Consider the following 71,192-nt stretch of genomic DNA (forward strand, 5'->3'; position numbering starts at 1 on the left):
TGCCCCGCACACAGCCCTGGCGTCTGGCAGGCTCCTCTCTGAGGGGCAGGAGAAGGGGTGTGTGTAGGACACAGAGCCGTATGGTGGACCAAGCAGAGGCCAGAATCACCCTGCCCCGCGGCTCACGGCAGAGGAGGGAGCTGGGACAGGGAAGTGGCGTGGCCAAGGGCTCCGGGCTGAGGTGCTGGGCGTGGCCTCATCTGTCCATCATCATTTCAGGGAGGGGCCATCAGGTTTCCCCCGGGGTTGGAGGAGAAAGGGGAGCCCTGAGCTTCTGATTCTGCAATTCTTCTGCTCTTGCATCTCCTCCCTTCTCCCACCCAGCCCTCTGGCCTCCCCGGCTGTGTCCAGCCCCAGCTAATGTCCATAGAGACCCAGCCCTCCAGCCGAGGAGCCCGGGCCAGCCCGAGCCCTCTGAGGAGCCAGATGGGTGGCTCCCCAGTGTCTCCGGCCTCGCTGTCAGCTCTGGGGCCGCTCTGTCACCACGTGTTGGTAATGAGTTTGGAACTCTGGGGGTGGTTTGCCTAAAACACCCTGCCTGATGCTTACACAGGACGGCTGCGCTGGCCTCCTGCCCCTCAGCTCACGTGGGATGTAAGCAGAGATCCTTCTGGGACCCAATCGCCTCTTTCTACGCCCCAAATGGTGGTCCGGCTGCAGAGGCGAGTTCCCTGAGGGCGACACCTCGTGTGTTCCAGGCCCTCCTTTCTGTGCTCACTCCCTGAAGCTGCCTCTCTCCTTACCCCGAGGCGGACTGCCCTCGTCCCCCGCACCTCCTGCCTCGTCGCCACCCTAGTCCGGCCACACGTGCTCAGGGGGAAGAAGAGGATTGCCCTGGCCGGGAGCCCAGGTCAGGTGCCCAGCTGGCTGCAGCGGCGCCATGGGGAACTCTAGAGACGCTCCCTGCCCCCACCGCCCAGAGATGCAGATGGGAGGGCAGGGCTGCCCAGCTCGCTGTCCCGTCTCTGTCCCCATGGTGGGCTGGGGATGGGAGGCAGCCTCCTCCTCACACCCGCTGAGGGGCAGAGGGAAACTGCCTTAGGAACAGTTGTCTCTAATTGTCACCAAACTTCTGCAAAACAAGAAACAACAAGGAAATAAAAGCAGTAGATAATTAAGTACATAATTGTACACACCACTTGTTAATTAAGCCTTTACTCCTAGAACCTGACAGAATCTGCTTACAAGGTGATAGCGGGGGGACTGTGGCATATGGCGGGCCATCTGCAGCATGAGAGCTCTGCGGATGGCACCTCCTGGCCCTGCAGAAAGGAGACGTGAATGCAGTTTTCCGCCGAGAGACTTCTCTTCAGTCTGTGCAGAAGGGGAGTGGACGCCCCGAGTGAGCGAAGAGGAAGCAGTGTCAGGCAGAGCCCCGGGGCTGAGCCATGGTGCCTGCCTGTGCGCGGGGCCACGCTAGGGGCCCTCTGGGGACCCCTCTGGCTGTTTGTCTGTCTGAGAGCAGTTCCTAAGGACACAGGCTGCGCGGGGAGAGGTGGCCTGCCGGGCCAGGACCAGCTCCTCGCTGAAAGGCTCATGTTCAGGGTGGGAGTCACAGGCCTGTGGGCAATCTTTTCTCCCTTTCTCCAAAATATTACCATTGAAAGTGCAATCCATGTAAATCAGTAATGGAATGCTTAGATTCTTTGTGTGTGTGCACAATCTTGACATTCACTCTGCTTTGTATTCCTGGGGCGTCATCCTTCCCGCCAGCCGTTCCGGGTGCTCAGCACCCACGTGCGCAGGTGGCTGCAGGCAGGTCTGGGCTCTGACGCCCCTGACTTCAGGGAGGTGGAGTGCCTGGCCCCCGTCTCTGCCAGAGGCGAGGGAACACCCCTCCTACCAGCATCCCTCCTCAGACCAAGGTAGGGAGAGACGGGGCACTGAGAGGGCGCAGAGGGGTGCAAGCAGGGCGGTCTCCCCGGCAGCCACTCCACCACTGGGGCTTCGGGTCTCAGTGGCGCTTGGCCTCTCGGATCCCACTTCCCCACGTGAAGTGGAGAGAAACTACGTCCCTGGCCGCCGCGCTGGGTTGATGTAAGACCCGGTAGGATGATGCAAAAAGTCTGTTAAACAGTGGGAGGCTCACTTATGGGCAGGATTGTTGTTATTAATAAGCCTGAGCCCGTGAGCTCGCACCCCTGTGTCAGGCAAGCCAGCCTCACACTGCAACCCCCCTCCTCACTGTCCTCTGGCAGCGCTAGCCCCTCCATTCTAAGGGCCTTTCCGGTTCTGCTGCTCATGCTCTCAGAGTCTGGCACGAGGGGCTCCGCAGAAACTGGCCACTGGAAGGGGGCCACCGGGGAACTGGGGCTCCTGGGGGTCAAGAGGTGGCAGCCTCTGGAGACAGGTAGTTGGGGACCCAGCAGGGCTCGCAGCCCCTGCTTCTGCCCCCGGGCTTGCTCCTCTCCACCCGCTTCCTCCTCAGAATATGGGGCTGCCTTGCTCTCGTGCTCCCCCTTGGCCCTGTCAGTGAGGTCACACAGTACAAAGCATGGTGACCTGGGTCAGAGGGGGAACGCCCTCTCCCCCCTAGTTTAGAACTGCCGCCTGCCCAAACCTGGGCCAGGACCCCAGCCTTTCTCTTCTGGAGCCAGAAGTGGGGATCCCCTCCCTGCGGGAGCTGCACATGGGCTTCCAGGCTGCAGTGCCCTCCATGGCCCCTGCCCTTGGGCGGGAATCCCGCTCGGGCCTCCCTTCTGCAGACCCTCCTCATTTGCAGCTGCTGGTCATGGGAAATCTAGGAGGTGGGGGGGGGGGGGGGCTGCGCAGGGGCAAAGGAGGCCTCCATTGTACTCATCAGTGACTTGCTCCCTCCACGGTGTTCCAAGAAATCCCTTGTTGGGCCCAGGGGCGGGCTGCGTTGCTTTTAGTCTCATCACCACCCGCCCCCCTGCCTGTCCTGCAGCCCCACTGCCCTGTGCACGCCGGGCCCACGGGCCCTCTCAGCCGCTGCCCTGCCTTTTTGCCGGGGCTTGGTTCTCCCGCCCATCATTTTACAGATGAGAAGCAGGCCCTCGGGGGGCGGGGTAGGTGCCCAGGCAGTGGGAGCACAGGAGAGCTCGGCAGGGCTGGGCCGTGGCTCCAGGCAGATGGGGACGTGGCTTCAGGAGGAGGAGGAGGAGAGGAAAGGCCAGCTTCATCGCTGGGCAGGTGGTTTCCGGGACAGAACCGCAAGTCTCCAGGGAGGGGCGAGGCCGCTGCATGTCTAAGACGGTAGTGCTAAGGGCCAGAGCGCCTTTTAGACACGGTCCCTGCCCGGCTGGGAAGTCTTAGCAGAAACAATGTGGAGTGAGGACTTGGTCTGGGTGGAAGGTGAGATGGGAAGTGAAGGCCCAAGAGCGGAGCTGAGGGAAGCTCAGGGCCAGGCCCGGGCTGCAGACACGGCCTGTGGCCTTGAAGCTGAGCGGAGGGGAGCCCTCCGGGGCCCGCAGCGTCGCGCTCGGCTCTGGGCTGGGCCGGCTTTGCCAGCACAGCTGCCGGTGGAATTGAATTGGGCACAGATCCTGGGCTGAGGCCCGGGGGCATTCACAGGAGCACCACGGACCCTCTTGGGAGGGGCATGTCGGCTCCAAAGCTTGGCACCCTTTTTCAGTTTTTAACATGAGGACCCTGGGTGGAGAGGTGAAGAAAGTGATGTGGGAGGAGTGGTGCATTCTGGGAAAGTGACCCCAAGCACGAGAGTAGAGGGGTCGACAGGTGAGGGGCACTTGCTCCAGGCTTGGGACCCTCTCTCTTCCTCCCACTTCACCCTTACAATTTCAGATGTCCTCCACGAGGTGTTGGGGTGCCAGGGGGGCGGGGGTTGTGATGGCAGACAGCAGTACAGAATTCCCACTGGCCCTCCCAGCACCCCAAGCCCACCCCATCTTGCACACAGTGTCCCCAGGGGCATCTCTTCAGCCAGCCCAGCGTGGCCACCGCACCTGGCCCAGCACCCCGGGAGGCTCAGTCGGCCAGGACCCCATTTGGAGCTGCCACAGGTGCAGCTGGGGCCACCCAGGGAGACGGCCCCACCCGGAGTGAGCACCCACGGGAGCTGCCGGAGGGTATGAAGCCATTCTCCCTCTGGAGCACCTGCGGCTGCTCTGGGCGTCAGCTCTGACTGCCCACACCTTCCCTCTCCTCCTGGCTCCAGAGGCCTCCAAGCCAGGCCTGAGGGGCGGGAGGCCCGCTGCCCGCTGCCCGCTGCCCGCTGCCTCTGCCCAGCCAGCGGGAAAGGCCCGTGAGGAGCAAGGGGCTCCGGGCCTCCGTGGAGCACCAGCCCCCTGGCCGGACCTTCTCAGCTTCCGCCCACTGCCACCCGCTCGCCCCACGGGCGCTTCTCAGAAGCTCCCGAAGAAGAAACACATTAGCAGCCCTGCTGCCCCCACTGAGCGCCCCCCAGCGGACCAGAGCTGCGCAGCCCTGCTCGTGCGGCCCTCCACGTGCCCCCTCTCCCGCACCCTTTCCCTGCGGGAGCTGCACATGGGCTTCCAGGCTGCAGTGCCCTCCATGGCCCCTGCCCGTGGGCGAGGAATCCCGCTCGGGCCTCCCTCCTGCAGACCCTCCTCATTTGCAGCTGCTGCTCATGGGAAATCTAGGCAGGTGGGGGGGGGGGGAGGGGGGCGCTGCGCAGGGGCAAAGGAGGTGAGGGGAACCCGTGCAGCCAGGGAGCAACGTCCCTGTGAAGTTGGAGGTAACCTTCTCCAGGAACAAACACACTCGCCCAACCCCTGGGTATGGGAGACCAATGAACCACGGGATGTGCAGCTAGTCTCCAAAGATCTTGCTCGGAAGTCATATGATGGGTTGCCCTGGGTGTGGCAGCCAACCCCAGGCTCTGCGGGGTAAATAAATTCTGCGCGTGCTCCCTGTTGGGAGGACGCGGTGCGGCAGGACAGCTTTGCCCTTCCCTCTGGTGTCTTCACGCAGGAGGAGCAGACGGGGGTGCCTTGGGCAGATCCCCAGATCCCCTTCTTCCTGACCCGGCCTAGACTCTCTGGGCATCTTCAGAGAAGTTCCCAGAAAGGGCGCAGGGAATGCCCATCCCCCCACCTGTGGTGAGACCCCACCTCCCTCCGCACCATCTCAGACAAGGAGGCATAATCTTGTGCTCCAGAGTCTTCAAAGCCAGAGACTCATTTACCCCTCATCTGCCTTCCCCAGACTGTGGGCTCCTTCTGACCCCCTCCCCTGCCCGGGCCAGCGGGGCAGGCTCGCCACCCATCCAGTGACCCACCGATGCATCCTCCCTGGGGCTGGGGCAGGGATTTCCCAGGGTCCCAGCTGAATGTCAGTTCCTTGTTTAAGCGAAGGCGGTGTCCTTTTTTAAGCCTGGGCACGGCCCATGTCACAAAGGCTGCAAGCTTGACTTCTGCTCCCAGAGCACAGTGGCTGGGGGAAGGCATTGCGCTGGTTTGTGGGAATGGAAGGGCACTGCTGGTGGGGTCATGGGCAGGGCCAGCAACTGTCCAGACGGCCACCTCCTGTCACCAAGGACTGGGGCAGGGCCACCGGCCTTAGGAGAAGGGAACCGAAATGGCTGGTGGCTCAGAAGGGACTGGGCCTGGGCACTGGTTCTAAGCTGCAATCTCACGAGGGACCCGTCTCTAAAAGCAGATGCCACTACCCACTTAGACGGAGAAATAGAGCATCACGCACTCCGGCAGGCGAGAAAGAAACTAGGACACTCCCTGGCAAGTGGAATGAGGAAACTCAGACAAACGGCTGGACAAATGGCCGAAAAGGCTGAGTAATTAACAGCCAGCTGATAAATTATAAAGTTCTATCCCCCCTAAACACAGATACTTCAGAGCAGTGGTTTACACCTAGCCTGCTAACCAAAACCTAAAAGCAGGAGATTTAAATCACCTTAGCCAGGAAGAGAGATAACAAAAAGCAACCTAAAAACAAAGCCAGAGTAATCCAAGATAAAGACAAAACTAACCAGAGAGTGACCCCTGACCCCACTCTACACTCATTTTGGCACATGAGCACCCTGAAGGATGCACCGGAAATCTAATGCATAGTCTATTGAGACCCTCCCTGGGCCCCCCTAGAATTCCCACCCATAGAAAATGGATAAACCCTCAGGACAAAGGGTGACCTTTGGATTTCTTTATCCTGAGCTTCAGTAAACTGACTCTCACCTTCACCTGGGCTGAGTCTCCAACGGCTTCCTGCTGGTCCGGGACTCGCCTGGGCTGGGACCCGTCCTGGTGTCAAGACCAGAGCATCACATCGCACGCTTCCGCGCATTCTCCCTGTAGGTGGGTCCACGCGGGGATGGGAGCTAACTGGGCGCTCGTGGCTGGAATCAGACTGGAGGGAGGTGCGTGCAGCTGCATGTGTGTAGTTCTTTACTGAGAAAATGTTGACACCAACACAACAGCTGGGGAGGGGCTTTGGCGAAGGGGCAGAGGGAACCCTGCGGCCACAGCGGGCTGTTTGCCTTCTTAGCTGCCCAGCGTCTGACTGAGCCCTCTTCTGCCTGGAGGCCGCCCCCAATAAGAAGCAGAAAGCCTGCCTCCTGTTACAGAACGGCACGATGTTAGATGTTCACCTCTCCACACTCCTTTTCCTCCTCTCCTCCCCCTCCTCCCCTCCCCTCCCCTCCCCTCCCCTCCCCTCCCCTCCCCTCCCCTCCCCTCCCCTCCCCTCCCCTCCCCTCCCCTCCCCTCCCCTCCCCTCCCCTTCTCTCCTCTCCTCTCCTCTCCTCTCTCCTTTACTTTTCTGTTCTTTTCTTTTTTTCTAAATCAAGTAGGACTGCCATTAGGACTAAGCTGCAAGGAGCTGTTTAATGGTATCCGCAGAAGGTGGGGCCTCATTAGATGCCATAGCCAGGCTGATGTCTTGCTCAGTCGCCCTAAACACGAGCTTGAGTCCTTCAGCATCTCTGGTGCCCAGCAGGCTTCTCGTGATGGGCGTTTGGCCAGAGCAGCGTCTATTTCACACTCCGGGAGGCGTGAGCGCCCTCCTTGGCTGACGTGTAGCCGTGGAACGGAACGCAGGGGCTGCTCTCCTTTGCCTTGAGTTGCAGCTTTGCCCGGGTGTGGACCGCTCACAGGAGCGAGGCGTCCCTGCCCCTCCACCTCGAGGCCTTTAGAAAAGGGAACACGGATGGACTGTTTCCCAGGAGACTATGCTCTAGCTCCACAAATTAATCTCGTGTCCGGTTCCAGGAAGTAGACTCACATGAGACAGACCTTCCTCGACAGAGGCCTTCCGTCACATTCGGAGTCATCTCAGCGAAGTGGCACTGAGCCAACTGCGCCATGAACGCGGCGGCTGGCCCCACAGGGACGTGTTCCCCAGCTCTGACGGCCTGTGGAGTGGACTGGCGTCCACGCCTTTCCCCGCACCCAGGGGCCAGCTTCCCTCACGTCCGGGGATGTGTCCAGGTCAGCAGCTGGGGGTGCTGGCCAGATGGTCATCGAATCGCTTCTTTATCGCTCCAGAGGGTTTTCCTGTGTTTTCCTTACAAGATGGTAGATGAGTGATCAGATGGACTTGACAATCCTATTTCGCATGTCGTCTGGTAAGGTGACCCCTTTCAGACCCTGTGGGGCCACTTTGCCCTCAGCATTGGGAAGGCTCCTATCAGGTTTGATGAGGTCCCAGACACCAGGGTCACCTCGGATAGTTGAGGGAAGACAGCAGGAGAGTCGCTAGCATGACATTTGGTCATTGTTTCCAACAAACCTTGAAGCATCTCCCACGTTCCATGCTCTGCGTTAGGGTTGGGGATTTTGAAACATGAGAGCCAAGTTCTGGTCTCAAATGGCCTCTCCTGGTGGGAGAGAGAGGCTAGGCAACTGGCAAGGCAGGGTCCTAGAAGCACGTGCCAAGGAGGGCAGGCCCGATTTGACTGGCTGAGGACAAGAAGCACGTGGTGCTAAGGAAGCATGGTGATCTCTATTTTGTAAAACTGCTGTTTGAAATTCTCTGCTATTTTTAGATGGTCCCTTGTTCTGTGAGTCAACTCTGTTATTTTTAGACGGTTCCTTATTCTATAAATTAACTTTGCTTTTTAGCTTGCTTGAATAATAGGGAAGATAAGCTTAGCTGTGTGACCTTGCAGGATAGCCATCCAACGTAAGGGGCTGATACTCCCATGCTCTCAAGCCAGGTGTTGTAGTTATCTGAATAGAACTGTGTCATACTCAAGGTTACAGGCTTCCTGCAAGATATCTACTAAGCATACACAGGGCTCTTTGAAAACTTGCAAAGGGACTGGAACCCCCATATTTAGCAGACAAAAGGCATTAGAAAACATAAAAAGGGAAAGCTTCCTCCATGCTTTTGCTCAGAATCTGAGAGACATATTCCTCTGAGCCCACTGGCGTAATAAAGACTCCTAACTGACTTGACTTGTTAAGGCGTCTTACATTTAGCTTGCTGCTTTACAATATAACACTGACAGCTGGTGCGCGACCATCAGGGAGGCAGAGCAGAGGCATGAGAGAAGCAGCCTGCGGACGTCACTGAGCTACTGCAGCAAGCCCTGCCTGAGGCGATGGGCCCTCTGAGTGGGTTCAGTGCGTGACCCAGCGAGCCAGTCTGCGTGGGCTTGTCACTCGCCGTGGAAAGGAGACAGCATGTGATCTCACCATCGTGTACCCAGGACCAAAGTCCTTTATGTGAAGGACGTACCGGGTCACCGGGGTGTGGTGGAAACAAACCAAAGAATGGGAGATGGTCCTGCTCACAGGGTCTCAGTCTCACAGCTTTTTGGTGAGACTTCGTGGGAAGAAGCGTCATTGGAAACGTACAGAGAATTTTACCCCTAAACAGAGCAATGGGGAGGTGATGAGGAAGCATTGGCCCCTCTCTGACTCGGTCTGTCCCTTAAGCTAATGTTTGGTGACAATGATAATAACATTTTCTGAGCACTTAGTCTGTGTCAATACTTGTGCTAAGCACAGACATGAATTAACGCCTATCACCAACTTCACAACCACTCCTGTGGGAGTCACAATTATAATCTTTTTTTATATATTTGAGGCATAAGGCAGAGGGGTAATGGCTCAAGGTCACTCAGCCTACCCCTGGGTGTGGCCAGGCTCAGGAGGCAGGAGCCTGGGACAGGGCAAAGCCCTGTGCGCGCCCCCTCCTCCCCCCCTTCTCTCTCACATGCTGACTGCTCCCACAAGGCTTCTAAAAGCTCATCAGCACCTTCACAACCTTGCTGTCAACAGACTTCCTTACAGTCTGTTGTGTTAAAAAAACAAACACCACAATATTGCTTGTGTTAAAAAAACAAAATTCAGCTGAATAAATGTGAAGCTCTAATTGGCTTTATTAAATTATTCATGAATCAGGCAGCATCTCACCTGGCAAGCAGAGAGATACTCTAAGGAATTGTACAAAATGAAAGGTTGTTTTTTTTGTGTGTGTGTGTGTGTGTGTGTGTGTGTGTGTGTGTTTATAAAAAGAAGGCAAGAAAGTCAAAGTTGAAGGAAAGTAAGAACTCAGGGTGACGATGGCCTTTCATTGGCTGAATTGTGGTGTTTCCATTGGCTGGGTTTGTCGTTGGGCAAGAAGAAAATCTTCCTTCCTCCTGTCTGTCGGGGTAGTAAAGGTCGACACTGCCTCTGGTTGGAGAGCCAAGCTTCATCACTTCCTGTTCGGGGTAATTTTGATGAGCAGTAGGATGTGAGCTCCCTCTATCTAGGCCTTCAAGAGGGTTCCTTTATTGATTTTTTACAACTTCCCTTTTTGACCAAGAGTCAGGGTTTCCAAGGGATGAGGTGCCAGGAAGAACCTCTCCTGGGGCCATGTCCAGCATCAGAGGGAAATTGCACAGACCGGAAACAGCGTGGGGCCACATGTGAGTAACATGGGAGGGTAGAAGGGGGGACGCTCAGGCATTCTTATCAAGGTCAGGTGCTGAGATCACAGCAGGGTGCTGAGCTGGCATCACCTAGCAGGCCCGTCATTGTCAGGGACTGCGGTGCTCACTCCTTTAAGTAAGGGCGTAGTCAGGCTTTTAGCACATATCGGAAGAGGGTCTCCTAGCCCCAAATAGTAATCCTAAATGCCGGCAAAACTGAGTACAGCTGAAGAGGTTTCTTAATGAGAGGGGACAAATCCGATCTATAACCATGGGGACTAGAGGTAAAGAGAGGCCACTATCTTCCCAGGTCGGTGTCAGAGTAAAGGAAAGAAAAAGAGCAGCTTGATCTGTCATCTTGGGCAAAAGGGTCTACCTCTATGTCAGATACTTCTCTTCCTCGTCTATTTCAAAGTTCCCCAGCATCTGCATAGAATCACATGTCAGGCGGAGCCCACTTTAGCTGTGAGATGTGTATCCAAGATTCAGTACCTTCTCGTTTCGCTGGCCAGGAGTCCTTGGTAATGTCCCTTTCAGTGGGGCTGTCTTCCTCTGATGACATTTCCAGAAAACCCAGGCACCAGGCTCTAAACGGCGACCAACAGGATCCTTTGACTTGGCATCTGGGAAGTCTTCTCAGCCTGTTGATGGCAGGCTGGAGTGTAAGACATTAAAGGCTTAGCAGCTGGTCCTTTTCGCGTGAGACAGGGATCAGCAGAAGGCTGTACACTAGTGACATAGGTCATCCAGTGACTGTCTCAAGTGGAGTGAGTTTGTGTTTCCCAAAGAGGGTACCACGAACAGTCAGCAAGACCAAAGGCCGTACAGGAGAGTCCAGCAGTTTGGACAAGTTTATAAATTTTAAGTTTGAGGGTCTCGTTATCATTAGTTCTCTAGGCCTTGCCTGACGACCGAGGGTGGCAGGTATAGCGATAATTCCAAGAAGTTTGCAAGGCCTTCATTAAGGCTGCTGTAATTTGTTCAGTGACGTCAATGTGGAGACTGTGGAAGGCAGACCCCATGTGGGGAACACATTCTCTAACAGTTTCTTTGCCACCCTGAGGGCATCAGCCTTGTGACAGGGGAAGCTTCAACCCATCCGGTAAACACACAACAACAACAGCATGTTGCTGACCCATGCTAGGTGGCAGTTGAATGAAATCAAGCTGCTCCTGATCAAAAGGTCCGCAGGGAGGATGTCTGAGGCCGCTCAGGACAAAGTTAGTTTTTCTAGGATGATGGACCATTGCTTTAACATTTCTGTAGAAGTCTCCCCACCGATGTCTATTCATAATCTGAGTCATCTTAAGTGCACTGTGGTGGGTGAAGAAATGCAAAACCAACAAATGGGGTTTGCCAGGTCCCATATGAGAGATTTGCGACTCTGGAGACAAAACAGAGTCCAGCCAATTAAAAGGGGGAGGTTTTAATCTTGCGCTCCCGGGCAAAATTCGCTGGTCCGAGGGTGGGCCAGGGAAGTTGGCGCCAAAAGGGGGTGTAGGTACTTCTTTTATACAGCTGTTTAGTGGGGGGAGGGCGGAGGGCATGAGAGTGTGGAATTCCTGCCTCTGGCCAGGAGTCTAGGAAGGCGCCAGTTATCTCTGTCACCATCTACCTTGCAGATGCATGCATAGGCTCTGGACTTCCCCCCTGCCTCGACCTAACATCCCAGCCTTTTGGTGATAGGGAGCACCAAAATCGTCCTGGCTACTTCCTGCTGACCAGGGGCGAAGAAGGTGGGGGATGTTAAAGGCCAGGGTCAGGCAGAGGCGGGTTGAAGGGCAGCCGAGTGTAGGGGTGGAGCAGGAGCTGGTTTACAGTCACCCATGACATTTCCATGACCTGGGAGCAGATGAATTTGAGGAGGCAGGGAGCTAGGGAAAAAAAGACACAGATGAGAATTAGGGGCCCTATCAGGGGTAGGATTCAGATAGCTAAAGGGCTTTGGAGCCAGCTGAAAAGAGAGTTGTCCCGGGAGTGTCTTGCACATAATTCTTCACTCAGCTCAGTCAGGGTCTGCACGTTCTGTTCCACCACTCCGGACTCGTTGATGTAGTAGCAGCAGCATCTTGAAGGAACATGCAGGTTCCCCCTTTTTCCGCAGTAAGAAGGTCTAGGGCCCATCGGTTCTGCAGGGCTATTTGGGCTACCGGTGTTACTTGCCGCTGCAGGGAGGCTAAGGAGGTAGTAGTAGACTCCAGGGCTATCTGGAGTTTGTCATTGAAATCCTGAGCAGAGATTATGCTGTTCCTGAGGGTCCCCCCAGCTAGGCCTATCTAGGCAGCGATACTTACCCCCAACATGACAGGAAGGAAGGCAGCCCGGTGGGCCTGGGGGTGGGATGAAGGGAGCAACCAGGTGAGCTCCGACTCTCCATACAAGGTTAGTTGGGGAACTACTGTGACCCCGAAGCAAGGCCCGGGGTTAGAGGAGTTTATGCAGTTGCTTAAGGTGCCGTTGCACTAAAAGAAGGTACCCGGGCTGGCCTTGGTGGGACTGGCTGCAGTGCGGCTGCAGTTCCAAGTGACCCGTCCCCCAGTTACCTGGTTGCTGGTCTGGTAGCATATCCACGGGGGCAAGGTGGGTTCTGGAGTTTCGGGTTCCCAGAGGGGAATGCCAGCCAGGGGAGGCTGACATTCACCATGTCCCTGGGTTCCTGGAGGAGTCATGAGTGGGAAGGCAGCCAGCAAAGGTCTTTGGAGAGAGACGCATAGAAAGCAGTGCGAGACATTGGGCAGGGTGCGGGTCTCACTGAGGAATAGTAGAGTGTGTTGGATAAGTTGGAGCCAAGAAGACAGGACTTCTACCCGGAGGGAATCAGGCAGCTTCCCTTTAAGGGAATGTTCGTCCTGTAGGATGCAGTTGGAGACCTGGATTTGGGCCTCCTGGGCCATGACACATTCCCGGGAGATGTAGATGGTCCCTGAAGGGGATGAGCTCCAACCACCCCCATATAGTTTTCCATAATGCTCGCAACCCATCGCTGGTCCCAGGGGTCCCGGACTCTGATGTTGAAGGTCCTGTCCTTCCAGAGAAAGGGACCAGACCTGACCTCATTGTAGGCATCATGGATGACACAGCCTGACCAGCAGCAACCCCCACAGGTGTTGACATCTCAATTACACCTGTCTGGGTTCCGCTGGTCGTAAGCAAAGCAGGCATATGGTCGGCCACTGTTGGACACTGACCGGAGGTCGACAGAAATCAGGATCTCTGCCTGGCATCTGACCAGAGGGCAGTCCTGAGATCCTACCTGCGGGTGACTTGTGTGCTGTCCTGGTCGCAGGTTTCACGGAACTTGAAAGGCCACACATAAGCAGGTGGGGATGGGTGTAGGTTGCCCAGGGCTAGGAGGAGAAGGAGGAGGGGGAGGGTGGCTAAGGCGGACCTTAGTGGGTCCCAACATCTCACATTTATAGAAGTCATGCTGCTCCGGGGTCCTCTTGAGTCTGGAGAGGTGGTGCCACGATGGATCGCCAAGTAGTTTGGCCCCGGTGGGGGTTGTGAGGATTACTGTGTGAGGTCCCTTCCACCTGGGCTCCAAGGCCTTGGGATGTAGATTCTTAAGGAGGACTGAGTCCCCTGGCTGGAGGGCTGGTCCTCGGGAGCCTTGGTCAGCTGGTTCTGGCCTGGGCAGAAACCTGTCAGCGTGTTCCCAGAGCAGCTGCCTGAGTAGAGACAGGTATGGAAGATAAGTAGCCAGGAGAGGAGGGTCAGTAGGGAGACGATGGTTGAGAAAGAAGGGTCTCCCATATAAGAGTTCAAAAGGGCTTAAGAAGGTGGGGATCCTTGGTGTAGCCCGAATTCTGGTCAAGGCCATGAGCAGGAGGTCCGGCCAGGAGCTGTGAATTTCTAGAGAGAGTTTAGTTAGATGGTCTTTAAGGAGGCCGTTGACCCTCTCGACCTTACCCGATGATTGTGGGTGGTAGGGTATGTGCAATTTCCAGGAGATGCCAAGAGAGGTGCTAACCTGCTGAACGACCCTTGATATAAAAGCTGGGCCGTTGTCTGATTGTATGGAGGTGGGGAGGCTGAACCTTGGGGTTATGTGTGTTATTAGGGCCTCAGCCACAACCTCGGCAGTTTCCTTGAGGGTAGGGAAGGCCTCTATCCACCCTGTCAGGGTGTCTACCATGGTAAGCAGATATTTGGTCTTCTTCTGGGGAGGCATATGGGTGAAGTCTACCTGCCAGTCCTGCCCTGGGAGGTGTCCCCTCATTTGATGGGTAGGAAAGTTGGGGTGCATTCCTCCCTGGGGTGAGACAGCTGCACACGTGGAGCAGGAGGAGCAGGCACTCGTGACTGCCTCTCGCAGTGTAGGCGAGGTGAAGAGGGGTTCGAGGAACCTCCAAAGTGCCAGCGGTCCAATGTGCAATGACCGGTGGACCTGTTGGGCAATGCAATGCCCCTACCTGAGCCTTGGGAAGGGTGATCTTGTTATTTATGAAGATCCATCCCTCAGGACCAGAAGAGCCTCCCCGTTGTAGGCATTTATTTTATTTTTTCTTCTGTATACTGAGGATTAATGGAGGGAAGGGAAAGGAACAGGACTGGGGCTGGGGGCACTTCACCCTGAGTTAAGCCTCTGGCCATCGCGTCTGCTGTGGCGTTTCCCCGCGTAACCATCGAGGAGTCAGTCTGTTGGCCTCGGCAGTGCACGATGGCTACCTGGGAGGGTAGCTGTAAGGCATCAAGTAAGCGGGTTATGAGTCTAGCGTTGATAATAGGTGAGCCTTTAGTGGAGAGAAAGCCCCGCTCCCTCCAAATAACCACGTGGCAATGGGCTATCAGAAAGGAATATTTGGAGTCTGTATATATGTTTACCCTCCTCCCTTTGGCCAGATGCAGGGCCCTGGTCAGCGCAATGAGCTCAGCCTTTTGAGAGGTGGTACCCTCTGGGAGCCGGGCCGCCTCCAGGATCCGCTCGAGTGTTACTACCGCATAGGAGGCTTTCCGACGTCCCTGGGGGTCTAGGCATGAGCTTCCATCCACAAACAGAGTTAAGTCAGGATTAGAGAGAGGAATATCTGAGAGTCCTGCCGAGGTTGATTGAGGGCCTCGACGACCTTGGGTCAGGAGTTCGTTGCCACAGGTTGGGTGGAGACAGCGGGAAGGAGAGTGGCCGGGTTCAGGGCTGGGGACTGAGTTAGGGAGATGTAGGACTCTCGAGGAACAGGAGATGGAGTTCCTGCATGCGAGAGGGGGCAAGGAGAGATAAGGACCGGTGTGACAGAAGATCCTGTAGCCTATGGGTAGAGAAGACTTGTAAGGGTTGCTGGAGGCAGATCTTCTGGGCTTCCTTGGTGAGAGCAGCGGCTGCAGCCAGAGCCCAGAGGCAGGGCTGCCATCCCCGAACCGTGGGATCAAGCTGTCCGGACAGGTAGACTAAGGGGGTGAAGGCTGGCCCTAGGGGCTGGGTGAGGACCCCCATAGCTATTCCCTGTTTCTCATCAGTAAATAGTTGGAAAGGCTTAGAGATGTCTGGGAGAGAGAGAGGGGGAGATGCCAGAAGGGTATCCCGGAGCTGAGAAAAAGCCTGGCGAACGAGGGAGGGTGAGGAGAGGGGGCCTACTGGTGTTTCTTTAGTGGCCTGGTATAGAGGCTTAGCTAAGAGAGCAAAGTTTGGGACCCAATGGCGGAAGAATCCTACCAGCCCTAGAAAGGACAAGATCTGTTCTGCAGAAGTGGGAGGCTGTAGGTCTCATATTGCCTGTGCTCGGTCAACTGTCAGTCCTCAGGAATTGGGTATCAGACAGATCCCCAAGTAAGTGACGGTGGGGGCTGACAGTTGTGCCTTGGCAGGGGACACACGGTATCCTTTGTTCCCTAGAAAGTTGAGGAGGCCAGCTGTCTGCCTCCGAGAAATGTCTAAAGAGGTGCTGCAGAGAAGATCATTTACATACTGGAGAAGAGTGCTGGGTTCTAATGAGCATTGTTGGAGGTCTCTGGCTAAGGCCTGGCCAAAAGATGAGGACTGTCTCTGAACCCCTAGGGCAGGACAGTCCAGGTGAGTTGGCAGGATACCTGCCCATCTGGGTCCTCCCAAGTAAATGCAAACAGATGGTAAGAGCCTGGATCCAGAGGGATGGTAAAGAAGGCGTCCTTGAGGTCGAGGACGGAAAAGTGGGTGGTTCCAGATGGGATGCGGGAAAGGATGCGTGTAAGGATTGGGGACCATTGGGTGGATGGGGACCACAGCTTCATTGATTAGTCCGAGGTCCTTCACCAGCCCGTAGGTCCCGTCTGCCTTCCTAACGGGGAGGCAGGGGGTGTTGCAGGGAGAGTCGATAGGTATGAGGAGACCCTGCCCCAGAAGCCGAGTAATGAGGGGTTTGAGCCCTCGGTGATGAGTTAGGGAGATAGGAAACTGGGGACAGGAGGGAAACGAGGTGAGGTCCTTAAGTCTGATCCTGACTGGGGTATGGTGTCTAGCAACCACCGGGTTAGAGGTATCCCATACTTTTGGGTTGACAAGGGATGCAGGCAGTGGGGGATCAGCGTTCCCGTGAAGGGAGGGGGCCAGGAGTGGAAGAAGCAGGGAGGCTGAAGGACTCCGAGTGAGCTGCAGAGTGGCCCCTAGTTTGGTGAGGATATCCCGTTCTAAAAGGGGAACAGGCACGAAGGCATGACTAAGAATGAGTGGGTTATAGGGTTATCATTAAGGAGACAGGGAAGGGGCCTGGTGGCCAGTGGGCAGGTGGATTTGCCGTCAATACCCATGACCGAGATTGTGGAAGGAAAAGTGGCCCAGCAAAGGATGGCAGGGCTGAGAGAAGGTAGCCCCCGTATCGATCAGGAAGGAGATCTGCTTACCGGCTACCTTGAGCATTACCCTGAGCTTGGTGAGGGTGATGGGGGTCGTCGAGTCCGGGCATCTTCAATCTTCAGCCAGTCCCAGCATGGCAGTGGCAGGTCATGACCTGGAAGGGCGGCCCCTCTACGCTGAGATGCAGAGGGCCCGTCACTTTTCCAGGGGCAGTCACTTTTCCAGTGGCTGTTTTGACTGCACACTGGGCAGGGTTTGGTTGGAGCCTGGGGCCGGGGGCACTGCTTTGCCCAATGGCCTTCATTCCTGCACTTGAAGCATCCTCCAGGTGGCGCTCGTCCTCTCATTGCACCCCCACCGTGCACAGTTCCCTTTGGACCATGCATGCCTGCCTTCGGCCTCAGAGCTGCTACCAAGTCTTGAGTTTGCAGATTCACCTTTTGTCGAAGGTGGGCTTCCAGATCCAATTCTGCCTGCTCCTCACGGGCATTAAAAACCTTAAATGCCATATTCACTAGATCCTGGACAGGAGTCTGAGAGCCATCCTCTACCTTTTTTAACTTTTTTCAAATATCTGGGGTCGACTGTGAAATGAAGTGAGTGGCTAAAACTGTTGCTCCAGCTGGGGACCCAGGGTCCAGACAAGTATATAAGGTCAGAGCCTCAGTCAGCCTGTTAAGGAAGACCGCCGGGTTCTCATCTGGTCCCTGAGTAACTTCCCTCAGCTTGTCAAAATTAACTACCTTGTGGGAGATGGCCTGTAGGCCGGCTATTAGGCATTGGAGCATCTGGTCGTGACATCGGCACCCGTCTCACCTTTCGGGGGTATCTAGTTGGTACTCCCAGCCTGGTTCCTGACGAGGAATGGCCTGGGCCCCCACCGGCACAGAGGCATCTGTAAGGTGGATCTGATCTGCGTGGCCCGTCGCCACTCCTAAGATTCTTTCCCTTTCATCTGATGTTAGGGTGGAAGAGAGAATGACATGGATGTCATGTCAGGTGAGGTCATAGGCCTGAGAAAGGTATTGAAATTCCTTGACGAATGCGGTGGGGTTGACAGAAAAGGACCCCAACCGCTTCTCAATCTGGGAGAGATCCGACAGAGAGAAGGGAACATGGACCCTGACCACTCCCTCAGCCCCTGCAACTTCCCGGAGTGGGCAGAGGAGAGGAGGAGCCTGGGAGCGGGTGTGCCTGCTGACTGGGGAAACAGGCTGGGGTGAGGGAAGGGGAAGGTCAGCAGGTAAGGGAGAAGGCGCTGGGGGAGGGGGCGGTGGAGGGAGGTCGGGGAGTGAAGATGGGGGAAGGGAGGGAACTGACAGCAGGGAAGAAGGAACCGTGGAGTAGGGAGGCGGGTGAGTCGGAGGGGAGGAAAGATTCTCAGGGGGTTCAGATAAGGCGGAAAGTGGAGGGGTGTCGGTAGGCAGAGGGGGTTTCTCGTGAGCTGGAAGAACCTGGGCTGTGGAACAGAAGGAGCAGAGGGAGGGACGGGAGCACAGATAGAAAAAGGCCTGGACATATGGGACCTCGGGCCACTTCCTGGCTCATTGGCAGAAATTACTGAGGTCAGTTAGGATGTTGAAGTTGAAAGTTCCGTTCTCGGGCCATTTTGATCCATGGTTCAATTCATACTGAGGCCATGCTACGTTACAGAAGTAAATGAGGCGTTTAGGATGCAGATCCTGGGACAGACCCAGCTTAGCCAGATTGGTGAGGAGACACCCTAGAGGTGTCATAGGATCCGATTTAGATTTTTGATTACCCATACTGAAACCTAGGGTCAGTAACACAGGCCCAAGGACCGGTGTCCCAATCGTTGAGCCAAGGCTATGGACGGGGAACCCAAGGGACAGCAGGGGACGTCTCCCCTACCCACTGGGGTCTGAAGTGAGGCCAAAAGGCCGGAGAACCGAGGGGGGGGCAGGAACGTCTCCACTGCCTCCCCAGGTTCAGAACCCCTCCTGGAGGGGCCCAGAAGGCAATCTCTGACATGGGCCACAGTTTATGGACAGAGATGCCGGAAGAACGACCACCAGGAATCAATATGGGCTGGGACTTACCGCTGACACTGCTGAGCTGGAGGGGAGCATGAGGTTCCCAAGCCATGAGGAGACAAGTGGGGGGCACCCCGGACTGTGAACAGTCAAATGGGATGCTCTCACCCTCCCAGGTTTTGGCACCAGATGAGAGATTTGCAACACAGGAGACAAAACACAGAGAGTCCAGCCGATTAAAAGGGGGAGGTTTTAATCTTGCGCTCCCGGGAGAAATTCGCTGGTCCAAGGGTGGGCCAGGGAAGTTTGTGCCAAAAGGGGGCGTAGGTACTTTTTTTATACAGCTGTTTAGTGGGGGGAGGGCGGAGGGCATGAGAGGTGTGGAATTTCTGCCTCAGGCGGGGGTCTAGGAAGGCACCAGTTATCTCTGTCACCATCTACCTTGCAGATGCATGCATAGGCTCTGGACTTCCCCCACTGCCTTGACCTAACACCACAGCCCTGACCGTTTGCCTAATATACAGCTATTGTTTACCCATCTTAATTTCTCTGACCCAGGGGTAGACTGTTGCCATGTTACAAAGACATCAGGATGACAAAGTCTGGCATCTACACGTGCCACTGAAATGGAATTTTTGGACTGGAACCCGGATTCTTTGTCTGCCGGAGTTGAAGAATGAATCCATAGAGAGAAGGTGGTATAGCAAAGGTGGAGATTTATTGAAGAACAAGTACAAACTCCCACATGGGGAGGGGGAAAGGGTCCCACTGAGTTCCTTTTCCCTATGGCTTATAAAGGCTGCAGATCTTGGTGCTTTGATATCCCCTCTGATTGGTCACTATTTCCTTGGACTGGTTACTATAGTAACTCCTAAACTCAAAATCGAACCTCACATGGGACAAGTGAAGTTCTCCCCCATCCTTCTTTATTGTTTTCCTATTCCCTTTGAGCTTTCTTCTTCTCCTTCTGGATGAAGGGCTTCCTTCTTTTTATTTTGTAAATATAGACCTGCTGTTTCTACTCCCTCATTCTATGGAAATATACCTGTTGCAGCTTTTCAGCTCCCCTATTCTATGGAAATATACCTTTTGCTGTTCTGTTTAATTTGTTGAAAGAAGAGGCAAGTCCTCTCTGGGGAAGCCTAGTTGTGTGTGGTGGGGTTGAAGGCGTGAGAGAGATTGCTAGAACGTCCCCGCAGCTGCTAAGAATTCTTAATCCTTTTTTTTTTTTTAAATTAATTCTACCTGGCTTATTTCCTTCTAAGAGCTTCTGTAAGAGCAAGTAACCCTGACTTGAGGTTTTGGGCATGGAGCTTTGATTGTCATCAGAGGTTGCTCCACTGATCTGATCTGTAGCCCTGAACGCAAACTTGAGGCCATCAGCATCTGCCGAACTAAGTGTTCTCTTTTTGATTGGAGACTGAGATACTGCGTCTTCCACTTCTCGGTCAGTGTTGAGAGTGGTTCCTTAGTTGATTATAATCACAAAATGTTCCATCAATCCTTCTCTTCCTTGTGTTTGCAACTTTGCAAAGGTTTGGAAAGTTAACGGGGGCAAGTGCTTCATGGCCTTGGAGGTGGAGAGCTTTAAGGTAAGGAAATAATACATCACCATGCTGCTGTCTCAAAGCCCTCTCAGCTTCTATAAAACCCTTTATAGAAGCTGCCAATGCCTCGAAGCAGGGATGCCTTGGAGAGGCCCTCATTAACAAATGCCTTCATAGTTAGATAAGGTGTCATTTCTGCAAACGAGGAGATAAGTCTAATTTGAGCAATGAAAGCCTTCCCAGTAGGCCCTACAGTTTCATGGTTTTCCACAGCAAGTAAAGCATCAAGAATGATGGTGTCTAGTCCCTTTGTGGACAGCCATGAGGCAGCTTCCTTGAAATCAATGACTGGGTCAAGGTTAACTGTTGGTGGCTAAACTCCTGGCCTTGCTGTTGAGTACAGTGCATTGAATCTCCTGCCCACTTGAGGCATCTGGTACTGCTGTGGCTTTCTAATCATATGGTGCATTAAAGCCAATGCCCCTTTATGATGCTGCTGATCATGTCTGCCTTTGGCCTGATCCCTGGTGGTCCCCAGCTCTGTGGTTCACCTTGGGTATTAGGAATTCCTCTATTATCGTGCACATATTCATCGAAGGGTCTTCCAGGTATATTATATAATTGTTGGAACACTGAGAGAAGCAACCCTATGGTGATTGATATGCTTCCACCTGCTGTGAAGGGTGGAATGGCATTTGGCCGCCCTAGTGCAAGGGTTGACGTGCTGAGAGCCATTTCTTGAGGTGACAAATCACGATCTTATTGTCCTGGTCCCTGATCTCCAAAGTTAATGCCATTGTGTCCAAGAATTCTTAATCTTGGGGGCTCTTCTTGCTCTCCCTCTCAGGGTTCAGCCACCAGAAACAGCTAGTGAGATCTGTTTATCTGCAGTGTAGTTTTGACTGTCTATCTCTTAGGGATTTTGGTTTGCTCTTCCCTTGTTTATTGTGAGAATAATAACCATCTTTTCTGTCAAAGAACAGTTTAGACAGCTTCCATTTTGGACTGTGTGACTTGGCAGCTGCCATGTTGGCCACATGGCTTGCCGCTCCCCTGGGGGCTGCCATCTTGAAACAGCAAAGGCCAACCCCTCCCTTTAAATTAGCCAACTGGGAAAGACTGGGCGCCTGAGCTCCAATCAAGAGCAAGGGACAGGTCACGTGCCTTGTTAAGGCACTCTGATTCAGAAAGGAACTTGCAAAGGTTCAGAGCCAAGTTCAAACAGTAGAATTTCAGGGGGGTAGCATGTGTCCAGTCAGGGACACCGGGCAAGCCAAGTATCCTGATTCCCTGTGGGGGAGTCTGCCAGTGATACTCTGGGTATTTGCGTTTTACATATTGGGAGTTTATGAATTATTTTCAGTGCTCAATACACTGCTTGCAATAAACCATGTGCCTCATTTTAAAATCTTATATATTATTCTTTATAAGCTGAAATTATAATTGAAACTAAAGGTATACAAATTTTATATTATTCTCTGTCATTTTATAGTGATTATTAGTTACCAAGAAATTATTGTCTTTTTTATAAAATCTATAACTATGCCACTTTTAAATTTTTGTCATTCATGGACAGCTTTATTCTGATGCATTTATAGGTATATTATATGTTTAGAAAAATCCATGAAAAGGACTCTGACTTACTCTAAATTGCAGGCTTCTAAGCAGGCCATGTTTTTGAATTTGATGAAGATTTATAGAACTTCAAGGAATAACTGAATTCAAAAACTACTGGCAAATAATCAGGATAAACAAAAATAACTATGGGACTAAATGAATTGAGGATAATTATCCTTATGACTCTGTTTAAAATATTGTTGACTTTTAAATCTTTTGTTTCCCAAATATAAGGAAAAGTAAAGAGCAGACATTCTGCATTGTAGGTACTAACAAATTGGTAACAGATTCATTTCACAGTGCGCTCCCGGGAGTTGAAGATTTCAAAGATTGTGGCTTACAACCAGGAGACTTGGTGTGTTGGAAAAGACACCAAATAAAAGACACTCCAAACTCGTTGGAGGGGACCTTACCAGGTATTGCTAACTAGCCAATGTGCAGCTAAATTTAAAGGAGTTAGCTCATGGATTCACATTTCTCATTTTAAAAAGGCACCTGACTGTGAATGGACATCTCCTCCCATCTCCGACACCCATCTCCATCTGCAGTGGAAATCAAAGACTTTTCGAGGACGAGAAGTCACTGACCATGGAGGCAGACAGCTATCCCAAGACGACATCAACAAGGCCTGTATGCTTACAAGCTGATATTGCTTGAATCTTGTTTTTATATCATCTGATATTGATTGAATGTACATAAAATGATTTTCATATTATTATTATCCTCCTTAGGGTTTCCTAGTGGAAACAATATCTGCCTCCCCGGACCTCCTCCCTTAATAAATATGAAAAATTTAACTTGGATACCTACTAATCTTTCCTACCTACTACACAATGATGTTCTGATTATCAGGTATGATAGTGAAATTAATGCTTTGTTAGCCACACATTGGTCTTCTCCTGCTATCAATATAAGCTTTGGTTGTTGTTGTTGTTTTCTGGCTCTATCTATTATAAAGGACCCACTTTAGGCATATACCACCAAGAATACCTCCCTGATAATTCCACTGGTTAGAATTGTATATGGATCTAATCTGGATGAATATTGCATAGTTATAGAGATGGGTGATGAATAGCTGAGAAAAACACCTGGATGTGATGGCCAAAGGCTTGGAGCAGCCTGTCTTATCTGTCATAGTATGTTATGTCCTTGGACTCACCAGCCATGCTCTTGTGTCTGGATGTCTCTGAAACAAGAAAGAAATCAATGGATCCCATTTCAGAAATCATTGGGATCACTTGGTGGGTAGATATGTTTATATAATTACCCCACTGTCCTTTCGTCCTGGACGCTTGTGGGAAGCCCTATGGAATACTCAAACTCTAGCTCATTTGGGGGTCACCTTCACCCATTTAACTATAGCATGAGAAACTCAACATTTTTGGGTCTATTCAGTATACCCTAATTGCTCCCAAGCCATAACTGCCCAATGGCAAGAACATTCCTGGTGGATTCAACAACATCGGCCCCCTAAAAGAAGCAAAAGGGGAATACTTGGAGGAGTAGGGGCTGGCCTTGGTATCCTGGGACAAGCTGAACTTGCAGCTAATGAAGAACGTCATTCATTAGAAAAAGGTTTTAATCTCAAATAGGTCATATAGAGGGAATGCTATTTCAGGAAGAAGGAAAAAGGGTGGAAAGCAGCATGGAAAGACAATAAGCCTTAATTTCATGGATAGAACAGACTCGACAGACTATAAAAACTCATGCACAAACCCAACAATGGGAATGTGCCTGTGCCCTAACTCAACTGGGCCTGTTGTCTATGCTAATGCAAATGGAATCTGAAGTGGCTATGAAACAATGGCCAGCTATAATGGCTGCAGGAGCCCAGGCCAGACACTTATGGGACTCATATGGTTCCCCAGGAATTTGGAAAATTTTGAATGGGAAATGCTACTACGAAGTTGTGTTTTAAAATCCCAGGTGCCAGTTAAATCCTAAGCTTAAATTCCCAGTAGTTCATAGGGACCATCATCAATAATACTAGAATACTTCCAATGGGAAGTAGATGGGCCATATTTAAAAATAATAAACAATGTGAATCCATCTCACTGTCTTATTGTGAAAATTGGAAAGGTGAATGGTTATGCCCCCAATCCATATGGAACATTGAATTCACCGATTCCTGGCCTATTGTATCTACCCCAACGAATAACAATATATGGTATACTAGAGGCCCGGTACACGAAATTCGTGCACGGAGAGGGGGGTGTCCCTCAGCCCAGCCTGCATCCTCTCCAATCTGGGACCCCTCAAGGGATGTCCGACTGCCCATTTAGGCCCGATCCGGGATCTAACTGCTCCCCTGCCAGCCTGTTTGCCCCCAACTTCTCTCCTCTGCCAGCCTGGTCACCCCTAACTGCCATCCCCTGCAGAGCTGAATGCCTCCAACTGCCCTCCCTTGCAGGCCTGGTGCCTCCCAACTGCCCTCCCCTGCTGGCCGTCTTGTGGTGGCGATCTTGTGTCCACATGGGGGCAGGATCTTTGACCACATGGGGGCAGCCATATTGTGTGTTGGATTGATGGTCAATCTGCATATTACTCTTTTATTAGATAGGAGGATAGAGGCCTGGTGCACGGGTAGGGGCCAGCTGGTTTGCCCTGAAGGGTGTCCTGGATCAGGGTGGGGTTCCCCTGGGGCATGGAACGGCCTGGGCGAGGGGCCTGTGGTGGTTTGCAGGCCAGCCACGCCCCTGGTGACCCAAGCGGAGGCCCTGGTATCTGAAATTTATTTACCTTCTACAATTGAAACTTTGTAGCCTGGAGCAGAGCCAAGCCTCCTGCTGGATCCGTGGCTGCCGCTTGGATTTGTTTACCTTCTATAATTGACACTTTGTATCCTTGAGTGGAGGCCTGGGCCCACCAGAGTGTGTGGAAAGCTTGGCTTCTTCTGTTGCCAGGGAAACCCAATGGTAGCCATCTTGGCTGGAGTTAATTTGCATACTTGTCCTGATTGGCTGGTGGGCATGGCTTTGTGTAGCAGAGTGATGGTTAATTTGCATATTACACTTTTATTAGAGAGGATGGGAAAGGGGCATTTTTTGCTGGATAGGGTTAAACTCTTTTGTTATACTAAGCAATTTTTACTGTAATATCACCAAGTTTACATTAAATAATACTAGAATATGGCATAATACTGAAATTATAGGCAGAATGACTTTGCCTGATATTCATAAAATCTGTGATAATATTGATACTGAAAAATCAATGTATTGGGAAATTGAACTCCTCCCCATGAAGCCATTTTCATGGGAACTAACTGGCCAGAAGAAAATTAGAGCTTCTAGATAATGAAATAGTAGAGTCTTAATTCATCTAGCCAAACATGTCATAAGGTAGAACTGACAGTGGATGAAGGAGGAAAAGATATAATTAGCTTATATCAAAATTATGATAATACATGTAAAGGGTTTTTTGGTTGGCTGGGATGCTTGTTCCCCTCAGACTTTTCCTTGTCTAGTATTAGACATTTTCTGTTTCTAATCAGTGATATTGTTTTAGTATTGTTACTTTTGTTCCTAGTATGTAAATGTTATACTAGATGCAGAAAACTTGACAAACAGCAAAAAGTCTCAGATCGTGGTGGCTCAAAAATTAGAAATGATCCAGAATACTTTTTAACAAGGACATATAGGATCTGATGCCTCCCATTTACCTGCCCTTTTTGAATAATAATAATTTGACCTTAAATGCCATATAAGGTTATGGTTTTTCCCATCCCCAGTGGTCCACCTGTTTAGCAAGACATGCTGACACTGAGACATCCTAGGAATGAGCTTCCTAGCACCGTGGGACTCCATTATCCAACCAAAAGGTTGGATATCAATACATCCTTTGGATTGATTTATGACCAAAAGGGAGATGTGTGGATGAAAGGGGCCACATGCTGACTTGACAAGCTCAGGGGAGGCCTGCATGACAGTCTTGCAAACTCAAAGACCTAAAGCAACCATAAAGGACGGTTTGAAATTAAACTTTAACTAAATACAGTTATGGTGGGCAGTTACATCCTAGGCCAGTATCTTCACTGACAAGGTCAACCTTTACCTTAACTGAGCCTATCTGTCTTTTTGCATCTATGATAACATACCCTTGAAATGTCTGGATAACTTGTAACTTCCCTTTTTCTGGAGCCCCTGGGGAACAACCAAATTGGTGGGAGCCAGGACAGATGCCACAAATTCCTTCATTGTGATCATGTTAATTGTTCCTGCACCCACCTAAGTAAGTGTCCATCATTTTACTTTTTATTCAATCCCAGGGGTTTCTCCGCCCCCTCCCCGCCCCCGACCACCCTGCTTTGCTTTATCCCACCTTCTTGATCTATCACCAATGAATTTCATGTAACCCACCTATGTCCCTCCTTTGATTGCAATATAAATGTAACCTGCCATTCTCTGGAGCATTATCTCAATTTGTTGATGTTCTGCTTCCCAGCATATGTCAACAGTTTGGCTCAAATAAACTTACAAAAATTCTTTACAGGTTTTAATGTGTGTTTTTTTTACGTTAACACCCCCCAGTCCCTTTGTCTCCCAAATATGGAGTTTCTGGACCTTTGCAAGTTTTTAAAGAGCCCCATGTATGCTTAGTAGATATCTTGCAGGAAGCCTGTAACCTTGAGTACGACACAGTTCTATTCAGATAACTTCAAGGTCAGCCTACAAGGTCAGACAGCTAAGTTTATCTTCCCTATTAGTCAAGTAAGCTAAAAAGTGCATGTTTACAGAAGCTAATAAGCAGAGTTAATTCACAGAATAAGGGGCCATCTAAGAATAGTAGAGTTGACTCACAGAACAAAGGACCATCTAAAATAGCAGAGAATTTCAAATAGCAGTTTTACAAAATAGAGATTACTATGTTTCAGAATAACTCCTCATCCATAAAATCATGAGATTGAGCAATTCAGTCACATCTTCAGGCTCCACTTGTAACTGGTTCTCTTGCTATTTCCACTACATCTGCAGTTACTTCCTCCACTGAAGTCTTGAACCGCTAAAAGTCATCCATGAGGGTTGGAATCAACTTCTTCCAAACTCCTGTTAATGCAGATATTTTAACCTCTTCCCATGAATCAAGAATGCTCTTAGTGGCATTTAGAATGGTGAATGCTTTTCAGAGGTTGTCAATTTACTTTGCTCAGACCCATCAGAGGAATCACTATCTGTGGCAGCTAAGCCTACGGAATGTATTTCTTAAATAATAAGACCTGCAGCCCTAGCTGGTTTGGCTCAGTGGATAGAGTGTCGGCCCACGGACTGAAGGGTTTGATGGAGAAAATAAGACATTTGGGGGGGGGGGGGGCTAGCAATGTGAATCTGTGCAGTAACCTAATGTACATTTTTGATAGCCTATAACTAAATCACTGCCCCTTTCTCCACAAACTGGCCTTGCAAGACCGGTTTACCTAAATACTCCCATTTTACAGAGGCCATAAACCATGAACAATACACAACCCCCTGGAGGGGGTTATCAGTGCTGGCACCAGGCCAGGCCTTTAGGTGTGGTCTCACGGCCTCCATCCCAACACATGGGGCTTTTTGCAAAGCCTGAGAAAGATCTGGAAGTTCCCCATATTTGGGGGACAAAGAAACCAAAGGGTATAAAGGGATAGCTTCCTCCATATTGGTTTGCTCAGGATTTGTAGAGAAACAGTCTCCCCTGAGTCACTGTACTAGTACATGAGAAACATCTGAAAATAAATGGGTTTTTCCTGTATCTCCAAGTACTCCTGTGTATTCTCTGGTTGCCTGGTAAATTCTTTAACTGGTTGTGGGTTTGATTCTCAATCAAGGACATGCCAAGGGCATGTACCTCATTTGTAGGCTGATCATAGGCTCAATCCTGGCCCAATTGGGGCATGTGCAGGATTCAACCAATTAATGTTCCCCTCTCTGTGTCTCTCCCCCTCCCTTCCATTCTCTCTAAAAATCAAAGGAAAAATATCCTAGGATTGTTAGAGAGTGGGAATTTTTGAGCATGCTTCCTCCTAGTTGACTTGGCCTTGAATCCCAGCCTCACCTCACAAAATAGCCTATGAGAACAGGATGCCAGTAAGCCTTACAAGATAGATCACTGTCAACTTTCCTGAGAACAGGATGCAGTTACTTACTCCACCAGGTGCCAGAACCCTGTAAATAACATGCGGACATTACTTAAGAAAAACGGCTTTATTTTAAATTGCTTACTCTGCCAAAACAGGATATAGTGAATGTGTTTAAAACTGTCCTGCACAAAGGGTGGGGCTGCTCTCTGGATTCCCTGAGTGGAGAAAGGCAGAGCAGTCACTGGCTAGCTAATAAAGCCTCCCTAAACTTTAATTTGGTCTGGACTCCAGTGGTTGTTCACTTGCGTTCGCTCTATAACATTTGGAGGCCCCAGCAAGATAACCAGCCGTTGACTGGTCCTGTGACTGGAGCCCACCGGGGTCTCCGGACTCTCCGACCAAGGGGGAGATCTCTGAGAGACATTCCTCAGCCCCGGGACTGGTAAAGGTTGGAGACCCCGCCTGCTAAATTTCCTGATTGACTCTGATCGGAGCCATCTGGATCCGGTTTTTACCAGTAAGAAACTTATTTCTGGTTCTATGGGTTCCCATCTGGGATCTCTGGAAGGCTGGATGCAGTGCTACTTCCGAGACCGGATCCCGGTGCACGACGGTGCCCGGTGATCCCCAGTTGGTTGCCATTGTCTTTGTTATTCTGTGTTATTGTGGTCTAATTGTCTCTATCATTAGAATGGGTCAGTCTGCTTCATGTTCTGTCTGTACTCCCCTGCAATGTTTTTTTGAAAAATTTTTAGGAATTCAAGCAGCAAGCGGATGACTACTGAGCCTCCATTAAAGCTTTTATTTACAGAAACTAGGGGCCTGGTGCACGAAATTCGTGCATTGGGGGTCGGGGGTCCCTCAGCCCAACCTGCCCCCTCTCACATACTGGGAGCCCTCAGGGGATGTCCTAAGCTGCAGACTGGCCTTCCTTTGTGGGAGGCAACCGGGCTGATCAGGGGAAGGCACCAGCCCCATCACCCCGCTGCTGCAGCCACTGCCAGTCACCGCAGCCACCAAGGTGTTTTCATCAACACAGACTCCAGTCCCTTCACCAAGAAAAAATGACAATTTTCTTTAGGCATTTTCAAGATGTGTCTTTCATAGGATATGCATTTATTTCTTTATTTTTTGTCCTCACCTGAGGATATGTTTCCATTGACTTTTAGAGAATGTGGAAGAGAAAGGGAAAGACAGAGAGAAACATCAAAGTGAGAGGAACACTTTGATTGGTTGCCTCCTGCATGAGCCCTGACCTGGGCCCCAGCCAGGGAGGAGCCTGCATCTTAGGTACATGCCCTTGATTAGAATTGAACCCAGACCCTGCTGTCTGCAGGCTGAGGCATTATCCACTGAGTCAAACTGGCTAGGTCAGGATATGACATTTCTTAGCCCTCCAGCAGCGGACCTTCGTTTTTTTTCTCCAGAAGTGTGGTGGAAAAACCCTAGATCACCTTTTTGGATTCTTATTACCCAAGTTACTAAGAATATTACCAGTGGCATACAGGAAGCTTAGCCAATGTGCAGTCAGAAAAGGTGTCTCCTCTATAGTTCACACCAATCAAGGGCTAGGCCCTGCCCAGGCCTAAAGCCTCTGGCCAAAGCTTTAGGCTTGGGCAGGCCCCTCCAGCTCCCGCTGACCACCAGCTCAGCCCCTGCCCAGGCCTGCCCAGGCCGAAAGCCTCTTGGGCAGGAGCAGACCCCCAGCTCCCTCTGATCAATTGCAGGGGGTCCACTCCTGCCCAGGCCAAAAGCAGACCCCCAGCTCCCTGCCCAGGCGATCAATCCCAGGGGGTCCGCTCTTGCACCAGGCCGAAGCAACCCCAAGCTCCCTGCGATCGATTGCAGGGGGTCTGCTCTGGTACCAGGCCAAAGCCTCCCTCAGAGGCTTTCGGCCTGGTGCTGGAGCGGACACCCAGCTCCCTGCGATCAATCAGATGGGGTCCGCTCGTGCACCAGGCCGAAGTAAACACCCAGCTCCCTGCTATAGATCGCAGGGGGTCTGCTGGTGCACCAGGCTGAAGCAACCCCCAGCTCCCTGCGATCTGTCACAGGGGGTCTGCTCAGGGCGCCTATGTATGCAAATTAACCGCCACTGGGTTAATTTGCATACTCGCCCTGATTGACTGGTGGGCGTGGCTTGGGCGTAGCGAAGGTGCGGTCAATTTGCATATTACTCTTTTATTAGGTAGGATTTTGTGAGCGGGAATGGCCGACTTTCCCATATCCCAGTGAGTGGCCTCTGGGGGGGTCCACTGATCTAGGGCTGGCATATAATGTCCAACATGCCGTTTTAGACAATCCTGGACACCCGGACCAAATTCCTTATATGCAAATTTGGATAGACATCTTGACTGACAATCCCAAGTGGCTCCGGGACTGCCAGAAACCTCCCCAGAAAAAGGAAAAATTGGGACAGAGATGGAGACGGACTAATTTAGGGGCTGGGATGGTGACCCACTCGTTCCTAGTGATGCCAGAATGTCCTTACCCCTTACTAGGACGGGACCTCCTCAGCAAATTATAAGCCACCATCTCATTCCAGGGAGAGGGAGCAAAAGTAGCCTTTAATGCCAGACCTGACACCGGGCTCCTGGTGTGTCCATTAAGTGAGGTATACCTCCTCACCGAGGACCCCGGGTAAACTGTCGGCCCAAAGCACCTCACTGCTCCAAGAACTGCAGCAAAAGATACCGGGAGTATGGGCTGAAATCAATCCCCTTGGAATGGCGGCACACAGGCCCCCGATTGTAGTACAGCTCACTAGTACTGCTGTTCAATACGGGTTAAGCAATACGCAATAAGCCAGAAAGGGCATCACAGTACATATAAAAAGACTGAAGGAGGCCGGGATCTTGGTGCCCTGTCACTCCCCGTGGAATACACCTTCGCTCCCTGTACGAAAACCTGGGACGGAGGATTTCAGGCCAGTTCAGGATTTAAGAGAAGTCAACAAGAGGATAGAGACTATACACCCAACAGTACCCAACCCTTATACTCTCCTGAGCCTGTTAACGCCGACTCATCAAATATATACAGTCCTAGACTTAAAGGATGCCTTTTTCTCCTTGCCGCTGGCCCCGTCCAGCTAGCCCATTTTTTGCATTTGAGTGGACGGACCCTGAAGAAGGGGAATCGGGACAGCTGACCTGGACCCGGTTGCCCCAGGGACTTAAAAACTCTCCTACCCTGTTGGATGAGGCTCTCAGCCAGGACTTAAGCACGTTCCGGAAAGAACATCCAGAGGTCACCCTACCCCAATATGTAGACCACCGCCTCCTTGCCGCAGCGTTTCAGAGTGAGTGCCGGGAAGCCACTGAGACCCTGTTGAGGACTCTAAACAAATTGGGGTACCGGGTGTCCGCTAAAAAAGCCCAACTTTGCACCCCGAAAGCCACTTACCTGGGGTATGAACTCAGCAGAGGAAAGAGGACTTTATCTGCTAGCCGAATACAGGCTATTTTGAAAATCCCGGTCCCCAAAACAAAGAAGCAGGTGTGGGAATTCCTAGGGGCAGTAGGATATCGCCGTCTTTGGATATTAGGTTTTGCAGAGATGACAAAACCCCTCTACACCTGCACCGGGGGAAAGACTGAAGAACTAAACTGGACTGAGAATGAGACTAAGGCTTTTCAGGCCCTTAAACAAGCCTTAGTCAGTGCCCCAGCATTGGCGCTGCCAGACCGCACTAAGCCATTCCTGTTGCATGTGGCAGAGGCCCGGGGAATCGCGAAGGGGGAGCTAACCCAGCTCTTGGGGCCACGGAAAAGGCCTGTGGCATATTTATCCAAGAGACTAGACCCTGTAGCTGCAGGATGGCCAGGCTGCCTGAGGGGGTAGTGGCCACAGCCATGCTGGTCAGAGAGCCTCAAAGCTCACCCTTGGGCAGGACTTGCAGGTGGTGGCCCCCCATGCCGTGGAAACCCTTCTGCGAAGCCCGCCTGAGCGGTGGCTTTCAAATGCCCGTATTACCCAGTACCAAGTACTCCTGCTTGATCCACTGAGACTTAGTTTTCTTAAGACAGCAGCTCTAAACCCTGCAACCTTGCTGCCGGATGATGATCCTGAACAGCCCCTCCACGACTGCACTGAAACCCTGTCCTCATTGAAAAATCTTCGAGAGGACCTGACTGACCAACCCCTCTGAGACCCGGATGAGACTTTGTACACGGATGGGAGCAGCTTCGTGGACAGAGGGACCAGGTATGTGGGAGCAGTGGTCATGATAGCCGATAAGGTAATCTGGGCACAGGCGTTGGGGCACGGGACATCGGCTCAGAAGGCAGAATTAATTGCCCTCACCCAAGCATTGCGGTGGGCAAAAGGAAGAACAGTAAACATATATACTGACAGCGGATATGCTTCTGCTACGGTTCATGTCCATGGGGCCCTGTATCAGGAAAGGGGACTCCTGACATGGGGGGGTGGGGGGGAGGAAATCAAAAACGTCCCGGAGATCCTCGCCCTCCTGGCAGCCCTCTAGCTGCCAAAAGCAGTAGCAGTCATACACTGCAGGGGACACCAATCAGCTGACACTCCGGAGGCGCGAGGAAACGCATTTGCAGATAAAACAGCAAAAGAGGCAGCCCCAAAACCAGTGGGGCCTCTACATACCCTGCCAGCTCTCCCGGCAAAGGTCTTCGAAGAGACCCCTGTCTATTTGGAGACTGATAACGAACTGGGAAAAAGACTCCAGGTTAAGGAGGCATCTGGAGGAGGGAGAGAATTGCCCGACACCAGACTGTTCATTCCGGAGGCCCTGGGATGGGAACTCATTTCTCAGGTCCATCAGAGCACCCATCTAGGGGGAACCAAGCTGGTAGGATTGCTTAAACGAGACTATTATATCCCTAAGCTCTTCCAGGTCTCGAAGGACATTGCAAGGAGAGGTCACGTCTGTGCACAGGTAAACCCTGGGAGACACTCCCCCTTGGCCCAAGGAACCAGACTCAGAGGAAGAAGTCCTGGAGAACATTGGGAAGTAGACTTTACAGAATTGCCCCCAGGGCAGGGAGGATATTGATACCTGCTGGTTTTTATTGACACGTTGTCTGGCTGGCCAGAAGCTTACCCTACCAAGTCTGAAGCAGCACAGATAGTAGTTAAGAAATTAGTCTCAGAAATTATCCCCAGTTTTGGCCTACCTGTTGCGATGGGGTCTGACAATGGCCTGGCATTCATTGCCCACATCACTCAACTATTGGCAAAAATGTTAGGCGTAAGTTGGAAATTGCACTGTATCTATAGACCTCAGAGTTCAGGGCAGGTAGAGAGGATGAATCAGACCCTAAAGGAAACCTTAACAAAATTAAAACTGGAGACTGGCGAAAACTGGGTAAGCCTCCTTCCTTTTGCCCTACTCCGGGCCCGTTGTACCCCTTACGTAAAGGGCCTTACCCTCTTTGAGATTCTGTTTGGCCGACCCCCACCGCTGCTTCCCTTTCTAATCACAACCTCCTAAAGTCCCTACAGGCCTTACAGTTGAGTTCCAGACTTAACCACCAGCTGGTCCGAGAGGCTCACCGAGACCCATCCCCTGGGACTACACCTGCACCACCTGCATTTTAACCAGGAGACTAGTGTGGTTGCAGAAGCACGAGCCATCATCCCTGGGGGCCAGGTGGACTGGACCCTTAACTGTTGTCCTCAGCACCCCATCAGCGGTGAAGGTTGCGGGGGAAAAAAGTACTGGATCCATCAAACTCAAATCAAGAAAGCGGAATCAGGGTACCAGCCGGGGAGATGGACCATCCAGCGCACCAAAGACCCCCTGAAAATCTGATTCAAAAGGCAGTCCTCCTGATCCTGATGTGCCTGTGGCCCGTTATGACGAGTAATCCCCACCTGAGGGCTAATTACACTTGGGAACTGACCCGGACTGTGGACAGGACTATTATAGGTCATACCACGACCCCAGGACCCTCCTCAATAGAGGCTGACTTATGCTGATTATTTGGGGAAACTTGGAGAAAGCCAGAAGGCAATGCCCCGTACATTTCCCCAGCAGCATATGGGGCATATCATGTAGGGACAGGTTATGGGTGTGGCACCCTCCACTTAGAACGAGGACTTTGGCGAACTCAGCATTATGTATGCCCAGCAGAAGGTAGCCCTAAATGTGGAACTGACGGGGACTATTACTGGGGTTGTGAGACTATGGCACTGTGGACTAACAGAGATCCCGCCATCCGGTTCAAGAGAATAGTCCGCCCGGGGGCCCCTTCCAAAAACTGTACGGTAGGAGACTGCAATCCTGTTGTTATTACGCCCCTAAACTGGCGGGAGAGTTACTGGGATGCGGGAAAAACTTGGGGACTGAGATTGTATATAGCTGGGAGGGATCCCGGGGTCCTCTTCATCCTCCAGAGAACCCAGCAGACCCCAAGGAGAAACTCCATCGGGCCTTTAAGACCCTTAGACCAGGGGCTGCCTCCAGTACAGCCACTCAGGCCCCGTCCCACACCACCACCTCCTGCCCGGAACAATACTGAGTTAACTCCTCTGACCAAGGTGTCGGTGACCCTTGTTCCTAAGACTCACACTACCAAACCAGGCCGGAGACCTATCCTGGACACTCTGGATGCGGTCTTTAACTTTATAAACCAGACCTCCCCAAATGCCACCAGAGACTGTTGGTTGTGTTTAAACCCAGAACCCCCCTACTACATTGGGACAGGGGCAAATGCCACTGTTGGTTCAGATTCGTCAGACATTAGAAATGTTTCAATTGCAACCCCCCGACAAGAGATGTGCAGATAGGGGCCCACCCCAAAATTAACCCTTGGGGATTTCCAGGGACGAGGTACTTGTGTTATGTCCTCAGAGTTTGATTTATCAAAATCCCCCTACGGTGAATCCTGTTCCTCAGTACTAAGGTTCGGCAAGGATAATGAAGAGGAGTGGCCCCTGAAGGTACCTGGTTCACATGCATCACAGGAATCACCCCTTGTGTCTCTCCTCTGACACTGATGCACCCACACAAGCCTTCCTCATGCATCTTAGCTCATATCCTACCCCAGGTGTATTACTATTCTGGGGAGGGAGGGCACGAGCACCTGGGTCTAGCCCCTGGGCGAGTTCGTAGAGCCCTGGTAATTGTCCCCCTGCTTGTTGGCCTGGGAATAGCTGGATCAGCTGCAGTAGGCACTGCAGCACTGGTCAGTCGCCGGCCGGCTAATAAAAGCTCCCTAAACTTTAATTTGGTCTGGACTCCAGTGGTCGTTCACTCGTGTTCGCTCCATAACAGGATGAGGACTATAAAAAAATAAAAATAAGAAAAAAAAATTAGACCTGAAAGTCAAAATTACTCCTTGATGCATGGGCTGCAGAATGGATGAGTGTTAGCAGGCATGGAAACAACATTAGCCATGTACATCTCCATCAGAGCTCTTGGGTGACCAGGTGCATTGTCAATGAACAGTAATATTATGGAAGGAATTATTTTCTTCTGAGCAGTATGTCTCAATGGTGGCCTTAAGATATTTAGTAAGTCATGTTATAAACAGATATGCTGTCATCTAGGCTTTGCTGTTCTAGTTGTAGAGCATAGACAGAGGAAATTTAGCATAATTCTTTAAAAAAAAACCACATATTTTTATTGATTTCAGAGAGGAAGGGAGAGGGAGAGAAAGATTGAAACAGCAATGATAAGAGGGAACCATTGTTCGGCTGCCTCCTGCATGCCTCCTACTGGGGATTGAGCCCAAAACCCAGACATGTGCCCTCAACCGGAATTGAACCTGGGACCCTTCAGTTGGCAGGCTGATACTCTATCCACAGAGCCAAATCAGCCAGGGCAGCATAATTCTTGACAGTGCTAGGATTTTTATAATGGTTATGAGCATTGGCTTCAACTTAAACTCACCAGCTGCATTAGCCTCTAACACAGTGATGGCGAACCTATGACACGTGTGTCAGCACTGACACGCGTAGCCATTTTTGATGACACGTGGCCGCTGAGGATGAAACATTTGCCGAGGATGAAACATTTGCTGCTCCTGAGGATGAAACATTTGCGACTAGAATCTTGGAGTTAGACTCTAACTCCAAGACTCTAGTCGCAAATGTTTCATCCTCCCCTATTAGACACTCTGTGCTGGAGGTCTGTAGGCCAAAACAACAGAAGTCCGGCACAGAGCGTCTAGTTCTGGGACTTCCGGTTAAGCCGGGATCTTTGCCCTCACTTCCGCCGGCAGAGCAGGGAGCAGCGGAATGCAGCGGGGGACGCATCTCTGGGAGCCCTGCCATTACCAGTAACCAAATAACAGTTAACCACAGCAACCATTATCTACTGTTCTGGGGTGTCATGGATTTCTAATCCATCATTACTGAGATAAGTGAGGGGGAGGCTGGGAGAGGCGAGGGTTTGTGGCGTGCTATGGGTGCCATTTCCCTCCATTAGAAATAGCGGCAGCCATTTTAATTCACATAAGGAACACCATCTTGCTCCATAGTGCAGACTCCATTTCACCACTATTACTGTTGTGCATCCTTATTAATCCCTATTTCTGCTTATTAACCCTGCCCTTTCCTAAAAGACAGTTATACGCACCATTTTGTGGTTAGTTAGGCTAGTTAACACCTAATTGCCTGCAGGCCTAACAAGCTATCTATAATTCTATCTTCTGTCACTGCCCCCCTCATGGAGAACCCAAAAAATAAAAAACTAAGGTTAAGTAAAGGAAATGGTAGTAGCAGTGGCCGACCCTTTCAAGAGACATGGACCAAGATGTATGGCTTTATAGGAAAAAATGGCAGATCATTTTGCGTTCTATGTACTGAAACGGTAGTAAGCAGAACGTGGAATATAAATAGACATTTTGAAACTAATCATTCCCAGCTCTTGGAAAAAAGTGAGGATGAAAGGAAGGAATACATTTCCAGGCAGCTACACCTTTATAAGAGCCAACCTAATTCCATCCTTAAATTTATGAAAGGCTCTACAAATTTAACATCTGCAAGTTTGAGCATTGCTCACTCTATAGCTCAGCATGGAAAAGCGCTCAGTGAGGGAGAATTTATTAAAGAAACTCTCCTAAGATGTGCACCAGTTCTATTTCATGATTTGCAGAATAAAGATGCAATTATTAAGAGAATATCTGAGTTACCACTCAGTAGAAATATCATAAAAGACCGAATAATGAGACTGAACACAAACGTACAACATCAATTAAAGAGAGACATAAGGAAGTGTAAATATTTTTCGATCTCTCTTGATGAAACTACTGATGTCACATCACATGCTCAGTTGGCCATTATTGGTCGATATTCTGATGGTCTCACAATGAGAGAAGAGTTGATAAAGTTAGTATCAGTGTCAACAAGTAAATCAGGAAGCGAAATATGTAAGGTTGTTATACACACATTTCGTGACCTAAACATTGATATCTCTAAAGTTGTGTTAGTGATGACAGATGGGGCACCAAATATGGTGGGGAAAAAAGTTGGATTTGTCAAATTGTTGACAGAAGCTATTGGACATCCGATTGTGCCTTTTCATTGTATTATCCATCAGGAGGCTTTATGTGCCAAGGCAGGATTCACCGACTTAAACGACTTAATGTCAGTTGTTACAAAAATAGTTAATTTAATAGCTGCTCGCCCCCTTCACAAGCGAGAATTTTCGGCACTTTTACTGGAGGTTGATTCCACCTACAGTGGACTGCTGATGTACAATAATGTAAGATGGCTGAGCCGAGGCAAAGTTCTTGAGCGCTTTGTGGAGTGCTTTGAAGAAATTAAGGTATTTCTTGACGATAAGGATCTGGGAAACTTTCCTCAGCTTAATGATGATAAGTGGGTCAACACCCTGATGTTTTTTACAGATCTCTCTGTTCATATTAATGAACTGAACTTAAAGTTACAAGGTTTTGGCAAAAGTATTGACGTTATGTTTGGATACATAAAAGCTTTTGAAAGTAAAGTTAAAATTTTCAAGCGAGATGTAGAAACTAAAACTTATAAGTATTTTCCTCGAGTAACAAAGTATTTTGAGAAGGCCAGTGCAGCTGTACAAAATGAAATGGAACTCTTTGCATATGAAGTACCAGCATGTTTTAGACTCGTTACTTGACCAGTTTAGTGATAGATTTAGTCAATTTAGAAGTCTAGAACAGACCATGAAAATAATTAAGTATCCTGATGTAGTAGTCTACAGTAGTTTGGAATTAAATGGTTTCCAATGGATGCAAATTGATGATTTGGAGATGCAACTTGCAGAATTTCAAGACAGTATCTGGGCTCAGGTGTTTGTCGACTTGAGGTCAAAGCTTGAGAATCTGGAAAGGTGCCGCTTGGAGAATCAAGAGGAGTGCCACTACGAACAGGAAATTTGGAGTGCCTGGAACCGACTACCAGACACTTTTAGCACCCTGAAAAATATAGCAATGGCTTTACTCACAATTTTTCCCTCTACATACTTTTGTGAGGCCTTATTCTCAGTGTTAAATAATATCAAAACCAACAAGAGAAACAGATTGACAGATGAAGTTAGTAGCGCTTGGTTGGGCCTGAAGTGTACAAAATACCAACCTTCAATTGAAGATTTAGCCAATGAAATTCAGCAACAAAAAAGTCACTAATAGGCAGGTTAGTTAAAGAATTCCCCCTCCCCCTCACTTATCTTAGTTCACGGCACCCCACACAAGCTAAATAATATCAAGACCAACAAAAGAAACCGACTGACGGATGAACAAAGAAGTCACTAAGCAGGTAAGTTAAATGGTTAGTTTTTGGTTTATTAAATACAATTATATATTTATGTTATTTAAACTATAAATATCGCGAAATAATGTTTTTTCCTCAAACTGACACACTACCAGAGTTATGCTCAGTTTTTTGGCGAAGTTTGACACACCACGCTCAAAACGTTGCCCATCACTGCTCTGACACATGAGTCAGCCTGCCTTTGAATCTTTGAAGTCGGGCATCGACTTCTCCTCTGTAGCAATGGAAGTTGTAGACGGCATCTGCTTCCAGTACAGGCGGCTTTGTCTACACTGGAAGTCTGCTGTTTGGTGTTGCCACCTCCAGTCATTGCCTGAGCTAGATCTCCGGGATCACGTGCTGCAGCTTCTTCGGCAGCACGTGCTGCTCCACCTGGTACTTCCATGTTCTAGAAATGGCTTCTTCCCTTAAATCTCATGAACCAACCTCTGTCCGCTTCAAACGTTTCTTCTGTAGCTTCCTCGCCTCTCAGCCTTCCTCCCCTCTCAGCCTTCATGGAATTGAAGAGCATACGGCCTTGCTCTGGCTTAGGCTTTGGCTTAAAGGAATGTTGTGGCTGGTTTGATTTTCTCTCCAGACCACTAAAACTTTCTCCACATCAGCAATAAGGCTATCTTACTTTGTCATATGTGTATTCAGTAGCACTTTTAGTTTCCTTCAAGAACTTTGCATTCACAGTTTGGCTAACTGTTGGCGCAAGAGGCCTATCTTTCAGCCTATCTAGCTTTCAACATGCCTTCCTCTCAGCTTAGTCATTTCTAACTTTTGATTTAAAGTGAGAGATTTAACTGTTCCTTTCACTTGAACACTTAGAAGCCATTGTAAGGTTACTAACTGAATTAATTTCAATATTGTTATGTCTCAGGGAATAGAGAGGCCTAAAAAGAGGGAGAGAGGTGGAGCAGTCAGAGTGCACACATTTACCGATTAAATTCTCCATGTTGTATGGACGTGGTTCGTGATGCCCCCAAACAATTACCATAGTAACATCAAAGATCACTGATCACACATCACATAACAAGTATAATAATAACGAAAAAGTTTGAAATATTGCAAGAATTACCAAAATGTGACACAAAGACATGAAGTGCACAAATGCTGTTGGAAAAATGGTGCCAATCGACCTCCCTGACACAGCTGCCACGCAGGGTCTACTGGTGAAAAACAGAAGTACAATAAAGAGAAGTGCAATACAATGAGACACGCCTTAATTTAACACAGAAATAAGCCTAGTCAGTTCACAGCTCCCTTTTTATAAGGACAGAAAAAATACTTTGAGATTTTCTAGGGGACCTTTGGGACATTTCAAAGTTAGTTTGGGATCAAAAAGACTTTTTTTTAGAATTTGATTTTGGGACGTTTGTCAAAAATATCAAAAGTATGAACACTTGACTAAATAGGATCATAGATCAAAGACAAATACAGAGGTTACATAGTTCTGAGCAAAACTTAGCTCCTTATTAAGGAGACTCAGTGTTAAACAAAGGCCTGATGACAGAGCAAAGCACAGTGGGTAAGACACAAAATCTTTGCTTTCCGGGCAGAAAACTTAATCAGGGCAGACCTATAGTCCAAGAATACTTTGTCCTTTCAGCTGAGAAAGAAAATCAAGTTTCAGTTTTAGTTGAACATGGTTTTTCTATTGATATCAAAGCTTATTTTAAAATTCTCGTATTAACAATTGCTTTTTTTTAGCTAACTTGACTACACAGGTGAAATTCTCTTTCTCTTTTCAACTTTTTAAATATATTTAGTTTGTCCTTCATAACCAGATGTTCTAGTTTAGACAAAATTACTCTTAGTTCACTTAACAAAAATGCATCTCCATACCTCTACTTTTCTCAGTCAAAAACGTGTTCTACTTTCCTTGCATACAGAGTTGTTTCCCATAATATTTCTAGTAGTTTTTATCAATGTAAGAAATGTCCAGACCTATACAGAATTTTTATAAGAGTTTATTGAGCCAAACTGATGACATACCAGAAAGCAAGATCGCAATGCTCCCATTCCTTTCACACATTTGGAATTAGAAAGGGAATGTGAGGAAGATTACATGAAGATGGGAGAAAGCAATGGGGGAGGGGCGGCAGACAAAGATAAACCTTTTATAGGCCTGGGATGTGACTACCCAACACACTTGCCCAGGAATTTATGATCAGATTGACGCAGGCACTGCAGGGGTCCGGAACCCAAGGATCTGCAACCCATTGTGGGTCCTTGGCATCACACAGGAAATAATTCAAACACGAGCCAGCCGAGGTTAAAATGAGTGCGTTAGTGAAGGAGTGAGGCAGAGTGGGCTACTCCACAGACGGAGCAGCCCCTCCCTAGTGGGATCTCCTTTTATTGGGGCTCATTTAATTGAGGGGTAGGGCATTCAGTAAGGGGAGACATATTCAGGATTTTTCCAGAAAGGGGTGGAGAATTCTCAAAAGAGCCCACCAACCATTTTGTGTCCTTATATGGACTTTCCGTTTCTAATCATGGTGGCTCAGGTGTGTCGTTGAGTATGCTAATGCATTACAATGAGCATATATGAGGGGAAGGTAAAATTAGTTGCCTACTGGATGGAGCTGGTCTCTGCCAGTTCCAGGACATCCATCCACTGGGCTGGGCTGCTTTCTTCTTGACAGTGCCTGCAGCCTTTATCACAGCTGCTCTGCTGCGCAGCCTCATGCAGGATCATCCTGTGAGGTTATTACAGACCCCGCCCCCCCCACCTTTTCATTTTATTTTTCAATTACAGTTTACATTCAATATTATTTTGTATTAGTTTCAGGTGTACAGCATAGTGGTTAGACAGTCATATACAAGATGGTTTCCCCAATATTTCTAGCACCCACCAGCACCATACACAGTCATTACAGTAATGTTGACCCTGCTTTCCATGCTGCACTTGACAGTTTTGTGACTGCCAATTTGTGTTTCCTAATCCCCCACCTGTTTCACCCTGTCCCTCAACACCCCTTCCCTCTGGCAACCATCCGTCTGTTCTCTGAATCTGTGAGTCTGTTTCTATTTTGGTTGTTTGTTTATTTCGACAGAGCCTCTTTTTTGTTCACACTTCTTTAATTGCATATGTTAATTAGATTTAACCTGTAGAAACCTTAATTTCTAAAGAAGTCAGCAATTGTGAATTAGCATTTTGTGGATTGAATTTCTAGAAACATGTGATTTCTTATAGAAACATTTCCAGCATGGCATAAGACATGTCAACTGAGAGACCCACATTCACCTTCAGTTTTACTGCAGCAGGAGGTGCGATTGGAGTTGCTCAGAGAAACAGGCGGACACAGGGAGAAGTAAGAGGGGAGTTTATTAGAAGGAATGGGGGGATGAAGCCCAACCAGGGGAGGTTAGGACTCAGCCTCCACTGTCCTGGGGGTTGAATTTTATGCGCCAAAACCGGAAGGGGAGGAGGCTGGGATGTAAGAGTTCCAGTTTGATTAGATGGAGTTCGTTGTCCTTCAGCCCCATTAGTGCTGGCCGTGGAGGCTGTGGGCTGTAAGCGGCCGTTGTTATAGTTGGCCTGCTGTCTTACCCTTGGTGCAGGCTGCCTCCTGCTGTGCGGGATAGGGTGACCCCTGGCTGCTCCACAAAATGAGGCTGGGGTCACTTTCTCGTTCGGGACTTTCTAGTCCGCCTGAGCCAAATGTCCTCTGCTGGCCTGCCATTCTTGCCTTTTGCTTTATAAAGTGGGAAGCACATGGGGATTTTTGGGTCAGGAGAGTGGGGCCTCACTCGGTCTAGGTTACGCGTGCCCAAAGGGAGCCTGGTGCCTCTAAGCCGATGACGGTCGAAACCCCTAGGGATCGACGGTGCCGAGGCCTCCCACCGCTCCCACCAACCATCCGCCCACCAGGAGTCTCTGGTGACCCTGACATGGCAGGTCAGCCCACGACATTTTCCTCAGACACGGCCTCTCTGCTCCCCCTCGCTCACCAGGCCTCTTTCTCCCCAAACCTGTGTGATCGGGTGAATGGCACCCTGGACGCTCCCACTGCACTCACCCTCGGCTGCAGCCTCCTGCCTTCCTTATGGTTCCGGGTGTCCCGTTCTAGGCCATAGAAGATGAGGCGCCCTCGTGGTTATGTCTGATGGCCAATCTAACTTCTCACCCTGAGCCGGACACTAGTAATATTCCAGAATCTGTCCTCGTCCGAGTCAGCCCTGAGGTATGGAAACTAGAATACAGGGCAGGGCAACAAACAACCCCCATCAGGCTGTCCCTAACACCAGGGGTTCCCTCCCTAGCGAGAGACAGACCCTCTCACACGAGGACATAAAGGGCCCCTCTCATTGAAAATGGTTAAAGCGTGGGCTTCTCAGGCCCTGCCAGTGCCCCCGGGATGCCCTGTTCTTCCCGAACAAAAGCCAAGCGAAAGCAGGGTTTGTGTGAGGCCTCGGGGCAGCACACGAGGCTGCAATTCCGGTGCATCCTTACCCACCCCTGCTCTACCTCAGCGCAAACCCTGGAGGAGCGAGGTCTCGCCGTCTGAGAGCGCAGGTGCCTTTCCTGCACGCTTCCTCCTGACTCCCCGCACCTGGCCTTTGAGTGACTAACCCCAAGCCCCGGAAACGGACTTCCCCCTTTGTTTGGAGGCGCTCTGGTGAGGAGCTGAGGGAGCCCGATTGGCCAGTGGGACCTCCTACCATAGGGTGATGATTACAATTTCTAACAAAGAGGACGCAGATAAAAATTCCATCTGGTATTAAATGTCCTCACAGATAGAGGATACAGCTCTCCCCAAAAGGCCCAAATAACTTCCAGCAGGCCTGATACCGGGGGTGCCTGCTCACCCCAAGAGCCCGGGCGCTGTCGTTCGAAAGAAAGCAGGCCATGCTGGCCCTCGGAGTCCCACAAAATAAGCGACAGCAGGAGCTTTTAGGAACGGCTGGCTCCTGCCGCCCGGGGGTACCAGGTTGGGGCTGACTGCTAAACCTCTGAGAGGCGCTGAAGGGCAACGCAGGGCCTGCAGACTGGACCCCTGAACGCCCCCGGGCTTCGAGGCATGAAAAGCCGGGCGAAGCGTGCACCACCTTAGGGCTGTCAGGTCAGGAAAGCCTGCACAGCAGAGCAGCCCTGGAGTCCTGGCCTGGGGACTGGCTCCCACTGCAAGGCAGCTCCCACTTCCCAAACCAGCTGGAGCCCACAGCGCCGGCTGGACCGCTGCTCTCCTGGTGGAGAAGCCACAGGCTGCCCAGGCAGACCGGCAGCGCAGCCCCACCAGGACAGCTGTGCTAGGAATAAGGGGCATCAGTGCTCACGGGGGGGGGGGGGGGGGGTGTTAGGAAATACCAGGCCGCCTCCTAGGCTCTCCTGAGTTAACCCCAAAGGTTTGCCAAACTCCATCCTGCCTCCTGCCCACACGAAACCCAAGTCACACGCCATTGCACAGACGCCACTGAACAAGTACATTCCAGAGGCCTGACCTAAAAGGTGAACCGCCACCCACCGTGAGCAGAGTGGGTCACGGTGGCAGCAGAGGACACTGCTGGGGTCGGAGGGTGGGGTACGCCCCTGCCAGCCTTCAGGAAACAGTGGAGGCAAAACCCCTGCCTACTATCTCGGCCCAGAAGGCGGAGCCAGCCCTCATAGGGCCTTCACGTCAGGGAAAACCTCCAGTTAATATCACACCGACTCGGAGTGTGCGTTTCTGGTATCACATGCCACGCTGCTATTTGGAAGGAAGAGGACTTCACCAGCTAAAAACTCCCCCATCAACACCATGAGGAAATGTTACACCTCCTGGCAGCTGCAGCACCCCCCCAGGAGCGGCAGGAATACACCGCCCCGCGGGCCACCGAAAGGGACCAGGGCGTGACCGTGGGCAGGTGCACTGGTAGACCCGCTAAGACAGCGCGGTCTTCACCGGCCCCTGCAGGCAGCTCTGCTCCCCACTCCCACAGCCCCAGACGGCCCTCCCCTCCCGCACTAGGAGGTCTCTTGGGCCCTAAAGAATGGGTTCTCTGGAAACCCTACAGGCTGGATGGCAAGAGATAAAACACTGTTACCTCAAATCTTAGAATGCTCCACAGTGACACCCACCTGGGGATGATGCACTTGCAACCCTCACATCCCGATTGTTCGTGATCCAGGGGCTTCTGAAACGGTAAAAGCAGGACCCCGGCTGTGCGCTCTGCTCCGAGATAACTGCCAGAAGGAGGGTCACCCCCCCTTTAATGCCAACACAACACCGGGCGTCCCCGGAGGAGTGCCAGGTTCATCTCGCTAAGACGCCCTAGTGCAGGGTGGGGATACGTGCTGGTGTTTGTGGGCACTTTTACCCGGTGGATGGAGGCCTTTCCCACCACAACAGAGAAGGTTCCCAAGGTGGCCCAGTAGCTACGGAGGGAAACCGGACCTCGGTGTGGCTCCGGAGAAGCTTACAGAGCGACAGTGGGCCTCTTCTGTAGCCAAGGTTACACAACAGCGGGCTCAGCTCTAGGAGCCAGCTGTCACTTACACTCACCATGGACCCCAAGGCCAGGTTAGGCGGAGAGAGCTAGCCAACCCTGAGAAGGACGCTCTGCCGAGAAACCCGAGCCCGGGGTCTACGCTGCCCGTAGGGCTCATGGGCAAGAGCTGCTCCCAAGGGAAAGCTACACGTGACCCTCGGAGCTCCCTGGGCGGCCCTTTCTCAGCCCTGCCCTGCCAGCAGATGCGGAAACCCTCCGGCGTTCTCTTCCGCCACGGATGGGGGCAGGCACAAAAGCATCGCAGGAGCACAGACAAACTCCCCGCCCCGGGGAAGGACCACCAACACCAGCCAGCCAGGGGACACGGGAGGACGGCTGTCTCGAATCCCAGCTACAACCCAGACGGCAGGGCCCGCATCAGGTCCACGAAGCACCCCCACGTCAGGAACGCTAGCTGCAAGGACCGGTGGGGTTCACTTATCTTGAATTAAACCCATTTCTTATGAGGCCCCACAGGAACTGGACCTGAGACTATTCCTGAGAGCCCAGCGAGGACCTCAACTCCGCTTCAAGAAACAAGGACTTGCCTTGGCTGGTGCTCAGTGGTTAGAGCGTTGTCGGCCTGCGCACCAAAGGGTTGTGGGTTCGATTCCCGGTCAAGGGCACAGACCTGGGTTGTGTGTTCAGTACCGAGTGTGGGAAACAACCCCTCGAAGTGTCTCTCTCACATAGATGTCTGTCTCCTCCCCTCCTCCATGCCTTCCGCTCTCTCTAAAAATCAGTGGAAAAAATATCCTCAGGTGAGGATTAACAAATAAACAAACAAAACAAGAACTCCATCACAGATAAGTAGTGGTGGTTAGGCGTCAGTATAATTGTTTTTCTTCTATTTCTGACGCTTTCTCCTCGCCTCCTCCCCCAGGAAAAGAATTGTTCTGTCCTTGCTGGATTGAATTCTCATCGGATAAAGTTCCAGGTCCTTGATTCCTTTCAAATCATTTAAACTTTAACCAACAATGTATATATGTATTGTTTTCTTGACCCTACTGTACCCAAGATCCCTCTGAGGAGAATGGGAGACGAATATACTATCACCCTTCCCAGCATCACTGCCACTGGAAATCACTTTTCCAGCTGCTGGACCTGCCAGACAACCACCTGCAACAACACCCACAGTCTTCAGCTTGACTCTAACTCTATTATCAGGCCCCCTCCCCCGCCCCTGGAGGATTTTAAAAGGCCAGTCCCCTTTAGTGAACCAGTTCCCGGCGTCTTTCCTGGCACCAGTCTCACCTCGGCCGTTAATCAGACAGATGCCCCCATGCAAGACCCTTAAAGAACCCTGTTGTCACTGTCGGTTACCTGCAATGCCTGTATCAGTGAGCCTGGATAGATCATTCCTCTGTCTCCAGTACCTCCAAAGACCCTCCGCAGTGTTTCCTGCACCCCTAATCAGGCCCATGGGTGCCCGCTAGGCCACGCGGGCCTATCAGGGATCTGGGACACTAATTCCAGACCCACCCCCAGAACACCCACAGCTATGGGCGAGGAAACCCTGATATCAACTGAGAGTGCTCTACCAGGTCCCCCCACACATACAGCCCACAGGCCTAGGGACCCTCCTAGGGGGACCCCTCTCCCCTGACTGCAGGGGAGACGCCAACTGGGATCTGAACTTACAGGACTGGTTCTCAACCACCATCCCTGGTGGCTGGGCACCCCGTCTGGATACCTCTTTCTTTGTAGACACCCCCAAAATAACACCCTATGATGGCCGACATTATAGCAAGTTCCACCAGCATTGCCTGCCCTAGCCTTTCCACGTGTTGACAATGCACAGCTTCAAGGCCAGTGCACCTCAGGTTGCCCCCGAGGGATTCTGTCACTGTTCACAATGCCACTCACCCTCGAAATAAGAGGGCCACTGGTCTCATTGGAGCTGGCATAGGGCATGATGGCCTATCGTGAAGCCACATTAAGAAATGTAACAGACACTATGGCTGCCCTAGCAAGTACTGGCAATGCCTCAACAACTTACAGTGTCTGCATTCTTTTGCTAACAGTGTGCTAGAGAGGCGATAGGCACAGAGGATGTAGCTACCAGAGGGCAGGGGGACAGGGGAAGCTGCTAGGGCGGAGAGCTCATATACGGCTCTGATGTCAGGCGGTGAGTTTAGAGGCAGCAAGCGGCCACTCAGATAATAGCTGTAGGTACAGAGGCTATTAAGGCTGTTACTACTGTGTGGGAAAGCTGTATTTATCAGCTGGTGTGCGGCTACCGGTACAGGACTTGCTATGAAGAACTGTTTTGTTGAATGGCTCCTATAATAAAGACTCATTCTTACACACCCACAACCTCTCATGGCTTCTCTGCCTAAGACCTGGGTCCTAGGAGGTCCAGGCCCAGGCAGAGGGGCTCAGACCTGACACTTGTAACTAGTGAGCAAAGGGTAAAGGAGGAAGTTGACTAAGTTCCCAGCAGTTAGTGTGGCGAGGAGGGTTCGAGAAGGAGCCTACTCTGGTGTAGTCGGGAAGAATTTAGAGGAATATACAGACTCAGAGCACCTGTGCCTGGACAGTGCCCGTCTGTGCTCTGACTTTACCAATGATTACCTTCCACCCGGACTTGGGAGCTGAGGGTTGGGTGCTGCATGGTATTGCTTTTTCCAGAGGAGTCATTTACTCAGACATTTCCAGCAATTTGTTTAAGAAGAGATCTGGTTGTTAACGAGATGACAATTAAGTGTGACAATTAAGATGATAAAATAAGATGACTCCCTGCAAGTTAACTTTGAGAAGCACAGATTATACCAATGTTGCTGGTGGAAGGAAGTTGGGACACAGATCATGCACAGAGAGAAGAAGGTGTGAAGATACCAGGAGACAGCCACAAGCCCAGGAGAGAAGCCTGGAGCAGATCCTTCCCCCACAGCCCTCCAGAACCACTATCGCTGGTACCTGGATCTGGGACTTCCGCCTCGAGCTGGGCTGCACAGGGGGCTGCTGCCTGCTGCCTCTGGAAGGTCCCGGGTCAGGAAGCTGCCATCAAAGGACTGATGTCATGATGGACTCCGATAAATGGACACCTCATGCCCTCCCTCCCTCCCCTCATCACTCAGTTGGAAATCAAAGTCTCATGTGAGTACATCAGACTGCAGGAACCCAAAGGAGTCTGGGAAACGTAGTTTGCAGCTTTCCAGCCTCCCAGTGCAGAAAAGAAAGCGCAGCAGAGGAGAGTGGATGTGGAGATTGAGCAAGCCAACCCACGTGCCCCCCACACGTCCCTTCCACTGTCTCTTCATTCCTCGTCCGCGGCGGGGGCTCGCGGCTTCTGCGGCTCCTCGGTGTGATTTGAGCAGCGGCTCTGTGGTAGGTGTCCTGTGATGAGGGCCTTGCGCCCAGCTTCGTAGTTACCACCCCACAGCGGCCAAGCAGTTTAAGCAGAGAAGCAATATATTAGGGACAAGTGGTAAGTGGGAGTCACTGGGAGGACCAGAGACCAGGCGATCCAACAGGAACATTGTCCAAAATCACACTGGAAACAGCCTCTGCCGCCACAGCCTCCCTCTTGCCCACGCCTCTGAGCATACGCCACCCAACCTTCTGCCACCATGACGCTGGGAAACAGGTTTGCCTGCCACCGTCTCCCCAACAGATTGCTCAAGTGCCCGCCGCTCAGGCCGCAGCTTCTGCTCGGAAGAATGTGGTCACAGAGCCCGGCCCTGGCTGCAAGGGAGTCTGGGAAAGCAAGTGATGGGATTCCACAGTGGGAGACAGGCTGGGGTGCCCCAACTTCTTAGGGTCTGAGTGACCAAAGAGAATGACGGACATCATCTCCAAAGCCTAGACCAGATGGGGGTTAAACCAGGAGGCCTGGCCGCTGGGGTGGGTGGGCCTACTGCCCCCTCCCCCAGGCCCTCGGGCCTCCGGGGGCCTCCGCTGGCCCTCCAGGCTGGCCTGCAGCCTTCTCCATCTTCCCGGCCTCCTCTGCTCCCTGGTGCCAGCATAGTGCCTGGCACATGGCGGGTGTTGGCTAAATGTTTGTGAATAGACTGGATTCTGCGTGGTTAAGCTGCCCGGCTCCTGTCAACACAGCGCGGGCGTTTGCCTGGCGAGGGGGCCCGCCTGTTTCCACCCCGACTCGGCGAGAGTGAGAGCTGGCATTTGCAAGCTTCCCACTAACTGTCACCGAGGCCTTAAAGACGAGGTGGTTCTCGAGGAGAGGAGAGGAGCGAGAAATGTGACACAGGGCAAGCCAACTGGCACAGGGGGTCCACGCACCCGGAGTCAGACGCCTTCTCCATCACCTCAGGCCTCAGGCGCGTGTCCACCCTAACCCTCCCTGCGCGGAGCGGACGGCACAGCAGTGTGTGAGGCTTACGTCCGTTCATTCGAGAAAAGCCTTCAGGACGGGCCAGGCGCTAAGTGCGTGGGGTCCCTAACTCCCCCGGTGTCGGGGTAAGTCCCGTCACTGGCGTCTCCCCTGAGCTGCCTGAGGTCACACACGAGTTGGTGGCAGAACCAGGGTTAGGCGTCTGAACCAAGGTTTGTTGATTCCAGAGGCTCTTACCCCAAAGCCGGAGAGAAAGGGGACAAGCTGAGGCTTGTGCCAGCTCCCCCACCCCCAGGGCATCGATTCCGAGGTGCCTCCCACGGGCCTGGCTCCGTGCAGGGGCCCGGAGGCCACAGGAGGCACTTAGCCCAGCCTGGGCACGGGATGGCTCCCTGGAGGCGAAGACGCCGGGCTGAGCTTTGGTTTACATTTACTTCATGGGTTTAATTTATAAATGATTAAATGCACCCATTTTGAGTCGACACGTCAATGAATTTTGACAGATGTACCCACCGGTGTAACCACCACCCCAGTCAAGGCATAGCATGCTGCCATCACCCAGGAGGTCCCTCTCGCCCCCTTTCAGCCAGTATCTGCGCCCCCCCACCCCGCCCCAGCCACCACGATGGGTGAACTTGAAAGGGGAGTGGGAGGACAGATGAGGAGGACCGTGCTAGGAGTGGGCGAGGCAAAGGCACAGGGAGGCTAGCGCCATGGTTCCTGCGGGAAGCTGTGCGCAGGCCTGGATATTAGAGTCAAAAGAGTAACCCAGGGCGGCGGGGTGAAGGCAGAGGTGTGCGGAGGGTCCTGGCATGGAAGACCTGGTTCATGGAGGGCGCTGGGGAAGGCCTCATTCTCTGGACCAGGGATCACCAACCCAACGCCAAAGAAAGCAGGGGTGTGCAAAGAGCAGAGAAAGCAGGGGTGCTGAGGGCTGCGGGGAGCGGCGGGGACGGGGCCCACTGAGAACACAAGCCCCAATGGGAGCCTCCCTCTCAGCCCCTTTGCACCGTTGCCTGCAGAGATGTGGGCCCCATGGGGCCACATCTGGTTTTGTTTTGTTTTCAAATAAAGCCAGGAACCAGGTTCACGTGTGCAGCCTCCTGACTTTAAAAGATAAAAATTTAAATGCCGAGCAGGCCGGGCCCAAGAAGACCCTGAGGAGCCATAGCTGCGGGCCGCCGGGCCGGGCTCTGCTGTGGTGAGGGGGGGGGCCTCCACCAGGAGAGTGGCAGGTCCAAGCTGGTTTCACGAAGGGGGCTCTGCAGCTGCGGGAATAACTGGTTTAGGGGTGCTGCCTGGTGGCGGGGAGGATGTGGGAACCTCCCGATGGGAGACAATGAAGATGTGACCAGGACAGTGAGGCAGAGACATAAGAAGATGCACCTGAACTTGGGGAAGGTGTAAGAGGTACAGGCAGCTGGGCCGGGGGCTCACACCTCTCCCGTGCCCACAGGGCCCTGCATCCTCCGTGAGCCCTGCTGTGGGGACCATCCCCCCACACGATCTGCCAGGTCATCCCCGGCGCACAGTGTGAGCTACCAGGCAGCGCGCCGCTCTGGAGGGCAGGGCATGCTCCCCTCCCTGCTCTCAGGCAGTGGCTGGCGCACAGTGGGCCCGCTCTAAGCATTAGACTCAGGAGCAGCTGCAGTAAGCCTTTTCTGAGGGAGCGCAGTCAGCCCGTCAGACGCATGTGCACAGAGCCCTCCTCCGGCTCTGGACTAGGCTGGGAATAGAGCAATGAAGGTCCTGGGTCCCAGGTCGGCCCCTTCCGGAGCAGCCAGGAGCGTGTGGGCGGCGAGGTGAGTGACCCGGTGGCCAGCCTCGTAACTGAGCCTCATGCCCACCTGAGCCAATCACATGAGCAGGAAGAAGGACATGCTTGCTGATGGGCCAGGCTTGAATCCTGAGCTAGGGTGGTGTGTGTGTGTGTGTGTGTGTGTGTGTGTGTGTGTGTGTAGGGGACTTCTACACACACCTGCATACTGAGCGAGGCAAAGGGCTGGTCCCCCAAAGGAAAGCCTGCGGGCTGCGGCGGAAGGGGTGGGAGATGTTGGGTTCGCCCACTTTCCCCCTTGAGGGTTCTGGGCTGGCCACTGGGGTCCCCGCACGGCCAGAGCACAGGAAGGCTGGAGCTCTCCAGCCCGGACCCAGGGCACGAAGTGCCTCTGATGGGGTTTGCCAGAGGCCGCCCACCAGGCCCGGGACAGGCTGAGGGCAGGAGCACGGGGCTGGGGTGGGATTCGAGCGCCCACGCTGCTCGGAGAGCCTGGCAGAGGGTCACGTTCTGTACGGGCTCAGGACCAGGCGAGGACGGAGGGTGGGCAGGGCGCAGACACAGTGCTGCGGGGTCCCGGGCAGCAGGGTCCGTCCGTGTCTTGTTGGGACCCGGGGAGGCTCTGGAGGAGGCAGAGTAGGAGCCTGAGCTCAGAGAAGCTCGGGACCTTCCCAGGCAGCATCTTCAACTGCGCATTGCCTCCAAGTGGGAGCACCGCCAGCCTTTCTTTAGGGGAGGGAGGGAGGGAGGGAGGGAGGGACGGAGGGAGGGAGGGAGGACACAAAACATCAGAGTATAAGACATGTAGTAGCGGAAGCTTCCGTTCACAAAATTCCGCCTTAGTTTTAGGTTTATAAATACACATATTATATGTACTGTGTCTAATATCAACTGCATCTTATAAAGTTTGGACAACAGTAGCTCAGTCTAACCCCAAACAGGGTGTGACCTGCTCAGTCTAACCCCAAACAGGCTGTGACCTGCTCAGTCTAACCCCAAACAGAGTGTGACCTGCTCAGTCTAACTCCAAACAGGCTGTGACCTGCCCGAGTCACCCAGCGAAGCAGCGTGAGGCCAGCAGTGAGGCGGGCCCTGGCGCGGCCACGCCGGCTCCGCTGCTGTGGGAGGACCCGCTCCCGAAGGCCCCGATGGGCAGGGCTGCTTGGATGACTAAGACGCATAAACCATGCTCTGCAAGGGCTGCGATTGGAGCCCAGAGCGGGGACACCTGCCCGATGCCTGATGCCCGGCAGCCTGGAGGACAGGATGGGCTCCCGGACCTGGTAGCCGAGCGGTAAATGCCGAGAGGGACCAGGTCCGGAGGCGCCTTCTGCCTCCCTGTGCCCGCCCAGCGAGGGGAAAGGTTAGGCTCTTCTGCTGCACCCCTGCTCCCCAGGCTCCTCACCCCTCGAACAGACCCCTTCTCAGGCCCCTGGGGGTGGGGGGCCTGGGCAGGGGGCCTGGGTCGGCCCAGTACCCCCCACCCCCATGGAGGGTGTCTCTGCTATCGCTCAGCCCACTGGAGACGCTCCCGGGCCTGGGGCACGGCAGGGGTGGGCAGGAGCCTAATCAGGATGGTGGCGGGGCTCGCCTGTCTGCCACCCGAAAGCCGTGAGATTTAGCGCCAACGAGTGCCCACTCTGGACCCTGTGCCTCCAGCGGCACAAGGAGGAAGATGTCCAAGTCCCTGCAGCCCCCGAAGCTGAAGACCCCCCAACCTCAGCCTCTTCCTCCCGAAGTCCTTCTAAGCGTCTAACCTGCAATCCTCGCGCTGCAAAATCCAGGAGCAACTTTGCTCCAGGCCGAGAACCAGGCGCTAACCAGGAGCCCACCTGCCCTGGGCTCCCCTGCAGTTGATGGAGGTGCGAGGGGGTTGCTACTGCTGTGGCGCTGGTGGGAGTTGGTTACTCTGGAGGACGGGCTGGATGGGTGCTGCGTAAAGCTAGAGCCTTCGGAGGAAGAGAGGGGGCGGGGAATGACTCGGAGGATGGGGCTGCTCAGACTGGGACAGGGTGGGGCTCCAGACACTGCCTCTCCCTGCACACCCAGGAGGACCCAGCCTCTCACTCCCACCCTCAGCCCTGTCCTGGGCCTAGGACTTGGCCTGGCTTGTGGGGGACCGTGGGCCCCTCCCTGCCCTCTCCATCCCCGGAGCACAGCTGGACTAGGTGGCATCCCTGTGGGGCATCTGCCAGGACCCAGCCCTGTGCCATGTACCTCAGGTGGGTGTGGGGGGTGCAGGCACCAAGACCTGGGCTTGGGAGAGAGAATAACCTCGTGTGAGAAACTCCCAACCAGGCCACATGCAGACAGCTGCCACTGTGCACTGCGGGGTGAGCCTGGGCGCTGCGGGGTGACAAACGCTAGGCACCCCTCCCACAGCACTGTCCCGGGCAGCTCCAGGGCCCCCGAGGCTTGGTGGGAGCCGAGGGAAGCGACTGAGTATCGCTCCTACAACTGCGGCTCCTCCCTGAGCCCTCAGAACCCGAGGGGACCAGAGGCCCTGTCAGCCATGGGCCCAGTTTCCCCACCATAACAACCTCCTTCCTGTGGCTTTCTAGTGGGAGGCAGCCCAGGTGGCGGCAGCCTCTGCGTCCCGGAGGGGCCCGGGGCTGCTGTTCTGTGCATTTCTGGCCAGGCCTGCAGTCCTGGCTTGGCCCAGGGGGCTGTCTGAAGCCCAGGCCACTCCTGCTCCTCCCCACCTCTCGCCCCCCCCCCCCCCCCACGGAGCCCTCCCTCAGCACAGCTGCAGGGACCCTCTCCCTCACCTGCACTAGGGCTGCATAGAAAGATGGAGGTGGGGGACCAGGAGGGAGCTGTGAGCCAGGGCTCGGCCTGGGGGCCTGGGAGGGGCCTCCTACTCCCCCTTCCAGACCACCTGCGTCACGGCCACGCCCACTTTCACAGCCTCCCTGGGCTTTAGCAACCTTCAGGCCTGGGAGGGGAGGACACTTGGGGCCGGGCCGGCGTCCCTGAGGCGTCATTGCTTCTCCACCACAGTCCTCCCTGGCCTGGGGCCAGTCCCTTCCCTCTGAGGATGGCAGTGCCCTCGTCTGTAAAATGGGGTGTCCCCAGGCCCTCCCTGGTTGCCCGCAGCACCTGCCTCTGGGAGAGCTGCACCCCAGCCCCTGGCCCGGATTCCATTTGGTCTAAGCAGTGGCTGCTGTCCACTCCGCCCACTGACCCCCGCACTCCTCACCCCCGACCTCGGAGCCTGCCGTGAAGGGGGGACAGTGCCCTGAAGCCACGGCTCCGGCAGCTGTGCAGAGGAGGGGCTGCAGACCCCTGGCTGGCAGCCCCCGCCCGTGTGCTTGGCTGGCCCATGGAAGCCCATGGGGGCGCCGCTAGGCAGGGCGCTGCCCACTCCACCCAGGCCTCCCCCCACCTCTCTGAGGCGGCGGCCGTGTCCCATCAGCCTCTGTGTCTGCTGGTGTCAGTCCCCACTCCCAACTAGAACCTTCTGGGGTCCTGTGGGTGTCTCCCAGCAGGCCCTCCCCACCCCCGCACCCTCCGATGCTCGCGCCCAGCCTCCTGGGCCTGTGGGGAGGAAGGGCCCACGCGTTTGGCCTCCAGCCACAGCTTATGACAAATTGCTCCCGTGGATTCTGAAATGGCCGAATAGTTTCCCCTTTTCCGCGTAGAAACTTGCCAGTCTCCTCCAGCCTGCCTCCCCCAGCCCTGCAGCCTGCACCCTGCCTGTGCTCCTCAGAGCTTAGAGAATATTTAACCACCTGTTAAATGATTTATCCCGCGAGGCTCCACAGCTCAGGGCACCTCGCGGGCCTCCTCGAGAATTAACTAGAGCCATAAATCAAAGCGACGTGTGAGAAATTTCCAGCCGCCCAGACAGCAGGCTGCGGCTTGGGCCCAGACAGGGGACACGGCGTTCAGACGGGGAATGGCGCCCCGATGAGAGGCTAGAGCACTGGCTGGGAGCGGCCTCTGGCCGGTTCAGGGGGAAGTGGCCGGGACTTCTGCTTCTAGAAGGCTCTGTGGGGACCGCAGGCAAGTCCCCTGGGCTCTTCGTTAAATGCAGGCAGCACCTTAGCTCCTGGCACGTACAGTCAGCAAAGAGCTTCCCCACCTGTTGTCTCATCCAATTTCAAAACAGCCCCGGGAGCCGGGCGCAGGGCAGGGGCAGCAGGAGGCCGTGAGGGGGGTTCAGGCCTCTGCCAGCCTGAGCAGGTTGGCCCTGACGGGGAGCCAGCAGTGACGATATGGGGGGGACGCAGGGACCAGGTGGGGGCTTGGGCCGAGGCATGGAGGCTAAGAGGACCGGGCGAGGCTATGCTCAGCCTCTGGTTTGGGTCTGAGGACGGGAGGGAGGAGAAGCTGGTAACGAGCATTCGCTATGTGCCAACCCCAGAGCCAAGCTGCAGAGATGAGCCCCTCAACCCCCTAAGGACCTAAGGAATTGGGTGCCTGGTTCTTTAAGCCCCATTCGAGGCTAACTGATTTGGCCAAGGCCAGCAAGTGTCAGAGCCGGGAAATGGACCAGACTGGCCTGAGTTCACATTCTGTGCGTCCCCCCCTCTCAGGGCTGCTAAACAAGCGCGGGAATGTACTGGGCTCGGTACAGTGTCTGCTCTCCGCCGAGGGCCTTGCCTGCATTGTCGCCTGCAGTTCTCTTATTCTCTCCATCTTACAGGTGAGGGAACCGCGGCCCCTAAACCCTCAGCTCTAAGGAACAGTGCCAGGCCTCGGGCCCAGGCCCTCGGGCCCAGAGCCTCAGGTGGGTACCGGCTACACAGCAGCCACCCGTGTTGGGAGATTCTGTGTGGCAGGCTTGCTGGCAGCCCCTTCCAGGCGAGAGGGAGTGGGCCCCAGGCACCCAGTCCTTTTGGCTCCAAGGCAGAGGGGCGGGGCCAGAGCCTGGATCGTCTCCATCCAGGAGGGTGCCCTCAGGGATCGTCTGCTCCCCAAGTTTCTCTGTGGTGGTGCTGGGCCTCCTTTCTCCCTCAGCAGTGAGGCCTCCCGTGAGGCTGGGAGCCAGGGCCCAGTGGACAAGGTGCTGCCCCTCAGGGACAGTCACGTCCCTCAGGATCCCAGCCCTGCCCCGTACTCTAGAAATGCCCTGGAGGTGCCAACATTGGGCACCCGGACTATGTCATTTCAAGAGCAGAACAAAACCCCTTTCTGGGTCATGAGTTTGTGATTTGAAAAATCCCCAATTTGGGAGGACAGATTAGAAGGCCCGCTGGAGCCGGTGAGGCCTCCCGAAGGCCTGTGGGAAGTGGCATTGAAACATCAATGCCCAGCAGCAGGCAGGGCCAGGCACCCTCTGGTAAGGTGGCAGCCTCGCCCGCCCTATCTCCCCCACCCTGCCTAAACCCCTTGAGCCTCAGGATCCTTTGTCCCACCAGGAGTGGTCTCCGGACAGCCGGACAGCCGGATGAGCCCAGGTCCTCCCCACAGGGGCTGAGGTGAGGGGTCCCTGCAGGCGGCAGGGCCTGGTCCAGAGACCCCGCTGTGCTTGCCTCCCCCTCAGCCACCTGGCTGTCATCCCAGGTCTGCCCCACCCAAAAAGCAGGGCTTGGACACCCTCTGCCCAGTGTCAATTCAGCCAGGCTCACAAGGCCACCACGCCCCCTAGTGTCTGCTCAGGGCGCATCCCAGGCTCCCAGGTTTGGGGTTTGGAGCCACTCACTCTGGGAAAAAGGGCAAGAGACACCCCACGGGTCCAAACACAGTGAGGAGGGCAGAGTATGTGCTCAACCCCACCTGCCCACCCTGTGGGCCCAATGCTGCCCTCTACCAACCCGGTGCCCTCTGAGCCTAAACCTTCCACCCGACACCCTCTCCCCTCCCCCTTCCACCCGACACCCTCTCCCCTCCCCCATCAGATCCTTCCCATTCTGTGCCTGTTAATAGGCCAGATCCTGGGAGGTCTTGACGCAGAATGTCAGGGCCCGCGGGGCTGAGCCATTTCGTCGCAGGTGTGAGGACTGAGGTCGCAGGTGTGAGGACTGAGGTGACGGGCAACTGGCGCCAAGGTCCGCTTTAGTGGCTGGCGGAGTCAGTGTCTGCTTTCCAGAGCGGGGCTTGCCTCTCTGGACAGGACCCTGCTCCGCCCCTGGCCCCCAAAGGCCATGGCGGCTTCCACCTGAGGCCCTAGGGGCAGGCTGGTGAGGGACAGCATTCCACACAGAGGAGCCCAGTGCGGACCCTGCAACAGAGCACAGAGCGCTCCAGGGCACAGCCAGCCTCTGGCGGAGTGGGGCGCTCGGGGCACAGCCAGCCTCTGGCGGAGTGGGGCGCTCCAGGGCACAGCCAGCCTCTCTCGGAGTGGGGCGCTCAGGGCACAGCCAGCCTCTGGCGGAGTGGGGCGCTCAGGGCACAGCCAGCCTCTGGCGGAGTGGGGTGCTCAGGGCACAGCCAGCCTCTGGCAGAGTGGGGCGAGTGTGCTGGCCTCTGAGAGTGGGCTTGGAGCCACTCTGAGTGACATTATCAAAACGCTCCAAGCAGATGGGACCATCCGGAGGCTTCCAGACAAGGGGAGAGGAAGGTCGTTCCTAGTTAACCAGGCCAGGTCAGCGAGCCCTGCCAGGAGAGGGCGGGGCTAAAGCCTCGTGCAGGGGGTTGGGGGGGGGGGGGCCTGATGTGCATAGACCTTGGACTCAAGGCCAGAAAGGAAGGACCCGCCCCTGCTCACAGCTTCTGTCCTGGAGTCACCTGCCCTGCGAGTGAGTGGCATTAAGAGGCTGGCAGGCTGTGACTCAGCTCAGCGGCCTCTGCTAACAGCTATCAGCTCGCCAGGAGCTGGGAGGGAGGAGGGCCCGGCCAGCTCTCCCCTCTCGGTCCCGGCCTGGGGCTGATGCCCTGCCACTCGCAGGGGAGTCCGCTGTCTGTGTGGGACTCCGGAGGACCCACTTATGGCTGCAGCGGGAGGGCCTCTAGGGGCCCTGGGTGTTGGGAGCAGGGAGGTGGTGGTGGTCTCTGCGCCTCCAGAGACCCAGGGCTCAGAAAAACTGGTGCAGATGCAGACCCTGATTCTTGGGAGGACAAACTCCTGTGATGTTTGGGGGTGCAACCGGAGGGGGCTGGCCTCACACAGAGCGCGGGAGAAACCCAGTGCCGGGCACCCCTCCCCCACCACTTATTTTCAGCGTGTCCTGGTAGTTGTGCACCGTCTCTCTCCTTTGCTGGTAATTAAAGAGGGTAACACAGAACAGTACTGCGGACCCGCTCGTGCACGGGGGCCAGGGAGGCCTCAGGGACACAGCACAGTGACCACCCCTGTTCCCAGAGGCGAAGCCAAGGCTGAGAGCGGCCAACACCAGCCCAGGGCCCTGCAGGGGTCAGGCGGGGCCAGGACGGGAGTTCACGCTCCCCACGCCCACTCCCCATCCCTTCCCGCGCTGACCCAGCCCAGCTTGGCCTTCACACAGCAGGCCTTTTGCAACCCCAACCAACCCTGTCCCTGACCCCAGTCCTTGCCTACGCAGCATCAGAACACAAGTCCCAAGCCTCTAACTTTGAATTGCCAGCAAGCTTGTTCTACCCAATCCCAAATCAAATTTCAGTCCCTACAGCTGCCCTGAGCCCTGCCCTCACCAGTCCCGCCCTGGCCCAGGCATGTGAGCGCCCTCTAGTGCTCTGCGGAAAGCCCTGCTGGCTGCGGCCTGGGTCCAGCTCCACCCGCCCTGGGGGGCAGTGTGAGGGTCAGCGAGGTTAGGCCTAAGGTCATGCAGTGACAGGTGGAATGGAGCCTGGAGCCAGGTCTCCGAGGCCCTGGAGTTTCCCAGGAGACCTGGAAGGTGCGGGGTGAGGAGATGGCGGTGGGCACCCAGGCCGGTGGTATTGACACCCTCGCCGCATGCCCTGAGGGTGCCCTCCTTGAGCCCCGCGGGGTCTGAGAAGTCAGCAGCCCAGTGATCCTTAGTCCTTCCCAAGGGGAAAGCCCAAAGCCACCCATCAGGCCAGTGGCAGAGCAGGGCCAGAGCCCGGGTCCCCTGACAGCCCGCCCCCCCTCAGCCCCACACTCCCCTTTCCCACTGGGGGCGGGGGTTGGGCAGCAGAGCCGGTGTGGAGGAAGAAATAAAGCGGCAAGCTGCAGAAGACCCCAGACGATGGGACACCGGTTTCTGGTCCTCACAGTGGGGGAGAGCTGGAAATATTTCCCTGCCCCAGAACGCCGCCGCGACTCACCGGAGCCATGGTTAACCTGGGTCAGAGAGCTAACCAACCACCTGCACCTGCCCGTCCGTCTGTGCGGTGGGACCACATGGCTACTCAAGATGCTGCATCCCGTGAGGATGGGATGAGGGATGCCTGGGTCCTTGTAGGGCACCTGGCCTAGATCCCCCCGCCCCCACCCTGCCTCTGGCAGTCACCTCTGGGCAGCCTGCCTGCCCTGCCTCTGTAGCAGCAAACCCTCAGGATCACACACTCGGTTCTTGAATCTGGGCTGAGCGGGTGTCTTATTCACATGAACAGTGGTGGGGTGTGCAGGGTGACACCCCGAGTCCTCGGGAATGACCAGAAGGCCCACCGAGGGTGTTCAGCCCTGCCCACCTCTGGGACATTCTGGTGGCCCTCAGGTGTGGCTGGCAAGGCCCCAGGGCCTGTGTGCAGACCCAAAAGCTTGAGGAAGCCCTGCAGGCCGGAGAATGAGGAGTGACCCGGGGCACAAGACCTGGAAAGGGGCCAAGGAGGAACCCCCTGCGGTGGGGGGGGGGGGGCGCCCAGGAGGAAGAGCAGCCAGCATTCCCTGCGGTTGGGGGCGGAGGGGGGGGGGCGCCCAGGAGGAAGAGCAGCCAGCATTCCCTGCGGTCGGGGGCGGAGGGGGGGGGGGCGCCCAGGAGGAAGAGCAGCCAGCATTCCCAGGCTGGCAGAGCGGATCCCGCAGGAGAAGCCTAACGGCCAGATGGCAGAGGGAAGGCACGGCTGCAGCCTCCTGGGAAAATTAATTACGCCTTCAATTAGCGCAGGCCTGCCCTGTCTGCTCCAAGGGCGCCCGGCCCGGCTGCCTGCCCAAGCCAGGAGTTAATCACTCAGCCTCTAATGAGCTCAGCAGAGAGACAGCCAGAACCACCGCCTGCCCGGCCCCTACCTGCCCGCCCGCCGCCTGCCCACAGGGCTCTGGCCAGGACGCGGGGTGTGGAGGTGTCTCTTTGGATCCCCTCATTCGCTGAGAGTCAAGTCACATTGTGGGCCAGTGCACACAGCATGGCAGGGTGGACCCCCTTGTCCTGGGGACCTGTGCATCCGTGAACTATTCCCGGAAGGAAGGAGCGGAACCCCAGCGTGTCAGGCAGGAAGGCCCGAGCGGTTTCACTGTGTGGGGCACCGGGACAAAGGCGAACAAGAGCCCAGCCCTGCCCTCCAGGAGCTCCGACCCGCTACGGGGGCGGGGAGTGGGGAGCAAAGAGGCCTGAGCCGGACCCTCCGCAGGGCGTCCAGGGCGGTGCTGTAACAGCAGCCCCTCCAGGTGTGGGGAGAGGGTCTCACCGCGGGTGGGAGAGCTGCTGGGAGGGCCAGGCGAACGGAGTCATATAGCCCTTGGTTTCCTGGGTGGCAGCCTAAGGCCCAGAAAGGGCAGGTGACTGGCCCAAGGTCACACGGTTAATCTGGGGCGGGACCAGAACTGGAACTCAACCGCCCTCTGAGGCTGTGAGGAGTGTGACTCCCCATGTTGAGCAAGGCGACTGAGGCCAGAGAGTCAGCACCTGGGCATTGAATGGAGCCCTCCTGGCCTCCACCTCCGCCCAGGAAAGGCCGGCGCCGAGGGTCCTTTCACACGCCCGCTCTGGCAAGCATCGCCCCAGAGTCCGCACACCTACAGGGGGCACTCTGGAGAGCAGCGGCTCCCAGCCTCCCCCTGCCCTTGCTTTCCCGCCCCTTCCAGCTGCCCTGCCAGCACCCTCAGCCATTCCCCCAGCACCTAAGGCTGACCCTCCCAGCGCCAGCCAGGGCCAGGCTTACACCTGCTGCTCAGACACAACCTGCCCCCGAACCACCCAGGGAGCTGGTTCAGTGCAGACTCCCAGCCCCACCCGGGACCCAGGACCAGAGCCTCTAGGAGTGGGTCACAGGAGTCTGCATTTAAAATAAGCCATCAGCCCTCGCCAATTTGGCTCAGTGGATAGAGAGTCACGGGTTCGATTCCAGTCAAGGGCACATGCCTGGGTTGCGGGCTCGACCCCCTCATAGAGGGTGTGCAGGAGGCAGCCGATCAATGATTCTCTCTCATCATTGATGTTTCTATCTCTCTCTCGCTCTCCCTTCCTCTCTGAAATCAATAAAGATATTAAATAAATAAATAAGCCATCCAGGGCGTTTTCCATAAATGTCATAAGTGGATGCATGCATACAGAAAAGTGTACAAGTGTACAAGCCATAAGCACATTGCTCAATGCATTTTCACAAGTCGCACATCTGCTTAATCTGCGCCAGATCAGGAAACAGAACATGAATGGTCCTCAGGAACCCCTCAGGCCCCTTCCCCAGAGGTTCCACTGCCCTGACTTCTTGTCTGCTTTTGAACTTCATGCGTCTGGGGTCACACAGACGCTGTGTCTGGCCTCAGTGCTCGGTGCGGATGCGGTTTCTCTCCTCACTGCTCGTAGGCCGAGCAGCATCCAGCCTGCGGCTGTAGCAGTTTATCTGCGCTGTCCTGTCGCTGGGCACAGGGTTGTCTCAGCTTTAGGACATCAAGAGGGTTGCCCTGAAAATTCTGTTAATGTATCTCCTGGACACTCACTCGCATTTCTGAGGGGCGCGTGCCCCGGAATGGAATGACCTCGTGTTTGGGCTCCGCAGACACTGGGAGGGAGCTTCCCAGGCCTGGGCTCCGCCAGCAGAGCCCCGCCGATCCAGGCCTCACCGGGAGGGACATTCTCTCTTCATCGGAGCCGACCCGCTGGGTGCGCGGTGGGACCATTTTACGCTCCGACTGGCGTGTCCCTGATGACTAGTGGCGTTGAGCACACGTCCGTGTTTATTGGCCGTTGGCATGCTCCTTTATGGACCACCTGTTCAGATCATTTGCCAACTTAAAATCAGATTGTCTGTCTTTTCCTTACTGAGTTATGGGAGTTCTGGATCCACTCTGGACCCCAGTGCTTTGTGGGATATACTACGTATTGCAAATATCTTCTTCAACCTGGTGTCCTGCCTTTACGCTCCACTGATGTCGTTTCATTTGGATTTAGTCCCAGTGATCCATTCCCCCTTTGGGGTAACACTCCTGTGTCCTGTGTCCAGGTGATTTTATGCGCATGGAAGTTGAGGTGGGAGTGAAGCTCCTCCAGATGGATGACAGTCCTTGTTCTTGCCAAACCCGCTTCCTTCTCAGCCGGAGACGCAGGCTCCTCGGAATTGCACCGGCCTCTCTGCCCGAGGACTGACCCTGCTGTCGGCCACGTGCGTTCTGGCCGGGCCTCTGCCGGCGTCTGCTCGGCCGGCCGCTGGACTGTGTTCTGCGTGCGGCCATGGAATAGATGGGCCGTGGAGTAAGGCCCTGGGCCACGTTGGCACTTGACCCCGGCGCCCTGGCCACCGTGATTGGACAGGAGCAAACCACTCTGAGCCAATCAGGCTCTCTCCTGGGCGTCTGGAATCTGTCCTGGGGGGCACTACTGGGTCCAGACTCAGGAGCCGAGGCTGCCGTGGGGCTGGGGCGGCACATCTGGCCCCGCAGCCCTGGAAGCCACAGACCTGGTCTGCCGAGGAGGCAGATGTGCAGAGAAGCAGGGGCGAAGGATGGAGTGTGGACACTGCCAAGGTCACCCTCACCTCCTGGTTCTTGGCCCTCATGCTGCACTCCCGCTCGGGGGGTGCAGACCCCCAGCATTTTCCAATGGCCCCCCTTTTTGTTTAGCTGACTCCTGCCTTGCTGCCAGGAGAGTCCTCACTAAGATGTGACTATCACCTTGAACCCTCAGGGCAATGGACTCGCCCCTTTTTAGAGACGAAGAAGCTGAGACTTAAAAGATGACAAATGCTTTTCACCAAACCTGGCTGCTGCTCGTCCACGTGTCTCAACGCCCACTCCTATTCCCCACAGCACGGGGCCACGCTGCTGGGCCTGAGAGCAAGGGTTCCCAAAGTGTGTTCCGTGGAACCCGGGCTGAGGCAATGATCCTGGGGGTAGGGAGGGGGTATTTTGGTCCCCCGATCAGCTTTGGGGACACATATTGAGCAGGATATTCTCCACTGCAGAGCATGTCAGAGCCTTGGCCAGAAGGGACCATATTGGGAGTCTATGGAATGCCGAGTTTCTCTGACTCCTGTGACCGTGGGACCCTTTTATTCAGAGCATTTATTGGATTCATGTTTTATGCAAAGGAACCAAATTCCCCCTCCCCGTCCCTAGCTGGCCCCTGGAAGGGGTGTCCTGGGCAAATAATAGGACATGTCCATCCCCCTGGGTGTGTGGTCCCAGGCCAGCTACACCGGGTCTGCTGATGAACCTGCTTCCGGGGGGCCTGGGCCTGTGCACCCCTGGATGAATCAACTACAATTGAGCTTCCGAACATCCCAAGGGATTGATGGACCCCACCATGCCCGCCTGGGACTCCAGGCCTCCCCAGGCCACCCACATCCCCCCAGGTTCCACCCAGCCAGCCCCTTCTGCGCAGGAATGAGCCCCAGGAAGCGCAAAGGAGGAAAGGGAGAGAAAGGGGCAGGACTAGAGAAAGGGGAAGAGGGCGGGAGAGGAAGGAAACAGGATGCACACGGGGGACCAGCTGCCAAAGGCGCACATGGGACTCTGGAAAACCCCAACTGGTGCCTACCCGGGGACTGGCAGCACGGAGCCACGGGGAACGTGCCAGAGAGGGTGGGCACGCAGGGCTGCTGCATAGGAGCCACGAGCACCCACCCCATTGTCCCCCTCCGACTGACCCCCTGCCATGCCTGCTGAGGCCCGCAGTGCACACAGCACAGGGCGTGGCAGGAATGGGGGGAGCTGGGCTGAGGGGGGATGGAGATTGGCTGGTGCAGGGAGGCCTGGAGAAGGTATGGGGAGCAGGGAGAGGAGCAGGCAGATCAAAGGCCTGGAAAGAAGGAAGAGGGGAGGGGAGAGGAGCCTGAGGGGGGAGGGGGAAGAGGGGTGTGGAAGCAGCTCTGTGCAGCCCCTCCTAGAAGCAGGGTCCTCGCCAAGGTCCAGACCCCGGGTCTGTCAGGGTCAGAACAGCCCACAAGGGGAGGCAGCTGGAGTGCAGCCCCTGCAGAGGGACCGGGGAAGCCCGCCCACTCCCCCTGCTCCCCCAAATCCTCTGGGCGGTGGCTCTCCGCTGAGATCAGCTCAGCAGACCCGCCGCCGGTGTGCACAGCCCTCCGTTTACACAAGCGCGAGCGCGGAAAGGTTGGGAACATAAATCAATGCCAGGCACAGAGCCCTGCCGAAAGGCACCGGGGAACGCTCCGCTGAGGACCCCCGGGCTTCCTCTCCGTGAGGAACAGCTGTCCCCGATGCGATGCGCAGACACAGAGGTGGTTGAAAGGGGGCCGCTCTGTCTAGAGCATTCATCGCGGGGACGTTCTGGCCGGACCGGGACAGGAGAGGGGCCTCTGTCCCCGGACCCCAGGGGTGGGGGAGCTTGCTGCCCTCACGCCTCCCTCTCTGCCCCACCCCCAAGCCTGTGGCTCTGAGGACGGCTGGCTGGCACTCAGAGAACACGCAGGCCTGCCAGTCGCCCAGCCCTGCCAGCAGTGGGCCTGACTCCCTCACACCAGCTGCCGCCCGGTCCTGGCGGGTGGGGACGGGGGAAAGGCACCGCCCTGCTCATTCCAAGCCCAGCAGCGCCAGCTCCGCGGGCCGGATGGAGCCGGAGCACTGTGACCGGCCAGGGAGAGGGATGTCTGAGGCGGGAAGCCCGTTCCGGGGAGAGGCAGCTGCCGTAGATCAAAGCGCAGTCCCCGCCCTGCCTCTCCATCATCATTAGAGAGGGCAGAGGGGGAGAGCCGGGGGCAGGAGCGGGACTGGGGAGCGATCTCTAACCCACACAGGCACCTGGCGGAGGTGAGGGGCAGCTCCACGGCCCTCTGAGCTCAGGGTGCGTGGGGGGCAAGGTGTGGGCTCCAGGCACAGGCCACGTGCCAGGGAAGGCTTCCTGGAGGAGGCGGCATCGTAGCTGAGCCCTGAGAAGCATGGCTGGCACCCCGGACGTGCTTGGCTGGGCAGAACCCTGTAAGGGGAGACTGCGCTTGGGGGCTTAACAGAAAGGCAAGACTCCTCTGGGGGAAGCCTTGAATTTGGACCCTCCACAAAGTGCCCGCTGATGGGGTACACGCAGGGTGGGGTCAAAGAGGCTCACAGTTGTTCATATGGAAAATAGTACAATAATTAATAAACAATAGAACAAGAATAAATTCCGCTTCGCGCACTCACAACTGTAACCCCACGTTCGCCCCGCCCTGTAGACGGGCCAGGGAAGGCAGCTGGAGGGCATCCTCGCAGAGCCGTGAAGGAAGGGAGTGAGGGGGACTGCAGGCCTGGCAGCCGAGGCCGGGCCTCACTGTCCCAGGACTCGCCTCCTCAGCCACTGCCCTTCTCTGCCGGCTCAGTCAGTCTGCCGCCTCCTGCACCGTGCTTTGCTCCCTGTGAGGGGATGCTCAGCGTCTGCAGAGTGAATGAATGAAGGAGGCTCACCTCTCCTCGTGGCCTGGAGGTGGAGCGGGCTACCAGGGAGGGCAGCGGCAGGAGGCCCTGGGATTTCAGAGGAAGTGTGGGGCGGGGGACAAGCACTGGGTTTTGTACTCGTTTGGGGAAGAAGGAGCCGGGCAGGGAGCTGGGAAGGGCTGCCCGGGCAGGGCTGGGTGTAGAGCAGGCCATCCGGAGCCAGGGGGACGGCTGGAGCTCACAGCAGGTGGGCGTGGAGGGAAAAGGGGCCGGCATGGAGCCAGACCTTGTGTCATCTGTACCCCAAGCCCGTGGCCCCTCTCCCAGCCCGGACCCTCTGGAGCCCTGTGCCCGCCTCCGCCTTCCCGCCACCTCCCTGTCTGATTGCACAGAGTGATTTGTGGCCCTGACAAGTTGAATTGTGGGTAAAGCGTCTGTCCAAATGGGGAGCAAATTGGAACTGCGGCTCCAGCCAGCGGGCCATCCATCACGGAGAGAGAGACTCCACCAGCACCTCGCGGCCCCAGCCAGGCCGGCCAGCCCCTCGTGCGCCTGCAGGGCTCTGCCTCTCCCCCTCGGGTCTGAGGGGGGCCTGGGCTGGGGGCCCGGCCGGAGGGCGGCGGTTGGGGGAGGAGCTGGGGAGGAGGGAGACTGAGAGCACCGGCTGATTTTCACAGGGTCCCCTTGGGGCTCCTGCGTGGATTTTTGTGCAGATAAATGTCACACAAGCCCCCAAAGGTGTGTGTATGCTCTGTCAGGGAATGAGGCAGTGTGCTCGGGCAGCGGCCCAACTCCCACAGCGTTTGGCGGAAACTGGGGCGTGGAATTTGCTGCTGGGATACCTGGGATGTCTAACAACGCAGTGTCCTGCAACGCAGAAAATTCAAAAGCAAATGGACATCCATCTGGCAGAACTCCCCGTTCTTGGAGGTGACACGCCAGCGCTCCACGATGGCCCAACGCGGCGAAGGAACTCAGGAGCCCGGCCAGCACAGGCCTGCCTCGAGGCCCTGGGCTGTGAGAGGAGAAGCGGCCGGGACCAGGCGTGTCTGCGGCGCCCTCTCCTGCGCCCCCTCAATGCACTGCCCCATCCATGTGGCCCGGCTTAGACCGAGGTGGTCACCAAAGGCCGTCTCCTCACAGGCTGGTCGCTGACCTTGACTGGGGGCCTGGCTGGAAGAGATGAGCTGAGCCGATGAGATTGGAAGGGTTTGGAACTGGGACTCAGCAACCCCACAGGAGCAGAGCGAGCCAAGCTAAAGGCCCCTGTGACCTCGGCCTCATCTTTCTCAGGGGCCCAAGCTGCCTACGTCCTGCTTACTCTCCCTGTGCCTCCCCCCCAAGCCCTCCCGAAACCTCGGGGTGTAGAGGGGAGGAGGGGGAAGCTTGCTGTGTCCTCCCACCTGCCCGGCTCCTGGGCTGTTTAGCCACATGAGTCACTCTGTTCCCTGGAGGCAGTGATTGTGAAACTCCAAAGCCAGGCTGGGACCGCTTGCTTCCCTCTGTGCCGTCATCCCTTCCCTGTCCTGCGGGCTACTGAGGGAAGCGACCAACGACCAACGTTCGGAAGGGGAACCGCGCTTATGACTAATGTTTCCACACGTCATCCTGCCACAAGGCTGTGTGTGGCCAGGGACCCCGAGCACTGAAGCATGAGGCAGGGGGACGTGGTGGCCCTCTGCCTGCTCCAGGTGTGTGTGTGTGCGTGTGTGTGTATGTGTGTGTGTGTGTATGTGTGTGCGTGTGTGTGTGTGCATGTGCACGCCCTCCTGCAGACTGTATTCCCAGTCGCACTCTCTCGTGGTCCTTCACAGCCACCTTGGCCCTCGGGCCCCCCATGGCCTGTCAGCTTTGTGCTGAGGGTCTGAGCTGTTAGCCAGAGTGCGTTTGTGTCTGTCTCTGTCTGTGTTCAGTGCAGGAAACAGAGTCTGTGGGACTTTAAGTAGAGAGGGAACTAGGTGCTCACAGGGTCATGGAAGTCGGCAACAATACTGAGTGGCCACCCGGAGGCGGGCGGTGCTACCCTTGCCCGGCAGGGATCGAGGCCCGCGCTGGGACACGGGGCTGCAGCGGCAACCCCGGGTCTGGAAGCTGCATCCGGGCCCCTGCAAAGCTGGCGGCTGACATGGGAACACTGCCGAGGGCACGCGTGTGCCGTGAGCACATAGCCAAGGACCAGGAGGCTGGCTCCGCTTCACCTCTGCGTCCAACCTCATGCAGGTGCCGCCATTTAGCAGAACTAACTCGGGAGCGAACGCCCTGGGTGCACGGAGCCTGGGAAACCTACTCCAGCTTTCGGCCTCGGCAGTGCCAGAGGAGCAGAATGGGTGCCGAGTCCGACCCCGTGTCTGAGAGCCCCCTTCCAGGTGCCCCCAAGCCCCACAGGCAGACATGGCCAACCTCTTGCCGCCGGTGTGCTTGCTGCCTCTGGTTGAGGCCCGGCCCCGGGGAGCTGTGTAAACTCGGAAGGTTTATCTGGCCGCACAGCGCAGGGCAGGGCACTGCAGCGCTGGGTGCACGTCTGCGAGTGTGTGAGTGCGTGTGTGTGCGTGCAGCTCACACCTGCCTGGAGGAACTGAGAAGAGCGCACCTCCGGGCTCCACATTCTCACTGGGCCTCTGACAGCTGAGCAGCCCCGGCACTTCAGCCAAGTGTGGGGGTCAGAGGCAGGGTGGGCCGCGAGAACTCCGGGTCTTCCTCGAGCCCTGTCATTAGGGTCACGTCGGCGAGGCTGAAGTCTTTGTCTCTCCCTGAGCTGCATTTGTTGGGGGTCCCAGCATCTCAAATTCTAAACCAGAGTGCCCGCAGTGTCCCCCTCTTCAAAATATAGCGTGGCACGGACCCCCTGAGCACAGGTGTCCTGAGGCAGCCTTCGCTGGGAGGAGGCACAGCGGCATTGGGGCTCAGCCCCGACAGTGGCCACTGTCTGCAGGCCACAGGCCCAGGACAGGGGCGAGAGGCTGCAAGGAGCCAGAGCCAGGACGGCGTGGCCTGCAGACAAGGCGGCCTCCTGCTGAAACCCTCAGCGAACCGCTCTCCCGCACTTACTGCAGCGTCCGCTGCCCTCACTGCTCCAGCGCAGGGAGGTGACTCCAGGCTGCTGCAGGTCCTGGAGGGAAGGAACAGCCCCAGATTGGAGCCTGCTGTGAGGCAAACAAGACCCCGCTCTCCGCCCTCCTCCCCTCGGAAAGTGCTCCAGGCATCTCCCCTCATAGTGACCTATGAACAAGGAGGGACTCAGGTCACCATCCCCTCAGCTCGGGAAATCCCACATGGAATAGCCCCTCCTCCCTCTGCCCTCAAAGGACCTCCTCCTCCTAACTGACTTGTCTGTGTCACGGGAGGGGAGCGAGGCGGGGGGAGGGGATGGGGGGCCCAGGCCTGCAGTCCCTAAGCCCTGCTGTTTCGTCCCTGAGGTGTCTTTCAGAAAGTGACCCCTCCTCCTCACTCCACCTGTGGCCCTTTTGCAGGCCTCCTCTCCAGTGCCCCTATCATCGCACCAGCCAACTTCCCGATCCTCCCTCAGCTCCCATCTCTCCTCCCCCTTAAAGCCCTGTCTGGGTCACATGACTCCTTGCTCTAGCACCCATGGGCCCATGATCTCCTAAATGGAGCCCCAGCGTCTCAGCCTGACCTCCGAGGCTTTCTCCAGCCCCAACAAGCCCTTCCAGGCCCCTCCCACCCCCCCACCCCCAGCCCTCCTGCCAAACCAAGGGCAGCAGGAAAGAGCACAGGCTTGGACACCGACCTCCTTGGTTCAAATCTTAATTTCTGCTTAATTTCTCTGTGCCTCAATTTTCTCATCTGTAAGCATGGAGATAACAACAGTACATCTCTGTCATGGGCGTTGTAAGAAATAAAAGATTTAGGCCCTGGCTGGTTTGGCTCAGCGGATAGAGCATCAGCCTGAGGACTGAAGGATCCCAGGTTCGAATCAAGGGCACATACCTCAGTTGCAGGGTCGATCCCTGGCCACAGTTAGGGCACAAGCAGGAGGCAACCAGTCGATGTGTCTCTCTCACATTGATGTTTCTCTTTCTCGGTCTCTCCCCCTCCCTTCCACACTCTCTGAAAATTAATGGAAAAAAATATCCTCAGGCGAGGATTAACAAAAATTAAAATGAATGATTTAGTACATGCAAAATGTTGCGAAGTGAAAGTGGGCAGTTATCACTCTTATGCCTTGATACTCCTGATTCTGAGCTTTTGCTCATGTGTATGTGAAAGATGAGACAGAGGGCCGAAGACCAGGACTATAGGCTTTATTAGGGGAGAAGGACCCCTGCCAGGCTGCCTCCCAAAGGAAGAGAGCATATGTGCAGGGGTGAAGGCGCCTTTTGAGGGGAGGAAAGGGAAGGGATGGGGCTTAGGGTACTCGGCACACGCTGATTGGTGGTTTCATATAAGGCACATGATTAGGCACTTAGGTACTTAGGAATCTGGGGCTTAGGGTATTTGGCAGGCCCTGATTGGTGGTTCAATGTACAGTCCATATAAGGTGCCTGGTTAGGTACTCAGGAATGTCCAGGCCACTGGTGCAGTTTACGTCATACTCCGTCCATCAGATGGGGGAAGGGAGGATCTATCAGTATGGAATGCCCATCAAATCCTCTTCCATCCTGTATTTTGCCTGCCATTCTTTGGGGAGCAACCGTTCCTTCATCCCATAGTGACACCACTTGGTTCATGTGCTTAGATAAGGCTGCCCTGCTCTCCAGTGACAAGGTCAGGAGTGTAACTGGTCCGCTGTACTCTGGCCACAGTGATCAACTTAAGAATGGACACATGACTCGAGCTGGCCAATTAGAACCCTTGCCTGGGCTTTTGTCCTCTGGGATTCTGAGCTATGGGGAAGGTATGGTGGGCTGAAAAAAATGCTTCTCTTCCCAAGGTATGTTCACTTCCTAATACCCAGAACCTGTGAATATTACTTTATGTGCCAAAAGGCTGAATATTATTCTACATGCCAAAAAGATACGCTTGAGTTACAGATCTTGAGAGAAGCTTACCCTATATTACCTGGGTGGGCCCTAAATGCCATCACAAGTATCCTTATAAGAAAGGTTAGATGCACAGAGGAGAAGGAGATGTGAAAAACAAGCAGAGAGAGTCTGAAGAGATGGTTGTCTAGAGCCCCAATTTTTTGAGACTGTTGCCTCCAAATGACCTGATCTGATGGTCAGCAGGGCTTGTGCTTGTGGTCCCAAAGGACTAGATATATTTGCGTGGTTTAAAAAATTACTGCCTGAGTGGATTCCTATCAGCTTGAATATAGGTGCTGACTAAGATATCACCCTTTGGTTCACTGAGAGGTCTTACACATGCTCAAGAAGTGGGAAGCATTAGAAATGAAATGGTGGAGAAACCAAGATGGTGGCATAGGTTAAACACCTAACCTACAGCCTGGCACAACAATTTAAAAAATACAACTAAAAGTCAAAACGAACATCATCCAGAACCACAGGAAAGCTGGCTGACTGAAATGCCCACAACTAGAAGGAAAGAGAAAACCACAAGGAAAATCAGAGGAGCCGTAAAAGCCTGAGGTATGGAGACACGGGCAGAGACACGAGCACACACGCAT

The sequence above is a fragment of the Cnephaeus nilssonii genome (genome assembly GCF_951640355.1).
Source record: "Cnephaeus nilssonii genome assembly, chromosome: 9".
NCBI classification, from domain to species: domain Eukaryota; kingdom Metazoa; phylum Chordata; class Mammalia; order Chiroptera; family Vespertilionidae; genus Cnephaeus; species Cnephaeus nilssonii.